At 37.8% G+C, this 72,089-nt stretch overlaps 2 non-coding genes across 2 annotated transcripts; one reads left to right on the forward strand and one right to left on the reverse strand.

The window, feature by feature from the left end:
- Window positions 1-23,977: 23,977 nt before the first annotated feature.
- Window positions 23,978-24,085, reverse strand: LOC130937335 (small nucleolar RNA R71). The gene has a single exon (XR_009068556.1). It is a non-coding gene; the product is annotated as a small nucleolar RNA R71 (small nucleolar RNA).
- Window positions 24,086-41,607: 17,522 nt separating this feature from the next.
- Window positions 41,608-41,715, forward strand: LOC130937704 (small nucleolar RNA R71). Its single transcript, XR_009068909.1, has one exon. It is a non-coding gene; the product is annotated as a small nucleolar RNA R71 (small nucleolar RNA).
- Window positions 41,716-72,089: the final 30,374 nt, after the last annotated feature.

The following is a 72,089-nucleotide window of genomic DNA, read 5'->3' on the forward strand; positions in this document are numbered from 1 at the left end:
AAAAAAACATCTAAAATTATTAAAAAAATATTCTAAAATCCAAAATAACAAAGCATCCAAAATATAAGAAAAAAAACATCCAAAACTTAGGAGAAAAAATTAACTTATGACTGTTTTAAGATTGCATTAAGCACACATCAGGACTATACGAGTGGCTGGTAATGCCATTTGAGCTAACCAATGTTCCGGCATTATTTCAGTGTTTGATGAATTCGATTTTTGTGGAAGTGCTGCATAAGTTTGTTTAAGTCTTCTTCGACGACATCCTGGTCTATAGTACCGATTGACAATCTCATTTACAGCATCAAATGCATGTCTTGACAACCTTACGGGTCCACTCTTTATTTGCTAAGCTTTCTAAATGCTCATTTGGCCAACTTTAGATTGATTACTTGGGGCATGTGGTCTCAACTGAAGGTGTGTATATAGATAGTTCCAAAGTCAAAGCCATTGAGCAATGGTTGATTCCTACTTCAGTTAAGCAGCTGCGAGCCTTTCTTGGATTAGCCAGTTATTACAAGAAGTTTATTAGGCAGTTTGCTGTCCTGGCAACACCTTCATGGACCTACTCCATAAAGATAACTTTATTTGGTCGCCGCGAGCTACATTGGCCTTCATCACTTTGAAAGCACTCGCCAATGCTCTAGTCCTGGCCCTACCCGATTTCTCGAAACCTTTTATTTTAGAGACTGACACCTCAGGAGCATAGGGGCAATTCTTAGCCAAAAGGATCACCCCATTGCACATTTCTCAAAGAAGAAGCAATCGGTTTATAATCGGGAGATGCTGGCCATATTGACTGTTGTGGCAAAATTTTGCCACTACTTGTTAGAACACCACTTTGTGATACAGACAGACCATAAGAGCATTAAAGAGATGCAAGCTTAAACCATTCGGACCCCAGAACAACGAACAGGTTTGGCTGGCAAAGTTTTTGGGGTATGACGATAGCTTGTCGAAAGGTTTTTTATCTCTCACCACAGTGAGTTGTGACTTATTAACTCAACTATTAAATGAAATCCAGCACTATAATCCGAAGGCTGAATTCTCTGAGATGGAACTCCAGTTGAACAACCTGCGGCAGAGGTAGGGACTATGGTATTGGTCTGACCGCGTAGTTGGTGCACGAAATTGCAATCACACTTTTGCAATCCCGCACAACTGACCAGCAAGTGCACTGGGTCGTCCAAGTAATACCTTGCGTGAGCAAGGGTCGATCCCACGGAGATTGTCGGCTTGAAGCAAGCTATGGTTATCTTGTAAATCTTAGTCAGGATATCAGAAATTATCAGGATTGATTGTAAAAAGCAAAAGAACATGAAATTGTTACTTGTTTTGCAGTAATGGAGAATAGGCTGAGGTTTGGAGATGCTCCATCTTCTGAATCTCTGCTTTCCTACTGTCTTCTTCATCAAACACGCAAGGCTCCTTCCATGGCAAGCTGTATGTAGGGTTTCACCGTTGTCAATGGCTACCTCCCATCCTCTCATTGGAAATGTTCAACGCACCCTGTCACGGCACGGCTATCCATCTGTCGGTTCTCAATCAGGCCGGAATAGAATCCAGTGATTCTTTTGCGTCTGTCACTAACGCCCCGCCTTCAGGAGTTTGAAGCACGTCACAGTCATTCAGTCATTGAATCCTACTCAGAATACCACAGACAAGGTTTAGACCTTCCGGATTCTCTTGAATGCCGCCATCAGTTCTAGCTTATACCACGAAGATTCCGATTAAAGAATCCAAGAGATAACTACTCAATCTAAGGTAGAATGGAGGTGGTTGTCAAGCACACGTTCATAGTTGAGAATGATGATGATTGTCACGGATCATCACATTCATCCGGATTAAGAACAAGTATTATCTTGGAATGGAAGCAAGCATGATTGAATAAGAAACAGTAGTAATTGCATTAATCCATCAAGACACAGCAGAGCTCCTCACCCCCAACCATGGGGTTTAGAGACTCATGCCGTGGAATGTACACAAAGAAACGTGTAAAAATGTCATGAGGTCATAAGGTACAGATACAATGTCAAAAGGTCCTATTAATAGTAAACTAGTAACCTAAGGTTTACAGAAATGAGTAAATGACAGAAAAATCCACTTCCGGGCCCACTTGGTGTGTGCTTGGGCTGAGCAATGAAGTAATTTCGTGTAGAGACCTTTTCTGGAGTTAAACGCCAGCTTTCATGCCAGTTTGGGCGTTTAACTCCAAGTTTTATGCCAGTTTCGGCGTTTAACGCTGGGATTTCTGAGGCCGGATTGCTACGCCGGTTTGGGCCATCAAATCTTAGGCAAAGTATGGACTATCATATATTGCTGGAAAGCCCAGGATGTCTACTTTCCAATGCCGTTGAGAGCGCGCCAATTGGGCTTCTGTAGCTCCAGAAAATCCACTTCGAGTGCAGGGAGGTCAGAATCCAACAGCATCAGCAGTCCTTTTTGGTCTCTGGATCAGATTTTTGCTCAGAACCTTCAATTTCAGTCAGAAAATACCTGAAATCACAGAAAAACACACAAACTCATAGTAAAGTCCAGAAAAGTGAATTTTAACTAAAAACTAATAAAAATATACTAAAAACTAACTAAATCATACTAAAAACATACTAAAAACAATGCAAAAAAGCGTACAAATTATCCGCTCATCACAACACCAAACTTAAATTGTTGCTTGTCCCCAAGCAACTGAAAATCAAAATAGGATAAAAAGAAGAGAATATACTATAGACTCCAAAATATCAAAGAAACATAGTTCCAATTAGATGAGCGGGACTAGTAGCTTTTTGCCTCCGAACAGTTTTGGCATCTCACTCTATCCTTTGAAGTTCAGAATGATTGGCATCTATGAGAACTCAGAACTCAGATAGTGTTATTGATTCTCCTAGTTAAGTGTAATGATTCTTGAACATAGCTAGTGTATGAGTCTTGGCTGTGGCCCAAAGCACTCTGTCTTCCAGTATTACCACCGGATACATACATGCCACAGACACATAATTGGGTGAACCTTTTTAGATTGTGACTCAGTTTTGCTAAAGTCCCCAATTAGAGGTGTCCAGGGTTCTTAAGCACACTCTTTTGCCTTGGATCACAACTTTATTTCATTCTTTTTCTTTTTCTTTTTCTTTCTTTTTTTTCGAAATTTTTTTTCATTGCTTTTTCTTGCTTCAAGAATCAATTTTGATGATTTTTCAGAACCTCAATAACAGTTCTCTTTCTCCTCATTCTTTCAAGAGCCAACACTTTTAACATTCTTAAAACAACAAATTCAAAAGACATATGCACTGTTCAAGCATTCATTCAGAAAACAAAAAGTATTGTCACCACATCAAGCTAATTCAACTAGTTTCAAGGATAAATTTCGAAATCCTGTACTTCTTGTTCTTTTGTGATTAAAGCATTTTTCATTTAAGAGAGGTGATGGATTCATAGGACATTCATAACTTTAAGGCATAAATTTTATTAATTATGAACTAAGAACAAGACTCAAATATAGATATAAGATGAGACTAAAAATAAAAATAGAAAACAAAAGAAAAACGCAAAAATAGGCTCCTAATGATAGAGGTTTTCACAGAGTTAAGACTCAACAACCTTGATTTTGAGAAGTGGATGCTCCCTCAGCTTGAGAGGAGAGCTTTTGGCGCTTCATCTCTTGGATTTCACGCCCCTGCTTCTCTTGTTCCTTCAGCAATTTGCAGAGCATGCAGTTCTGATTCTGCTGTTCTTCCTTAAGTTGCTTCATAGTCTCTTGCAACTTAGTGATAGATGCTTCCAGGCTGGCCCAGTAGCCAATTTCAGGAAATTCAGGGAGGAACTCATGCGCCCTCCTTTTGATAGAGTTGTCTTGCACTTGTCCTTCCATTGACTTCTTGGTGATTGGGTGTTCAATGGGTATGAATTCATCTACCCCCATCTTCACCCCAGCCTCTTTACGGAGCAAGGAAATCAAGCTTGGGTAAGCCAGTTTGGCTTCAGTGGAATTTTTATTTGCAATTGTGTAGATCTCACAAGCAATCACATGATGGACCTCCACTTCTTTTCCAAGCATAATGCAATGAATCATCACTGCTCTCTTGATGGTGACCTCAGAACGGTTGCTAGTGGGCAATATGGAGCGCCCAATGAAGTCTAGCCAACCTCTTGCAATTGGCTTGAGGTCTCCCCTCTTGAGTTGGTTTGGGACACCCTTTGAATTGGTTATCCATTTAGTCCCAGGGAGACATATGTCTTCTAGAACTTGATCCAACCCCTTGTCTACGCTCACCATCCTCCTATTAAAGGAGTCAGGATCATCTTGCAGTTGAGGCAATTTAAAAATTTCTCTTATTTTGTCCAGATGGAAGTACATAACTTTCCCTCTGACCATGGTTCTGTAGGTATGATAAGCGGTTCCAGTCATTCTCTGCTTATCTGTCAGCCACAGATTTGAGTAGAATTCCTGAACCATGTTCCTTCCAACCTTTATCTCAGGATTGGTTAGAACTTCCCATCCTCTGTTTCGAATTTGCTCTTGGATCCCCGGATATTCATCTTCTTTCAGATCAAATTTAACTTCCGGGATCACTGACCTCAGACCCATTATTTTGTGATAATGGTCTTCATGTTCCTTGGTTAAGAACTTCTCTTGATTCCAAAGATTCTTTGGATTATTCTCTTTCTTGCCTCTTAAATTGGTTTGTTTTCCCTTAGGAGCCATGATATTGATGAATCTTGGCTTAGTGATCACGGAAAAGCACACCAAACTTAGAGGTTTGCTTGTCCTCAAGCAAAAGAAAAGAGATAAGAGAGGGGGAGGAAGAGGAAATTCGAATGGTGTGGTTGGAAGAGGGGGAACAAACGTGTATTTATAAGGTGGGGAGGGGAGTTTTCGAAAAAAAAAGAATTTGAAAGGAGATTTGAGAAGATATGAAAAGAAATTGAGAAAAGGGTGAAATTTTTGAACAATGTTTGTAATTGATTTGAAATAAATTTGAAAAATGGTTTTGATTTTTGAAGATTTGAAAGTGAATGATGAATGATTGAAGTGTGATTTTGTAGAAAAGTGTGGGTAAGAAAAGGAAAGTTTGAAAAAATTTGATTTGAAAACAAAATTGTGGTCCCCCCCACCTTGCTGGCGTTAAACGCCCAGAATGGCACCCATTCTGGCGTTTAACGCCCATTTGTTGCCTCTTTTGGGCGTTTAACGCCCAGCCAGGTGCCCTGGCTGGCGTTAAACGCCAGAAATCCTTTGTCACTGGGCGTTTTTTCAAAACGCCCAGGATGCTGCACACCTGGCGTTAAACGCCCAGAATGGTGCCCATTCTGGCGTTTAACGCCCAAAATGGCACCATTCCTGGCGTTAAACGCCCAGAATGGTACCCATTCTGGCGTTTAACGCCCAAAATGCCCCTTACTGGCGTTTTTTCGCCAGTAAGCTCATTTTCTCTGCTTTTTGAGCTAAATCCTTCTGTAACTCTGTGAATTCCTTCATTTTTGATGCTTGCCTCTGTAAGAACTAATCATACAACTTCCTAATGACTGGGTTGCCTCCCAGCAAGCGCTTCTTTACTGTCTTTAGCTGGACTTTCACTGAGAATCACTCGAGTCTCAGTTTTGAGCATTCCTGCTCAAAATTTCCTTCAAGATAATGCTTGATTCTCTGTCCATTTACAATGAACTTTTTGTCAGAATCAATATCCTGAAGCTCGACATACCCATATGGTGAGACTCCTGTAATCACATATGGACCTCTCCATCGGGATTTGAGTTTTCCTGGAAACAATTTGAGCCTAGAGTTGAAGAGCAGAACTTTTTGTCCTGGCTCAAAGACTCTGGTTGACAACTTCTTGTCATGCCATTTCTTTGCCTTTTCCTTATAAATTTTTGCATTTTCAAAGGCATTGAGTCTGAACTCCTCTAGCTCATTTAGCTGGAGCAATCTTTTTTCACCAGCTAACTGTGCATCCATGTTTAGGAATCTGGTTGCCCAGTAGGCTTTATGTTCCAGTTCCACAGGCAAATGACAGGCCTTCCCATACACCAGTTGGTATGGAGAGGTTCCTATAGGAGTCTTGAATGCTGTTCTGTATGCCCACAGAGCATCATCCAAGCTCTTTGCCCAATCCTTTCTTCGGGCTATCACAGTCCGTTCTAGGATTCTCTTTAGTTCTCTGTTAGAGACTTCAGCTTGCCCATTTGTCTGTGGATGATACGGAGTTGCCACTTTATGGCTGATTCCATATCTAACCATAGCAGAGTATAGCTGTTTATTGCAGAAATGAGTGCCCCCATCACTGATTAGCACTCTGGGGACGCCAAACCTGCTGAAAATATTTTTCTGGAGGAATTTCAGTACAGTCTTGGTATCATTAGTGGGTGTAGCAATTGCTTCTACCCACTTAGATACATAGTCTACTGCCACCAGAATGTAAGTGTTTGAGTATGATGGTGGGAATGGCCCCATGAAGTCAATTCCCCATACATCAAACAATTCTATCTCCAATATCCCTTGTTGAGGCATGGCATATCCGTGAGGCAGGTTACCAGCTCTTTGGCAACTGTCACAGTTACGCACAAACTCTCGGGAATCTTTATAGACAGTAGGCCAGTAGAAGCCGCACTGGAGAACTTTAGTGGCTGTTCGCTCACTTCCAAAATGTCCTCCATACTGTGATCCATGGCAGTGCCATAGGATCCTTCGTGCTTCTTCTCTGGGTACACATCTGCGGATCACTCCGTCAGCACATCTCTTAAAGAGATATGGTTTATCCCAGAGGTAGTACTTGGCATCTGAAATTAATTTCTTTCTTTGCACTCTGCTGTACTCCTTGGGTATGAACCTCACAGCTTTATAGTTTGCAATATCTGCAAACCATGGAGCCTCCTGAATGGCAAAGAGTTGCTCATCTGGGAAAGTCTCAGAGATCTCAGTAGAAGGGAGGGACGCCCCAGCTACTGGTTCTATTCGGGACAGATGATCAGCTACTTGGTTCTCTGTCCCTTTTCTGTCTCTTATTTCTATATCAAACTCTTGCAGAAGCAACACCCATCTTATAAGCCTGGGTTTTGAATCCTGCTTTGTGAGTAAGTATTTAAGAGCAGCATGGTCAGTGTACACAATCACCTTTGACCCCACTAGGTAGGATCCAAACTTGTCAATGGCGTAGACCACTGCAAGTAATTCTTTTTCTGTGGTTGTGTAATTCTTCTGTGCATCATTTAGAACACGGCTAGCATAATAAATGACATGCAGAAGTTTGTTATGCCTCTGTCCCAACACTGCACCAATGGCATGATCACTGGCATCACACATTAATTCAAATGGTAATGCCCAATCTGGTGCAGAGATGACTGGTGCTGTGACCAGCTTAGCTTTCAGGGTCTCAAATGCCTGCAGACACTGTGTGTCAAACACAAATGGCGTGTCAGCAGCTAACAGGTTACTCAAAGGTTTAGCAATTTTCGAAAAATCCTTGATAAACCTTCTGTAGAATCCTGCATGCCCCAGAAAGCTTCTGATTGCCTTAACATTGGCAGGTGGTGGTAATTTTTCAATTACCTCTACCTTTGCCTTATCCACCTCTATTCCCCTGCTTGAAATTTTGTGCCCAAGGACAATTCCTTCAGTCACCATAAAGTGACATTTCTCCCAGTTTAAAACTAGGTTAGTCTCTTGGCATCATTTCAGGACAAGTGCTAGGTGATTAAGACATGAGCTAAATGAGTCTCCATATACTGAAAAGTCATCCATGAAGACTTTCAGAAATTTCTCTACCATGTCTAAGAAGATAGAGAGCATGCACCTCTGAAAGGTTGCAGGTGTATTGCACAGACCAAAAGGCATCCTCCTATAGGCAAACACGCCAGAAGGGCAGATGAATGCTGTTTTCTCTTGGTCTTGAGGATCTACTGCAATTTGGTTGTAGCTTGAATAGCCATCCAAAAAGCAGTAGTAATCATGACCAGCTAGTCTTTCTAGCATTTGGTCTATGAATGGTAAAGGAAAATGATCCTTTCTGGTGGCTGTATTGAGCCTTCTGTAATCAATACACATGCGCCACCCTGTGACTGTCCTTGTAGGAACCAGTTCATTTTTTTCATTATGGACCACTGTCATGCCTCCCTTTTTGGGAACAACTTGGACAGGGCTCACCCAGGGGCTATCAGAAATAGGATAAATAATCCCAGCCTCTAATAATTTAGTGACCTCTTTCTGCACCACCTCCTTCATGGCTGGATTTAGCCTCCTCTGTGGTTGGACCACCGGTTTGGCATTATCCTCCAGCAGGATCTTATGCATGCATCTAGCTGGGCTAATGCCCTTAAGATCACTTATGGACCACCCAAGAGCTGTCTTGTGTGTCCTCAGCACTTGAATCAGTGCTTCCTCTTCCTGTGAATTTAAAGCAGAGCTTATAATCACTGGAAAAGTGTCACCCTCTCCCAGAAATGCATATTTCAGGGATGGTGGTAGTGGTTTGAGTTCAGGCTTAGGAGGCTTATCCTCTTCCTGAGGAATTTTCGAAAATTCCTTTGCTTCCTCTAGTTCTTCTTGATCAGGTTGAGCATCTTTGAAGATGTCTTCAAGCTCTAATTCTAGGCTTTCAGCCATATTGATCTCTTCTACCAGAGAGTCAATAATGTCAGCGCCCATGCAGTCATTTGGTGTGTCTGGATGCTGCATAGCTTTTACAGCATTCAACTTGAACTCATCCTCATTGACTCTCAAGGTTACTTCCCCCTTTTGTACATCAATGAGAGTTCGTCCAGTTGCTAGGAAAGGTCTTCCTAGAATGAGAGTTGCACTCTTGTGCTCCTCCATTTCCAGCACCACAAAGTCAGTTGGAAAGGCAAATGGCCCAACCTTGACAATCATGTCCTCTATTATGCCTGATGGGTGTTTAATGGAGCCATCAGCAAGTTGGAGGCATATCCTGGTTGGTTTGACTTCTCCAATCAACCCAAGCTTTCTGATAGTGGATGCAGGTATTAGATTGATGCTTGCTCCAAGATCACATAGGGCTGTCTTGGTGCAAGTGCCTTCTAATGTGCACGGTATCAGAAAGCTTCCAGGATCTTGAAGCTTTTCTGGTAAGCTTTTTAGAATGACTGCACTGCATTCTTCAGTGAGAAATACCTTTTCAGTTTCTCTCCAATCCTTCTTATGGCTTAAAATTTCTTTCATGAATTTAGCATAAGAAGGTATTTGCTCAAGTGCCTCTGCAAACGGAATCTTTATCTCAAGAGTCCTTAGATAGTCTGCAAAGCGGGCAAACTGCTTATCCTGTTCCGCTTTGCGGAGTTTCTGAGGATAAGGCATCTTGGCTTGATATTCTTCAACCTTGGATGCTGCAGGTTTATTCCTTACAGAAGTGGTTGAAGAAGCCTTGTTAGAGTGATAATTATCAACACTCTCAGGTGTCTGATCTTCCCTTGGCGTTTGAACGCCAGGAAAGGGTGAAGTTTGGGCGTTAAACGCCAACTTCTCTTCCTTTTCTGGCGTTTGAACGCCAGAATTGGGCAAGGAATGGGCGTTTAACGCCAGCTTTCCTTCCCTTTCTGGCGTTTGAACGCCAATGACATTCCTCTCTGGGCTCTTACTGTCCTCAGAGAGATTTTGAACAGTAGTGTGCTTGTCCTCTGTCAATTGTTCCTTGTTTGGCTTTTTGTTCTTTTGAGCAGTGTTATTCAAGGTCTTCCCACTCCTCAATTGAACTGCTTGACATTCCTCTGTTATCTGTTTAGATATTTGCTGTTTTGCTTGATTTAACTGCAATTCTATGCTCTTATTAGCAACTTTAGTTTCATGGAGCATCTCCTTAAATTCTACTAACTGTTCTGTCATCAGGAGTAGTTGTTGATTAAGCTCATTCATCTGTTCTTGAGGATTAGGATCAGTGACTAATGCCATGACTTCCTTCTTTGGAACGAACTCATTGCTAGAATATAGGTATTGGTTTCTAGCAACAGTGTCTATAAGCTCTTGAGCTTCTTCAATTGTCTTCCTCATGTGTATAGATCCACCAGCTGAGTGGTCTAAAGACATCTGAGCTTTTTCTGTAAGCCCATAGTAGAAAATGTCTAACTGAACCCACTCTGAAAACATTTCAGAGGGACATTTCCTTAGCATACCTCTATACCTCTCCCAGGCATTATAAAGGGATTCATTATCCTCTTGTTTAAAGCCTTGGATGTCCAGCCTTAGCTGTGTCATCCTCTTTGGAGGGTAAAAATGATTCAGGAATTTGTCTGACAACTGTTTCCATGTCTTTATGCTTGCTGTAGGTTGGTTATTTAACCACCTTTTAGCTTGATCTTTTACAGCAAATGGAAACAGTAATAGTCTGTAGACATCCTGATCCACCTCTTTATCATGTACTATGTCAGCAATTTGTAAAAATTGTGCCAGAAACTCAGTAGGTTCTTCCTGTGGAAGACCGGAATACTGGCAATTTTGCTGCACTATGATAATGAGTTGAGGGTTTAGCTCAAAGCTGCTTGCTTTGATGGGAGGTGTACAGATGCTACTCCCATATGCAGCTGTAATGGGGTTAGCATATGACCCTAGAGTCCTCTTGGACTGATTAATTCCACTTAAGTCCATAATGGACAAAAGGGAAATGATAATGATTGCAAAGAGATGAATTTTTTTTATTTTTATTATTATTTTTTTTTTGAAATATCCGAAAAAATTAAAATGAAATAAAATAAAATAAAATAAAAAAAATTCGAAAATCAAAAGGGAAATGAAATCAAAGCAAATTGAGAACTGAATCAATTAGTAAAAGAGAAGATTTTGAAAACAGCAATTAAAAAGATATGATTGAAAAATTTTTATGAAAAAGATTTGATTTTTGATAAGAGGAAAGAGAAAAACACAAAAAGACACCAAACTTAAAATTTTTAGAAATCAAACACTAATTTTTTTTCGAAAATTTTTAAAGGAAAAATACAAAGAAGACACCAAACTTAGAATTTTTATGAATCAAAAAGGGACTAAGAATATGCAAAAACGAAAATTTTAAAAGAAAAATAAAAGCATGCAATTGACACCAAACTTAGAATATGAAACTAGACTCAACTAAAAGACTCTAAACCAACAAAAATAGTCCTAATCTAAGCAACAAGATAAGCCATCAGTTGTCCAAACTCGAACAATCCCCGGCAACGGCGCCAAAAACTTGGTGCACGAAATTGCAATCACACTTTTGCAATCCCGCACAACTGACCAGCAAGTGCACCGGGTCGTCCAAGTAATACCTTGCGTGAGCAAGGGTCGATCCCACGGAGATTGTCGGCTTGAAGCAAGCTATGGTTATCTTGTAAATCTTAGTCAGGATATCAGAAATTATCAGGATTGATTGTAAAAAGCAAAAGAACATGAAATTGTTACTTGTTTTGCAGTAATGGAGAATAGGCTGAGGTTTGGAGATGCTCCATCTTCTGAATCTCTGCTTTCCTACTGTCTTCTTCATCAAACACGCAAGGCTCCTTCCATGGCAAGCTGTATGTAGGGTTTCACCGTTGTCAATGGCTACCTCCCATCCTCTCATTGGAAATGTTCAACGCACCCTGTCACGGCACGGCTATCCATCTGTCGGTTCTCAATCAGGCCGGAATAGAATCCAGTGATTCTTTTGCGTCTGTCACTAACGCCCCGCCTTCAGGAGTTTGAAGCACGTCACAGTCATTCAGTCATTGAATCCTACTCAGAATACCACAGACAAGGTTTAGACCTTCCGGATTCTCTTGAATGCCGCCATCAGTTCTAGCTTATACCACGAAGATTCCGATTAAAGAATCCAAGAGATAACTACTCAATCTAAGGTAGAACGGAGGTGGTTGTCAAGCACACGTTCATAGTTGAGAATGATGATGATTGTCACGGATCATCACATTCATCCGGATTAAGAACAAGTATTATCTTGGAATGGAAGCAAGCATGATTGAATAAGAAACAGTAGTAATTGCATTAATCCATCAAGACACAGCAGAGCTCCTCACCCCCAACCATGGGGTTTAGAGACTCATGCCGTGGAATGTACACAAAGAAACGTGTAAAAATGTCATGAGGTCATAAGGTACAGATACAATGTCAAAAGGTCATATTAATAGTAAACTAGTAACCTAAGGTTTACAGAAATGAGTAAATGACAGAAAAATCCACTTCCGGGCCCACTTGGTGTGTGCTTGGGCTGAGCAATGAAGTAATTTCGTGTAGAGACCTTTTCTGGAGTTAAACGCCAGCTTTCATGCCAGTTTGGGCGTTTAACTCCAAGTTTTATGCCAGTTCCGGCGTTTAACGCTGGGATTTCTGAGGCCGGATTGCTACGCCGATTTGGGCCATCAAATCTTAGGCAAAGTATGGACTATCATATATTGCTGGAAAGCCCAGGATGTCTACTTTCCAATGCCGTTGAGAGCGCGCCAATTGGGCTTCTGTAGCTCCAGAAAATCCACTTCGAGTGCAGGGAGGTCAGAATCCAACAGCATCAGCAGTCCTTTTTGGTCTCTGGATCAGATTTTTGCTCAGAACCTTCAATTTCAGTCAGAAAATACCTGAAATCACAGAAAAACACACAAACTCATAGTAAAGTCCAGAAAAGTGAATTTTAACTAAAAACTAATAAAATATACTAAAAACTAACTAAATCATACTAAAAACATACTAAAAACAATGCCAAAAAGCGTACAAATTATCCGCTAACCCAATGAAAGGGATTTAGTTGTTCATAGCTCTAGAAATGGAAAATGGCAGAAAAGAATACATCCAAGCTAAAAGTGCAGAAAAGTAAATATACAGAGATAGTTCTCCAAAGTGCCCAGCTTCTCTATAGTTCAAAACTACTTCTATATATACCACTCCTCTTGATCTTCTAGTGAGTTTTTCAAGTCTTGGATGTGGGCTCTGGATCTTGAGTTGAAGCAGTTCTAATCTTTAGTGGGCCCAGCTTGCAGAGAAGTACGAATTAGGCATGGGCGTCAGTGAGATTAACGTTAAGTGACATTGTGGGTTCGAGAACGCTAGTGGCAATCACTTTTTCCACTAATGTTTGATAAACCCCATTTTGAGGGTTTATCTTGTGTTGATTTCAGGGGTTTTATCAATGATTCCACACGCTTTCTATATGAAAATACAAGACTTTGTGTTCCTTTCCTAATTTTGCCCCATGGATGAAAACATGCTTATTTTGCACTAAAATAGATACATTTCTAATCTTCTCTTGGTGCCATTCGATGCCGTGACCTGTGTGTTAAGTGGTTTCAGAATATAGGGCAGGGATGGACCGGAAGAGAGAAGGAGGACGGGTGCAAAGGAAGGGAGCATGAGAATTGAGCTTTGGAAATTTCAGCATGGGCGCGTGCGCGCACTTGACGCGTCCGCGTGCATTGAGCAACTAGAAGTCGAAGCCAAGAGCCAAGCCACGAGCCGGCTTGCGTAGCGGCTAGGCCATAATCTTCAGTGGCGCGCACGCATACATCACGCCTCCGCGCACATTACAAGATGCTTCGGTGGCGCGCACGCGTACATTGCGCGTGTGCGCCGATGTTCGAATGTGATTTTTTAAGAGCCACGTGACTTAGGCGTGGAGGCAGTTGGGAATCCCATTTTTGGGGAAATGCCTTGGCGGGAAAAGCTTAAGAAGACCAAAGGAACAAGGGTTAAGGACCTTTTAGCTCATTTTCTAGATTTTAGATATTTTTAGGGGGGGGGGAATAGTTAGTTACACTCTTGGAGAAGGAGAGAGAGATTCCAAGCTCTCACTAGGGTTCATCTTCATCCAATTTCTGAATTTTCAATCACTCTTTGGTGAGATCCATTGCAATTCTCAATTCACTTAGTTCATGTCATAGATCTTCTTCCCCAATCTCAAGTAGTACTTGTAATTGCTCAATTTTCATAGATCTAGGATTCAACTTTGTAGTTTTGGATTTTATCAATTCCTTGAGAATTTGATTTTCATTGTTGTTCTTTGATAATTGTTGTTAGTTCCTTGTGTTGCAATACTTTTAATTCTAATTTTCTTCTCATTTTTACTATGACTTTCATTCTTGCTCATCAAATGTTTGATAAAATGTCAACACTAGTTATGGAGTAGAAATTTCTTACTTGGCATAGGGTTTGGGCCATTAGAAGAAGTTGAATAGTTGTGTCAATTGTTGATTTGGAATTAGGGATTGCTAATCGACTTGGAGTGCACTAAAGCTAGATTTCCATGAGGTGAAGCTAGGACTTGTGACTCAAGTTGATTATTCTCATTTGACTTTCCTCTATGCCTAGGGGTTAACTAAATGAAGCAAGGCCTAATTGTTGTCATCATTGAAAGAGCTATAAGGATAGAATTTCTAATGCCAACCCTAAGCCAAGTCTTTTAATGATTGATTGTTTGTTTCCTATTACTCTGCTAAAACCTTCAAAGAATCCTAACAAGGCTTTCTAATCAATAAGATGCACACTTTAGCAATTCCAAGGGAGGACGACTCGGGAGACTAGTACTCTCGGTTATAGATTGTAGGATTGTTTGGTGCGAAGTTTAAGTGTCGATTAGACTATACTCACGATCGTATTCATCATTTAATTCTAAATCGGCATGCTAAATTTCGTTTATCAAAATGGCGCCGTTGCCGGGGAATTTGCTTAGTGTGCCATGTTATTGTTTGAAATAAATGTGTGTATATATGTACATAGTTGCATTTCATTGTAAATTGTTCAAGTGACTAACCCCTCATCGTTACCATGAATCTCATTTTCCCTTCATTGCATGACGCGTTCACAACCGAATCCGAGCTTAGTCCCCTTTGATCCAGAAATAAAACGAACTTTGTTTCATATTAGACAAGCTCGGAGGCGGCTAAAGTTTGGAAAGGTGAAGAGGTTTTCACCACCTCAACCACCTTACTAAAAGTGAAGATTGAACCGTCACTCAAGGAAGGCATTAGTCATACTTCCATCAATATCACTAACAACTCTTCTTTTGTTTTAGGTACTAACACCATGGATGCTCCGAGGAGAGTTACCATCAAGGAAGTGGGTGCACCGGATTATGTCCTTCAACCCCTTCATGTAACTCACCCCAACTTGAATGCAAACTTTGAATTGAAGACCGCTTTGATCAACCTCCTACCTAAGTTTCACGGGCTTTCCGCACAAGACCCTATTCGACATCTCAAGGACTTTCATCGTATATGCTCAACTACTAGACGGGAAGGATCCGATGAAGTTGCTATATGGTTGTTTGCTTTCCCTTTCTCTCTTGAGGACAAGGCTAAAGAATGGTTCTACACTCTATCTAGTGAAGTCACCTCCGATTGGGACTTACTTAGAAGAGGATTCTTGGATAAATTCTTGCCCCCGGAGAAGATGGATAGGCTAAGGAAGGAAATGTCTTGTATTGTGCAAGGTGAAACGGAACCCCTATACGAGTATTGGGAACGGTTTCGTAAGCTACTAGACGCATGCCCTAATCACATGCTTGACACTCAAGTATTGCTTGGATACATATGTCAAGGGATGCGAGAGCAAGATAGAACTCTCTTGGACACCTCGAGCAATGGTTCTTTGTCCAAATATAAAACAGCAGAGGAGGCATGGCAACTTATCATTGACTTAGCCGAATCCAATCAACATATGAGACGAAGAGTCAACCGCCCAAGAACCGTGAATGAGGTATCAACTAGTAGTGAAACCACCGCTCTAACTCAATCCTTGAGCGAAATGACATCCATCTTGAGGCAACTCCAATTGAACCAACAACAACCACAACAACCTCAATCATACCAACAACACTCCCCACCACCTCAACAACACAACCAACAATTGATTCCTCAAAAAGTGTGTGGCATTTGTTCTTGCTACTCCCACTACACGGATGAGTTCCCGAGCCTTCAAGAAGATAACACCTTGGCGGCTACCCATAATTTCTATGACCGCCCAAATCAAGGGTACTACCAAGGCGGTAATCCTAACCAAGGGCACCCTTATCAAGGAGGAAGCTACAATCAAGGGAGTGGATACCATAATCAAAATTGGAGAGACAATCATCAACAAGGGAATAGGGACAACAACAACAATGTAGGAGGTCAAAGATGGAGCAACAACTCACAAAATTTCTCACAAAATTGACCATACAACTCACAAAATCAACCATACAACCAACAAAACCCACAAAGAAACTACCAAACATACCAACCACCACATCAAAGACCACCACCCAACCAATCACAAACTCCTCAACTCACATATGCAACCACCCCCTCCAACCAAGACGAAACACTCCAGACCATCATCCAAGGCCAAAAGGAACTGCAAAACACACTTGCTTCCGGTCTCACCGGCCTCACCTCTACACTACAAGCTCTTCTTGCACGCATGGATAAACCATCAAATCCCACTCCTCAACCCCCAATCCAAAGCGTCATTCCCTCTCAACCTCAACCAAATCCTAAGGGGGGCATCAATGCCATCACCCTTAGATCCGGAACACAATTAAAAGAGAAGGGAGCAAAGGACTCAAATCCTATCACAACCGCCCAAGAGGAGGAGAGAATAGATATAGACGAGGTAGTGGAAGAGGAGACACCACAAGTCATAGTTGAGAATGAAGCCCAACCAACAAAGGAGACCCCCAAGGCCAAGAGAACCTTGGAAGAAGAAATTGCTCAGCCACTCCCATTTCCAACACTTGCAAAGAAAGCTAGAAAGCGCATAGAACTCGACCCCAAAATGGTAGAAATGTTCAAGAAAGTTGAGGTAACCATCCCCCTCTTTGATTCTATCCATCAAGTTCCTAGATATGCAAAATTCCTTAAGGATCTATGCATGAACAAGGATAGAATTCTTGAATTGGAAACCATCCCATTGGGGAGTTCTATTTCCGCTTTAATGGGAGCATTGCCCGAGAAGTGTGATGATCCGGGCCCTTGTATGGTCAATTGCACCGTTAATGGAGTTCAATTTATAGATTGTATGTGTGACCTCGGAGCATGTGTTAGCATCATGCCGCTCTCCATCTACCGGGTATTGAAGTTGCCACCACTAAGAAGGTCGACGGCAAGATTTGTCCTAGCGGATAAAAGCATAATAACCGTGACGGGTGTTGCGGAAGACGTATTGGTGAATAACAAAGGGTTGGTGTTTTCGATTGACTTCTATGTCCTTGAAATGCCATCAAGCGAGACCGAGAGAGCATCATCTATCCTACTTGGAAGACCATTTTTGAGAACTTCTAGATTTAAGCTAGATGCCTACTCGGGGACCTACTCATTTGAAATAGATGGGAGAATCGTAAGTTTTAGCCTAGAAGAAGCAATAAAGCATCCACCGGAGAATCACTCTCTATTTCGGTGTGACCCAATTGACAACATGGTTGCCGAAGTGCACCTTGCAAAGTTAGATGAGAAGTACATGATTGAAGAAGAAAATGAAGGTCCAAGCAAACTAAACACCACACACCATACAAACCATCCGGAAACTCAAACTTCAAAAAATGACAAAAAGATGGAATTGAAGCCACTACCACCCCACTTAAGGTACTCATATCTTGATGAAGCCCAAAAGCTCCCCGTGATAATTGCAAAAGAGCTAACTCCTCAACAAGAAGAAAAATTGCTAAATGTATTGAGGAAAAACAAAAGGGCAATTGGGTGGAGTTTGGCAGATCTAGTGGGAATAAGCCCCCAAGTATGCGAGCACCGCATATTTCTTGAAGAAGGAGCAAGACCAGTCCAACAACCTCAAAGGAGACTTAATCCAACCATTCTTGAGGTTGTGAAAAAAGAAGTCACTAAGCTACTTGAAGCGGACATCATCTATCCTATCTCGGATAGCGAGTGGGTAAGCCCGGTCCAAGTAGTGCCAAAGAAGTCCGGGGTGACAACAATCAAAAACAAAAGTGGTGAACTTATAGCAACAAGAGTGCAAAATTCTTGGAGAGTATGCATAGACTACCGAAGGTTGAATGCGGCCACAAGAAAAGATCACTTCCCACTACCATTCATTGATCAAATGCTTGATCGATTAGCCGGTAAATCATATTATTGCTTTCTTGATGGTTACTCCGGATACTTCCAAATTCACATTGCTCTAGAGGACCAAGAAAAAACCACATTTACTTGCCCCTTTGGAATGTATGCTTACAAGCATATGCCATTTGGCCTATGCAATGCACCGGCAACGTTTCAAAGATGCATGATGAGCTTATTTGCGGACTTTCTAGAGCAATGTATGGAAGTTTTCATGGACGACTTTAGTGTGTACGGTGATTCATTTGAGCATTGCTTAGGTAACCTTGAAAAAGTCTTAGAGAGATGCACCAAAACAAACCTTGTCTTAAATTTTGAAAAATGTCATTTCATGGTCAAACAAGGCATTGTTTTGGGACACATAGTCTCAAAAGAAGGCATCTCCGTAGATCCGGCAAAAATAAATGTCATATCTAGTTTACCTTACCCCTCCTCCGAGAGGGAAGTCCGCTCTTTTCTTGGACATGCAGGATTCTACGGGAGATTCATCAAAGACTTTAGCAAGGTGGCCTTACCTCTCTCTCGACTACTACAAAAGGACACTGAATTTGAGCTGAGCAAGGAATGTATGGAAGCATATGACAAACTTAAAGTAGCATTGACACAAGCTCCTATTGTGCGAGGACCGAATTGGACTCAACCATTTGAAATCATGTGTGATGCTTCGAATTATGCGATAGGAGCCGTGTTAGCACAACGCGAGGGTAAGATTCCCTATGTCATAGCTTATGCCTCCAAAACACTAGACGGAGCCCAATCCAACTACACTACTACCGAAAAGGAACTCCTAGCTATTATTTTTGCTTTGGACAAGTTCCGAGCCTATCTTCTTGGTTCCAAGGTTGTAGTGTACTCGGATCACGCGGCACTAAAGTATTTGTTGGCCAAAAAGGAATCAAAACCGAGATTAATTCGTTGGGTGCTTTTGTTACAAGAATTTGACTTGGAGATCAAGGATAGGAGTGGTTCCCAAAACCTAGTGGCGGACCATCTAAGTCACCTCGAACACACAAAAGGCGACACCACTCCTATCAATGACTCTTTTCCTTTAGATGCTTTGCACGCAATCTCGGAAGTAGTTCCTTGGTATGCCCCAATAGCAAACTACTTGGTTTCACGCACTTTCCCTCCCAATCTCAACAAACACCAAAAGGATAAGCTGAAAAGCGAATCCAAATACTATGTTTGGGACGATCCCTATTTGTGGAGGTTTGGAGCGGACCAAATAGTGCGATGGTGCATACCTCAAACCGAATTCCAAGCAATCTTGGACGCTTGCCATGCTTCCGAAGGAGGTGGCCACTACGGCCCCCAAAGAACGGCAAGAAAGGTCCTTGCTTGCGGATTTTGGTGGCCAACCCTTCTCAAAGATTCTTCTCTCTATTGCAAATCTTGTCCCCAATGCATTCGGTTTGGAAATATTTCTAAGAAGGACGAAATCCCCTAACAAAATATGCTTTTTTGTGAAATCTTTGATGTATGGGGAATCGAATTCATGGGACCATTTCCAAATTCCAATGGCTTTCTCTACATCTTGTTAGCCGTCGATTATGTGTCAAAATAGGTGGAGGCAATCCCCACCCAAACGGATGACGCTCATGTTGTTTATTCTTTTGTGAGGAACAATATCATTTGTCGCTTTGGCTCCCCAAGAGCAATCATAAGTGACCAAGGATCCCACTTTTGCAACAAAAAAATGGACGGCCTCATGAGAAAGTATGGCATCATACACAAAGTCGCCATGGCTTACCACCCTCAGACAAATGGCCAAGCCAAAGTTTTTAACCGGGAAATTAAACATGTGTTGGAAAGGATTGTGAAGCCGAATCGGAAGGATTGGAGCACTAAACTCTCCGATGCACTTTGGGCTTATCGAACGGCTTACAAAACACCCATTGGCATGAGCCTCTTTAGGCTTGTATATGGTAAAGCATGCCACTTACCGGTAGAAATCGAACACAAAGCTTATTGGGCCATAAAGGAATGTAATATGAGCTTGGGTGGAGCCGGAGTAGAGAGAAAGCTTCAATTAGCGGAATTGGAATGCTTAAGATTAGAAGCTTATGACAACTCTAGACTTTACAAGGAAAAGATGAAAGCCATCCATGACAAGAACATTAGGAGAAGGGAATTCCGACCCGGTGAACTAGTCCTTCTTTACAACTCAAGGTTGAGATTACTACACGGAAAGCTTAGATCAAGGTGGGATGGACCCAACCAAGTGGAGAAAGTAGAACCTTATGGGGTCTATGATGAGCGGATAATTTGTACCCTTTTTGGCATTGTTTTTAGTGTGTTTTTAGTATGATCTAGTTAGTTTTTAGTATATTTTTATTAGTTTTTAGTTAAAATTCACTTTTCTGGACTTTATTATGAGTTTGTGTGTTTTTCTGTGATTTCAAGTATTTTCTGGCTGAAATTGAGGGACCTGAGCAAAAATCTGATCCAGAGACTGAAAAGGACTGCAGATGCTGTTGGATTCTGACCTCCCTGCACTCGAAGTGGATTTTCTGGAGCTACAGAAGCCCAATTGGCGCGCTCTAAACGGCGTTGGAAAGTAGACATCCTGGGCTTTCCAGCAATATATGATAGTTCATACTTTGCCAAGATTTGATGGCCCAAACTGGCGTTCAAAGTCACCCTCAGAAATTCCAGCGTTAAACGCCGGAACTGGCACCTAAATGGGAGTTAAACGCCCAAACTGGCATAAAAGCTGGCGTTTAACTCCAAGAAGAGTCTCTACACGAAATTGCTTCATTGCTCAGCCCAAGCACACACCAAGTGGGCCCGGAAGTGGATTTTTATGTCATTTACTCATCTCTGTACACCCTAGGCTACTAGTTTTCTATAAGTAGGACCTTTTGCTATTGTATTTTCATCTAGAGCTTTTGATCATGTTTTTATGATTGAACTCACTTTGGGAGGCTGGCCATTCGGCCATGCCTAGACCTTGTTCTTATGTATTTTCAACGGTGGAGTTTCTACACACCATAGATTAAGGTGTGGAGCTCTGCTGTACCTCGAGTATTAATGCAATTACTATTGTTCTTCTATTCAATTCCGCTTGTTCTTTGTCCAAGATATCACTTGTTCTTCAACTTGATGAATGTGATGATCCGTGACACTCATCATCATTCTCATCTATGAACAAGGTGACTGACAACCACTTTTGTTCTACAAGCAACCAAGGCTCTAGTGAATATCTCTTGGATTCTTTAACCGGAATCTTCGTGGTATAGGCAAGAACTGATGGCGGCATTCAAGAGAATCCGGAAGGTCTAAACCTTGTCTGTGATATTCTGAGTAGGATTCAATGATTGAATGACTGTGACGTGCTTCAAACTCCTAGCAGGCGGGGCGTTAGTGACAGACGCAAAAGAATCACTGGATTCTATTCCGGCCTGACCGAGAACCGACAGCTGATTAGCCATATGCTGTGACAGAGCATAGGAACATTTTCACTGAGAGGATGGGAGGTAGCCACTGACAACGGTGAAACCCTACACAAGCTTGCCATGGAAAGGAGTAAGAAGGATTGGATGAAGACAGTAGGAAAGCAGAGAGACGGAAGGGAAGGCATCTTCATACGCTTATCTGAAGTTCCTACCAATGAATTACATAAGTACCTCTATCTTTATCTTTATGCTTTATTCGTATATCACTATACCCATTTGAGTCTGCCTGACTAAGATTTACAAGGTGACCATAGCTTGCTTCATACCAACAATCTCCGTGGGATCGACCCTTACTCGCGTAAGGTTTATTACTTGGACGACCCAGTGCACTTGCTGGTTAGTTGTGCAAAGTTGTGTAGTGATCACAATTTCGCGCACCAAGTTTTTGGCGCCGTTGCCGGGGATTGTTCGAGTTTTGAGCAAGCTTTTTATCCGGTAACATCAGTGCCAAAATCCGGCAACAGCACCAAGTTTTTGGCGCCGTTGCCGGGGATTGTTTTGTGTATGGACAACTGACGGTTCATCTTGTTGCTTAGATTAGGTATTTTTTTTTCAGAGTTCTTAAGAATGAATTCTAGTGTTTCAAGGTGATGTTCTTATCATCACCAAAGCTGATTGATCCTCATCAATTTAGCTCTTGAATGCAATGTCCTGCTGAAGCTTGGCTAGCCATGTCTAATTCCTTTAGACTAAAGCTTTAGATTAACATTGCATGATTCCTGGAATTCTCATTAAGAATTTTGATACCTTTATTTTCTTTTCCATATAATTTTCGAAAAAGCACAAAAAAAACTTCAAAATCATAAAAACCAAAAAAAGATTTTATGTTTCTTGTTTGAGTCTAGTGTCTCATCTTAAGTTTGGTGTCAATTGCATGCATGTGTCTTAAGGATCTTCAAGTAATTCTTGATTATTTCTTACTCTAATCTTTAAATTCTCTTGACTTGAGTGTTTTGTGTGTCTCATATGCATTCTCATTAGTGTCAGTAGTATACAAACTGCTAAGTTTGGTGTCTTGCATGCATTATTTGACTTTAGTTGCATTTTGATTATTAAAAATCCAAAAATATTTTTAATTTGTGTCTTCTCAAGTCAATAATACAGGGAATTGAAGATTCAGAACATACAGCAGAGGAATTGCACAGAAAAAGCTGGGCGTTCAAAACGCCCAGTGAAGAAGGACAGACTGGCGTTTAAACGCCAGCCAGGGTACCTGGTTGGGCGTTTAACGCCCAAAAGGGTATAGGTTTGGGCGTTAAACGCCAGAATGTGCACCATTCTGGGCGTTTAACGCCAGGATGGCACAAGGGGGAGGATTTTGTTTTCAAATCAATTTTTTTTCAAGTTTTCAAAGTTTTTCAAAATCAAATCTTTTTCAAATCATATCTTTTCAATCAAATGTTTTCAAAATCAATTTCTTTCCTTTTTCAAAGATACTTACTAACAATTAATGATTTGATTGAACATCCCAAATTTGTTGCCTTTTCTGTTGAGAAAGGTTTAATGTTTGAATCATATCTTTTCTTGTTAGGCAAGTCATTAATTTTTAAAATCAAATCTTTTTAAAATTGTTTTCAAATCATATCTTTTCAATCACACCTTTTTAAAACCAATCATATCTTTTTAATCACATTTTTTTCAAAATAGTTTTCAATTAAATCTTTTTGACTTCTAATTTCAAAATCTTTTTCAAAACTCACTTGATTTTTTTTCCACTTTCATTTTTGAAAATCAATTAGTGTTTTTCAAAAATGTTTTCAAAATCTTTTACTTAATTTTCGAAAATTACTTCCCTCCTTTTCACATCCTTCTATTTATGGACTAACACTATTCCTTAATGCAAAATTCGAACTCCATCTTCTTTGACAAGTTCGAATTTTCCACTTCTGTCTTCTACTTTTCTTTTCCTCTGACACCTAAAGGAATCTCTATACTGTGACATAGAGTATTCCACATTTTCTTGTTTCCTTCTCTTTCTTATGAGCAGGAGCAAAGACAAAGGCATTCTTGTTGAGGCTGATCCTGAACCTGAAAGGACCTTGAAGAGAAAGCTAAGAGAAGCCAAAGCACAACTCTCTGTGGAGGACCTAACCGAATCCTTCAAAGAAGAAGGACACATGGCAGCCGAAAACAACAACAATGCCAACAATGCAAGGAAGGTGCTGGGTGACTTTACTGCACCTACTCCCGACTTCTATGGGAGAAGCATCTCTATCCCTGCCATTGGAGCAAACAACTTTGAGCTTAAGCCTCAATTAGTTTCTCTAATGCAATAGAATTGCAAGTTTCATGGACTTCCATTGGAAGATCCTCATCAGTTCTTAGCTGAATTCTTGCAAATCTGTGACACTGTCAAGACTAATGGGGTTGACCCTGAGGTCTACAGACTTATGCTATTCCCTTTTGCTGTAAGAGACAAAGCTAGGACATGGTTGGACTCACAACCTAAAGAAAGCCTGGACTCATGGGAAAAGCTAGTCAATGCCTTCTTGGCAAAGTTCTTTCCACCTCAAAAATTGAGTAAGCTTAGAGTGGAAGTCCAAACCTTCAGACAGAAGGATGGAGAATCCCTCTATGAAGCTTGGGAAAGATACAAACAATTGATCAGAAAATGTCCTTCTGACATGCTTTCTGAATGGAGCATCATAGGTATTTTCTATGATGGTCTCTCTAAACTATCCAAGATGTCTTTGGATAGCTCTGCTGGAGGATCTCTTCATTTGAAGAAGACGCCTACAGAAGCTCAAGAGCTAATTGAAATGGTTACAAATAACCAATTCATGTACACTTCTGAAAGGAATCCTGTGAACAATGGGACTAATCAGAAGAAAGGAGTTCTTGAGATTGATACTCTGAATGCCATTCTGGCTCAGAACAAGATATTGACTCAACAAGTCAATTTGATTTCTCAAAGTCTGTCTGGAATGCAAAATGCACCAAGCAGTACTAAGGATGCTTCATCTGAAGAAGAAGCTTATGATCCTGAGAACCCTTCAATGGAAGAGGTGAATTACCTAGGAGAACCCTATGGAAACACCTATAATTCTTCATGGAGAAATCACCCAAATTTCTCATGGAAGAATCAAGAAAGACCTCAACAAGGTTTCAAGAACAGTAATGGTGGAAGAAACAGGTTTAGCAATGGCAAGCCTTTTCCATCATCTTCTCAGCAACAGACAGAGAATTCTAAGCAGAACCCCTCTGACTTAGCAACCATGGTCTCTGATCTAATCAAAACCACTCAAAGTTTCATGACTGAAACAAGGTCCTCCATTAGGAATTTGGAGGCACAAGTGGGACAGCTGAGCAAGAAAGTTACTGAACTCCCTCCTAATACTCTCCCAAGCAATACAGAAGAAAATCCAAAAGAAGAGTGCAAGGCCATTAACATGGCCGAATTTGGAGAGGAAGGAGAGGAAGTGAACGCCACTGAGGAAGACCTCAGTGGGCGTGCACTGACCTCTATTGAGTTCCCCAATGAGGAACCATGGGAATCTGAGGCTCAAAATGAGACCATAGAGATTCCATTGGATTTACTTCTGCCTTTCATGAGCTCTGATGAGTATTCTTCCTCTGAAGAGGATGAGTATGTCACTGAAGAGCAAGTTGCTAAATACCTTGGAGCAATCATGAAGCTAAATGACAAGTTATTTGGAAATGAGACTTGGGAGAATGAACCTCCTTTGCTCACCAAAGAACTGGATGACTTGTCTAGGCAGAAATTACCTCAAAAGAGACAAGATCCTGGGAAGTTTTCAATACCTTGTACCATAGGCACCATGACCTTCAAGAAGGCTCTATGTGACTTAGGGTCAAGTGTAAACCTCATGCCTCTCTCTGTAATGGAGAAGCTAGGGATCTTTGAGGTGCAAGCTGCAAGAATCTCATTAGAGATGGCAGACAACTCAAGAAAACAAGCTCATGGACTTGTAGAGGATGTTCTGGTAAAGATTGAAGACCATTACATCCCTGCTGATTTCATAGTCCTAGAGACTGGGAAGTGCATGGATGAATCCATCATCCTTGGCAGACACTTCCTAGCCACAGCAAAGGCTGTGATTGATGTTGATAGAGGTGAACTGATCATTCAAGTGAATGAAGAATCCTTTGTGTTTAAGGCTCAAGGATATACCTCTGTCACCATGGAGAGGAAGCATGAAGAGCTTCTCTCAAATCAGAGTCAAACAGAGCCCCCACAGTCAAACTCTAAGTTTGGTGTTGGGAGGCCACAACCAAACTCTAAGTTTGGTGTTGAACCCCCACATTCAAACTCTAAGTTTGGTGTTGGGAGGTTCCAACATTGCTCTGAGAAAATGTGAGGCTCCATGAGAGCCCTCTGTCAAGCTACTGACATTAAAGAAGCGCTTGTTGGGAGGCAACCCAATGTTATAGTTTATCTATTTCTCTTTGTTATTTTATGTTTTTTTTGTAGGTTGATGATCATAAGAAGACACAAAATCAATTGAAAAAGCAAAAACAGAATGAAAAACAGGAAGAAAAACAGCACACCTTGGAGGAAGAACCCACTGGCGTTTAAACGCCAGTGAGACTAGCAGTTGGGCGTTTAACGCCCAGTCTGGCACCATTCTGGGCGTTTAACGCCAGAAAGGGGCACCAGACTGGCGTTAAACGCCAGAAAAGGGCAAGAACCTGGCGTTAAACGCCAGGAATGGGCACCAGTCCGGCGTTTAACGCCAGAAATGGCTCAAAACGTGATTTTGAATGCCATTTGGTGCAGGGATGACTTTTCCTTGACACCACAGGATCTGTGGACCCCACAGGATCCCCACCAACCCCACCACTCACATCCATCCTTCATAAAACCCCATCTACCTCACCATTCAAAATTCAAACCACTCTCCCACCCAAACCCACCCATAAAGGCCGAACCACAAAGCCATCTCCCTCTCCTCCATTTCTTCTTCTTTTACTCTCTTCTTTCTTCTTTTGCTCGAGGACGAGCAAACCTTTTAAGTTTGGTGTGGTAAAAGTGTTGCTTTTCGTTTTTCCATAACCATTTATGGCATCCAAGGCCGGAGAAACCTCTAGAAAGAGGAAAGGGAAGGCAAAAGCTTTCACCTCCGAGTCATGGGAGATGGAGAGATTCATCTCAAGGGTGCATCAAGACCACTTCTATGAAGTTGTGGCCATGAAGAAGGGTCAACTTTGATCAAAGGTTGGACCAAGTCCTCACATACATTTGTGAAGAGGGCGCTCAATAGAAGAGAAATTCAAGAGGGAAGCTGGTTCAATTGAAAAGGCATGACCTCAAACCCATGGCTAGAGGATGGTTGGAGTTCATCCAACGCTCAATCATTCCCACTAGCAACCGGTCCGAAGTTACTCTAGACCGGGCCATCATGATTCATAGCATCATGATTGGAGAAGAAGTGGAAGTTCATGAGGTTATAGCCCAAGAACTCTATAAGGTGGCGGACAAGTCCTCTACCTTAGCAAGGTTAGCCTTTCCTCATCTCATTTGTCACCTCTGTTATTCAGTTGGAGTTGACATAGAGGGAGACATCCCCATTGATGAGGATAAGCCCATCACCAAGAAAAGGATGGAGCACACAAGAGACCCCACTCATCATGAGATCCCTGAGATACCTCAAGGGATGCACTTTCCTCTACAAAACTATTGGGAGCAACTGAACACCTCCCTAGGAGAATTGAGTTCCAACATGGGACAACTAAAGGTGGAGCACCAAGAACACTCCATCATCCTCCATGAAATTAGAGAAGATCAAAGGATCATGAGAGAGGAGCAACAAAGACAAGGAAGAGACATTGAGGAGCTCAAGCACTCCATAGGATCTTCAAGAGGAAGAAAGAGCCGCCATCACTAAGGTGGACCCGTTCTTTAATCTCCTTGTTCTTTATTTTCTTGTTTTTCGAATTTTTATGCTTATGTTTGTCCATGTTTGTGTCTTATGATCATTAGTGTCTTAGTGTCTATGCCTTAAAGTCATGAATGTCCTATGAATCCATCACCTTTCTTAAATAAAAAACAAAATGTTCTTAATTGAAAAAGAAAAAGAATTGCATGAATTTTGAATTTTATAGCAGTTTAATTATTTTGATGTGGTGGCATTACTTTTGTCTTCTGAATGTATGCTTAAACAGTGCATATGTCTTTTGAATTTGTGGTTCATGAATGTTGGCTCTTGAAAGAATGATGAAAAAGGAGACATGTTACTGAGGATCTAAAAAATCATAAAAATGATTCTTGAAGCAAGAAAAAGCAGTGAATACAAAAAAAAAAAAGAGGCGAAAAAAAAGAAAAGGAAAGAGAAAAAGAAAGAAAAAGAAAGAATAAAGTTGTGATCCAAGGCAAAAAGAGTGTGCTTAAGAACCCTGGACACCTCTAATTGGGGACTCTAGCAAAGCTGAGTCACAATCTGAAAAGGTTCACCCAATTATGTGTCTGTGGCATGTATGTATCCGGTGGTAATACTGGAAGACAGAGTGCTTTGGGCCACGGCCAAGACTCATAAACTAGCTGTGTTCAAGAATCATCATACTTAACTAGGAGAATCAATAACACTATCTGGATTCTGAGTTCCTAAAGAAGCCAATCATTCTTAGTTGCAAAGGATAGAGTGAGATGCCAAAACTGTTCAGAGGCAAAAAGCTAAAAGCCCCGCTCATCTAATTAATACTGATCTTCATAGATGTTTTTGGAATTCATTGCATATTCTCTTCTTTTTATCTTATTTGATCTTCAGTTGCTTGAGGACAAGCAACTATTTAAGTTTGGTGTTGTGATGAGCGGATAATTTGTACCGTTTTTGGCATTGTTTTTAGTGTGTTTTTAGTATGATCTAGTTAGTTTTTAGTATATTTTTATTAGTTTTTAGTTAAAATTCACTTTTCTGGACTTTACTATGAGTTTGTGTGTTTTTCTGTGATTTCAGGTATTTTCTGGCTGAAATTGAGGGACCTGAGCAAAAATCTGATCCAGAGACTGAAAAGGACTGCAGATGCTGTTGGATTCTGACCTCCCTGCACTCGAAGTGGATTTTCTGGAGCTACAGAAGCCCAATTGGCGCGCTCTCAACGGCGTTGGAAAGTAGACATCCTGGGCTTTCCAGCAATATATGATAGTCCATACTTTGCCCAAGATTTGATGGCCCAAACCGGCGTTCAAAGTCACCCTCAGAAATTCCAGCGTTAAACGCCGGAACTGGCACCTAAATGGGAGTTAAACGCCCAAACTGGCATAAAAGCTGGCGTTTAACTCCAAGAAGAGTCACTACACGAAATTGCTTCATTGCTCAGCCCAAGCACACACCAAGTGGGCCCGGAAGTGGATTTTTATGTCATTTACTCATCTCTGTACACCCTAGGCTACTAGTTTTCTATAAGTAGGACCTTTTGCTATTGTATTTTCATCTAGAGCTTTTGATCATGTTTTTATGATTGAACTCACTTTGGGAGGCTGGCCATTCAGCCATGCCTAGACCTTGTTCTTATGTATTTTCAACGGTGGAGTTTCTACACACCATAGATTAAGGTGTGGAGCTCTGCTGTACCTCGAGTATTAATGCAATTACTATTGTTCTTCTATTCAATTCCGCTTGTTCTTTGTCCAAGATATCACTTGTTCTTCAACTTGATGAATGTGATGATCCGTGACACTCATCATCATTCTCATCTATGAACAAGGTGACTGACAACCACTTTTGTTCTACAAGCAACCAAGGCTCTAGTGAATATCTCTTGGATTCTTTAACCGGAATCTTCGTGGTATAGGCAAGAACTGATGGCGGCATTCAAGAGAATCCGGAAGGTCTAAACCTTGTCTGTGGTATTCTGAGTAGGATTCAATGATTGAATGACTGTGACGTGCTTCAAACTCCTAGCAGGCGGGGCGTTAGTGACAGACGCAAAAGAATCACTGGATTCTATTCCGGCCTGACCGAGAACCGACAGCTGATTAGCCATATGCTGTGACAGAGCATAGGAACATTTTCACTGAGAGGATGGGAGGTAGCCACTGACAACAGTGAAACCCTACACAAGCTTGCCATTTAAAGGAGTAAGAAGGATTGGATGAAGACAGTAGGAAAGTAGAGAGACGGAAGGGAAGGCATCTTCATACGCTTATCTGAAGTTTCTACCAATGAATTACATAAGTACCTCTATCTTTATCTTTATGCTTTATTCGTATATCACTATACCCATTTGAGTCTGCCTGACTAAGATTTACAAGGTGACCATAGCTTGCTTCATACTAACAATCTCCGTGGGATCGACCCTTACTCGCATAAGGTTTATTACTTGGACGACCCAGTGCACTTGCTGGTTAGTTGTGCAAAGTTGTGTAGTGATCACAATTTCGCGCACCAGTCTACCACTTGCGCCACCCATCAAGTCCGGACATTTTTAAGGTAAATGGGCACCGTCTCAAATTGTATCACGATGAGCAAAGAAAGAACTCCAAGGAATTTGAAGTATTCCTTTTGAGAGATGCACCTCTTGAACAAGAACTTTGAGCTAGTGAAAGTCCAACTTAAGGACAGTAAACAAAAGTGCTGGGTGGGAGACACCCCACCATGGTAAGATCTTCCTTTGTACATAGCCATTGCATCATTCTTTGATTGACACTTGCTTAACACTTGACTTCATGTTTGTTAGCTAGATTTCAATTTTAATTCTGCTTCATTTGTTGAGTTCATTGGTAGTTTATCAAGTTAAAATGCCCTTCTATAGTGCCATCATTCTTCACATGTTATCTTAGTTACATGTTGCAGTTGTCATGTAATAATGATACCCATACTCTATGGCATAATTTTTCATTGCATAATCGCATTCAATTACGCTTCTTTGGGTTTGATGTTATTCCCTTTCATTACTATCACAGGATGGTCATCAAAAAGAACAAAGGGAAAGCTCCGAAGAAGCCAGCTTCCAATAGAGCGCGCCAAGAACTAACGGCCAAGCCACTCCTGAAGAAGGCTAAGGGCCCCGTTGATGTTCTAGAGAAGGACAACCCTCCAAAGGATTCAAATAAGTTCCCTAACCGCTACTGCGAACTTGTTTACTCAAGAATGATTGAAAGGAATTATCACCCGGAGCCCCTTCTAGTCCTACCGGCTCAACTCACTCCGATTGTGATGCCACACATTGACCGGAGGCAATGGAGGTTCCTCTTGAGGCAACCAAAGAAGGCCAATCTCTCATGGGTGGTGGAATTCTACTTCAACTACCACTCACCCCTTCTCACATCAATATTTGTGCGTCGGAAGCAAGTGTCAGTCACAGTGGAAACCATCCAAGAAGTCCTTGGGATTGGGCCGTTGACGGATGGATATGATGCCTACCAAGAAGTCTTGACTACATGCGATGACCGTGCGTTCGATTGGAGCGCAATCCTCCGTGTAATTGCTTTACCCGACGCATATTGGATTCGGGGGACCATAAAGCAAAGACCAAAGGGTTTAGATGTCCGCCACCTCACTCAAGAAGCCACGGCATGGGCCCAAATTCTAGCTCACTACGTGCTCCCAAGCACCCATGGGTCATCCATTACCGCCGAGCTTGCATTATTGATATGGTGCATCTTAACCGAGAAACCGGTCGACATTTCGCATGCCATTCGCCAATCCATTGGGCGCATTCATGCCAAGGGAAATTTGCCATTCCCCACTATGGTGACCGAATTAGTTGCAATGGCCGGCGTCAACCGAGAGGCTAAGGATAGGAGAACCTCAATTCCGGTCGAAGGCGATGTTATTCCGACCAAGAGGTGCCTCAAGCCTCCGGAATTCTCCAAGGACATTGGACTACCCACACCAACTCGCAACACTACCACATCATCTACACCACAAAAATCAGCCACCCAACGCCTTGAAGACCTTCACAAGAAGTTGGACCGTTATGAGAGGCGTAACCAACGCCGATATGCTCATGTGAAGAAACTTCTAAGCGTAGTCACCCCACCTATGGAGGAACCAGATATCTCCACATCCACCGCAACTTCAAGCGGAGATAGCGATGACATTGGAGATGAGGGACACTCGGGACTCGACCACCCATTGCGCCTAACCTATAGCACGGAGGACCGTGCTAAGTTTTAAGTGTGGGGAGGTCGGCCGACCGATCTCCGTAGGTAACATCCGAATAAATTCTTGTTCCTTGAACTCCTTTGTAATTAGGATAGGTTGCATGATTAGGTCTTAGTTGACACCATTCGCATGATAAGTTTACTTAGTTGGAACAATGAAACTCTTTCTTAGGAAACCAATACTTTGGGGCAACCGTGGCATTGCCAATTTTAAATACTTTGATGCCAAATTTGCATGAAGAATTATATTTTGGAACATGGATTTTGAGTTAAGAACACAAGCTAGTGAGCTTTGAGCCTTGTTTGTGGCTACATCTTATAGTCACCTACTGTCCTTCTTGTGTGCAATTGTTTTCTCTCTATGAGTGTGACCCTTGATTTGTTTGATTCTTTATATCCATTATTTTGTGTATTCATGCATTTATATGATTGAGGCCATCTTTTCATCAGCTCACTTACCCAAATGGCCTTACCTTTTATCTTCCTTTGTTAGCCAAATTTGAGCCTACGATTAACCCACTTTGTTCTTAATTTAGCACATTACAAGTCTTAAAGCGAAAAATAATAAATGTCCTTAATTTGGATCTTTGATTAGCTTAGGCTAGTGTGTGTGAGTATCATTCAAGTGTGGGAACCTTGGGACATTGGAAAAAAAAAGGGGTAGTTCTGTATCTTTATTGAAATTATTGGAAATTGGATACATGCTCATGTATTGATCAATTGTAAAACCTTATGCATTGATGCTCTTGTATATATAAAAAAAAGAAGAAAAAGAAAGAAAAAAAAAGGGACAAAATGCCCCAAAGTAATGCTCAAATAAAAGTCAATGCATATGTGTTGTGAAATGAAAAGGGAATGCATGAGTATGTAGAAAGGTGAAGAATGGGTAGTTAGGTTAGAACTTAATTGTATAGGATGTCATAGGTTAGGTGGGAAGTCTAAGCCTATCAAAGATTCAAACTTCAAGCTCACTTGACCAAATATGCATCCTACCTTAACCCTAGCCCCATTACAACCTAAAGAAAATACCTCATGATAATTGTATGCGTGCATTGAATAATTGTTGATTGTTAGAAGAAAAACAAATCTTGGAAAGCATGATTAGGGGAGAATTGAGTGAATCAACCCCAAACACCGAGCGACTAGAGTGCAAACACTTCCGGTGAGGGTTCGATGCTCAATTCCTTGATTCCCGGCTCTCACGAGCATTTCTCATGCAAGGTTGCATATATTGCATTTGATGCTTAAAATTGGTAAGTCCTATACATTGACCACCATCGTATCCCATATGCTTGCGTATATCATTGGAAGGTTGATTTGTTTCTAACCAAGTAGATAATAGCACTAGTCATAGTTACATTCACATAAGTAGGTTGCACTTCATGAGTCTTATACTTTTATGATCCCTCGGTCTTCTGTGTTTCTCTTGCATTTCTCTAAGCATGAGGACATGCTAGGATTTAAGTGTGGGGAGGTTGATAAACCCCATTTTGAGGGTTTATCTTGTGTTAATTTCAGGGGTTTTATCAATGATTCCACACGCTTTCTATATGAAAATACAAGACTTTGTGTTCCTTTCCTAATTTTGCCCCATGGATGAAAACATGCTTATTTTGCACTAAAATAGATACATTTCTAATCTTCTCTTGGTGCCATTCGATGCCGTGACCTGTGTGTTAAGTGGTTTCAGAATATAGGGCAGGGATGGACCGGAAGAGAGAAGGAGGACGGGTGCAAAGGAAGGGAGCATGAGAATTGAGCTTTGGAAATTTCAGCATGGGCGCGTGCGCGCACTTGACGCGTCCGCGTGGATTGAGCAACTAGAAGTCGAAGCCAAGAGCCAAGCCACGAGCTGGCTTGCGTAGCGGCTAGGCCATAATCTTCAGTGGCGCGCACGCGTACATCACGCCTCCGCGCACATTACAAGATGCTTCGGTGGCGCGCACGCGTACATTGCGCGTGCACGCCGATGTTCGAATGTGATTTTTTAAGAGCCACGTGACTTAGGCGTGGAGGCAGTTGGGAATCCCATTTTTGGGGAAATGCCTTGGCGGGAAAAGCTTAGGAAGACCAAAGGAACAAGGGTTAAGGACCTTTTAGCTCATTTTCTAGATTTTAGATATTTTTAGGGGGGGAATAGTTAGTTACACTCTTGGAGAAGGAGAGAGAGATTCCAAGCTCTCACTAGGGTTCATCTTCATCTAATTTCTGAATTTTCAATCACTCTTTGGTGAGATCCATTGCAATTCTCAATTCACTTTGTTCATGTCATAGATCTTCTTCCCCAATCTCAAGTAGTACTTGTAATTGCTCAATTTTCATAGATCTAGGATTCAACTTTGTAGTTTTGGATTTTATCAATTCCTTGAGAATTTGATTTTCATTGTTGTTCTTTGATAATTATTGTTAGTTCCTTGTGTTGCAATACTTTTAATTCTAATTTTCTTCTCATTTTTACTATGACTTTCATTCTTGCTCATCAAATGTTTGATAAAATGTAAACACTAGTTATGGAGTAGAAATTTCTTACTTGGCATAGGGTTTGGGCCATTAGAAGAAGTTGAATAGTTGTGTCAATTGTTGATTTGGAATTAGGGATTGCTAATCGACTTGGAGTGCACTAAAGCCTGATTTCCATGAGGTGAAGCTAGGACTTGTGACTCAAGTTGATTATTCTCATTTGACTTTCCTCTATGCCTAGGGGTTAACTAAATGAAGCAAGGCCTAATTGTTGTCATCATTGAAGGAACTATAAGGATAGAATTTCTAATGCTAACCCTAAGCCAAGTCTTTTAATGATTGATTGTTTGTTTCCTATTACTCTGCTAAAACCTTCAAAGAATCCTAACAAGGCTTTCTAATCAATAAGATGCACACTTTAGCAATTGCAAGGGAGGACGACTCGTGAGACTAGTACTCTCGATTATAGATTGTAGGATTGTTTGGTGTGAAGTTTAAGTGTCGATTAGACTATACTCACGATCGTATTCATCATTGAATTCTAAATCGGCATGCTAAATTTCGTTTATCAACGTTCCACCCTCAAATACCACACGTTAACTCCAACGTTAGTGGCACTAACGTTGCCTTCTAAATCTTTGCTAACGTTATTGGGACTCACTTTTCCCAATAACGTTGGCTCATACCCCTTTCGCAAGCGTTATTGGGACTCACCTTTCCCAATAACGTTGCTATGTGCCTTTTGTCCCTACGTTAGAGTTCACGTTAGTGTAACTAACGTGGCTCTTAACGTGGGTATGCTTCACCTTCGAGAGCGTTAGTGACACTTACCTTTGTCACTAACGCTCCAAATGCCCCTACACTCCACGTTAGAGCTCACGTTAACTAAGTTAATGTGACTCTTAACGTAGTAGAGAATGCCATCTTCCAACGTTAGTGACAAAAGTGAGTGTCACTAACGTTGGCTCATCAATCCTCAACTCCACGTTAACTCTCACGTTAGTGGTCTTAACGTGACCACTAACGTAGGCAATGCTAGTTGATCCAACGTTTGTGACAAAGGTGAGTGTCACTAACGTTGGCATTGTTCTTCTCTTCCACGTTAGAGTTCACGTTAACTAAGTTAACGTGACTCTTAACGTGGCTCATTGCTAAGTTTTGGAACGTTAGTGGTGTTCACTTTTACCACTAATACTGGAGCAGAACGTTATTGGTGTTCACGTTTTCCCTTAACGTTGGAGTTCTCTTTTGTCTCCACGTTAACTACCACGTTAACTTAGTTAATGTGGCAAGTAACGTGAGCTATTGATGGCTTCGCAGGCGTTATTGGTGATCACTTTTCTCATTAACGTTGCAAGCTATTTACCATTCCACGTTAGAGTTTACGTTAACTGGTGCACGAAATTGTGATCATCAATGGCGCCATCAACATGGTACGCTCAATTGCAATCTCAACTCTTTATCACAACTTCGCACAACTAACCAGCAAGTGCACTGGGTCGTCCAAGTAATAAACCTTACGCGAGTAAGGGTCGATCCCACGGAGATTGTTGGTATGAAGCAAGCTATGGTCACCTTGTAAATCTCAGTCAGGCGGATTCAAATGGTTATGGATGATTTATGAATAAAACATAAAATAAAGATAGAGATACTTATGTAATTCATTGGTGAGAATTTCAGATAAGCGAATGGAGATGCTTTGTCCCTTCTGTCTCTCTACTTTCCTACTGTCTTCATCCAATCCTTCTTACTCATTTCCATAGCAAGCTGTATGTTGGGCATCACCGTTGTCAGTGGCTACAGTCCCGTCCTCTCAGTGAAAATGTTCAACGCGCTCTGTCACAGCACGGCTAATCATCTGTCGGTTCTCAATCAGGTTGGAATAGAATCCAGTGATTCTTTTGCGTCTGTCACTAACGCCCAGCCTTCAGGAGTTTGAAGCTCGTAACAGTCATTCAATCATTGAATCCTACTCAGAATACCACAGACAAGGTTTAGACCTTCTGGATTCTCTTGAATGCCGCCATCAATTCTAGCTTATACCACGAAGATTCCAATTAAGGGATCCAAGAGATATCCACTCAATCTAAGGTAGAACGGAGGTGGTTGTCAGGCACACGTTCATAGGTGAGAATGATGATGAGTGTCACGGATCATCACATTCATCAGGTTGAGGAACAAGTGATATCTTAGAACAAGAACAAGCTGAATTGAATAAAAGAACAATAGTAATTGCATTAATACTCGAGGTACAGCAGAGCTCCACACCTTAATCTATGGTGTGTAGAAACTCCACCGTTGAAAATACATAAGAACAAGGTCTAGGCATGGCCGAATGGCCAGCCCCAAAACGTGATCAAAAGGATTCAAAGATCTAAAGATGATCAAAGATCCAAAGATGTAAAATACAATAGCAAAAGATCCTATTTGTAGAGAACTAGTAGCCTAGGGTTTACAGAAATGAGTAAATGACATAAAAATCCATTTCCGGGCCCACTTGTTGTGTGCTTGGGCTGAGAATTGAAGCTTCTATGTGTAGAGACTTTTCTTGGAGTTAAACGCCAGCTTTTGTGCCAGTTTGGGCGTTTAACTCCCATTCTTGTGCCAGTTTTGGTGTTTAACGCCGGGCAGTTTTGAGCTGATTTGGAACGCCGGTTTGGGCCATCAAATCTCGGACAAAGTATGGACTATTATACATTGCTGAAAAGCCCAGAATGTCTACTTTCCAACGAAATTGAGGATGCGCCAATTGGGCTTCTGTAGCTCCAGAAAATCCACTTCGAGTGCAGGGAGGTCAGAATCCAACAGCATCTGCAGTCCTTTTCAGCCTCTGAATCAGATTTTTGCTCAGGTCCCTCAATATCAGCCAGAAAATACCTGAAATCACAGAAAAACACACAAACTCATAGTAAAGTCCAGAAAAGTGAATTTTAACTAAAAACTAATAAAAATATAATAAAAACTAACTAAAACATACTAAAAACAATGCCAAAAAGCGTATAAATTATCCGCTCATCACAACACCAAACTTAAATTGTTGCTTGTCCCCAAGCAACTGAAAATCAAATAAGATAAAAAGAAGAGAATATGCAATGAATTCCAAAAACATCTATGAAGATCAGTATTAATTAGATGAGCGGGGCTTTTAGCTTTTTGCCTCTGAACAGTTTTGGCATCTCACTATATCCTTTGAAATTCAGAATGATTGGCTTCTATAGGAACTCAGAATCCAGATAGTGTTATTGATTCTCTTAGTTAAGTATGATGATTCTTGAACACAGCTACTTTATGAGTCTTGGCCGTGGCCCAAAGCACTCTGTCTTCCAGTATTACCACCGGATACATACATGCCACAGACACATAACTGGGTGAACCTTTTCAGATTGTGACTCAGCTTTGCTAGAGTCCCCAATTAGAGGTGTCCAAGGTTCTTAAGCACACTCTTTTTGCCTTGGATCACGACTTTAACCGCTCAGTCTCAAGTTTTCACTTGACACCTTCACGCCACAAGCACATGGTTAGGGACAGCTTGGTTTAGCCGCTTTGGCCAGGATTTTATTCCTGTGGGCCCTCCTATCCACTGATGCTCAAAGCCTTGGATCCTTTTTATTTTTACCCTTGCCTTTTAGTTTAAAGGGCTTTTGGCTTTTTCTGCTTGCTTTCTTTCCTTTTTTTTTCGCATATACTTTTTTTGAATTCACTGCTTTTTCTTGCTTCAAGAATCATTTTTATGATTTTTCAGATCCTCAGTAACATGTCTCCTTTTTCATTATTCTTTCAAGAGCCAACATTCATGAACCACAAATTCAAAAGACATATGCATTGTTCAAGCATACATTCAGAAAACAAAAGTATTGCCACCACATCAAAATAATTAATCTGTTATAAAATTCAAAATTCATGCAATTCTTCTCTTTTTCATTTAAGAGCATTTTTCATTTAAGAAAGGTGATGGATTCATAGGACATTCATAACTTTAAGGCATAGACACTAAGACACTAATGATCATGTAATAAGACACAAACATGGATAAACATAAGCATAAAATTTGAAAAACAAGAAAATAAAGAACAAGGAAATTAAAGAACGGGTCCACCTTAGTTGTCCCATGTTGGAACTCAATTCTCCTAGGGAGGTGTTGATTTGCTCCCAATAGTTTTGTGGAGGAAAGTGCATTCCTTGAGGCATCTCAGGGATTTCATGATGAGTGGGATCTCTTGTTTGCTCCATCCTTTTCTTAGTGATGGGCTTGTCCTCATCAATGGGGATGTCTCCCTCTATGTCAATTCCAACTGAATAACAGAGGTGACAAATGAGATGAGGAAAGGCTAACCTTGCCAAGGTAGAGGACTTGTCTGCCACCTTATAAAGTTCTTGGGCTATAACCTCATGAACTTCTACTTCCTCTCCAATCATGATGCTATGGATCATGATGGCCCGGTCTATAGTAACTTCGAAATGGTTGCTAGTGGGAATGATTGAGCGTTAGATAAACTCCAACCATCCCTTACCCACGGGCTTGAGGTCATGCCTTCTCAGTTGAACCGGCTTCCCTCTTGAATCTCTCTTCCATTGAGCGCCCTCTTCATAAATGTCTATGAGGACTTGGTCCAACCTTTGATCAAAGTTGACCATTCTAGTATAGGGGTGTTCATCTCCTTGCATCATGGGCAAGTTGAATGCCAACCTTACATTTTTCGGACTAAAATCTAAGTATTTCTCCCGAACCATTGTAAGCCAATTCTTTGGGTTCGGGTTCACACTTTGATCATGGTTCTTGGTGATCCATGCATTAGCATAGAACTCTTGAACCATTAAGATTTCGACTTGTTGAATGGGGTTGGTAAGAACTTCCCAACCTCTTCTTCGGATCTCATGTTGGATCTCAGGATATTCACTCTTTTTGAGTTTGAAAGGGACCTCGGGGATCACCTTCTTCATGGCCACAACTTCATAGAAGTGGTCTTGATGCACCCTTGAGATAAATCTCTCCATCTCCCATGACTCGGAGGTGGAAGCTTTTTCCTTCCCTTTCCTCTTTCTAGAGGTTTCTCCGGCCTTGGATGCCATAAATGGTTATGGAAAAACAAAAAGCAATGCTTTTACCACACCAAACTTAAAAGTTTGCTCGTCCTCGAGCAAAACAAGAAAGAAGAGAGTAGAAGTAGAAGAAATAGAGGAGATGGAGATGGCTTTGTGGTTCGGCCAAGGGGGGAAGGAGTGTTTAGGTTGTGGGAAAATGAGGTGGTGAAGATGGGTTTATATAGGAGTGGGGAGAGGGGTAAGGTTTGGTCATGTATGGGTGGGTTTGGAAGGGAAATTGGTTTGAATTTGAATGGTGAGGTAGGTGGGGTTTTATGAAGGATGGATGTGAGTGGTGAAGAGAATAGTGGGATTTGATAGGTGAGGGGTTTTTGGGGAAGAGGTGTTGAGGTGATTGGTGAATGGGTGAAGAAGAGAGAGAGTGGTGGGGTAGGTGGGGATCCTGTGGGATCCACAGATCCTGAGGTGTCAAGGAAAATTCATCCCTGCACCAAGTGGCAAGCAAAAATGCTCTTTATGCCAATTCTGGCATTAAACGCCGGGCTGGTGCCCATTTCTGGGGTTTAACGCCAGCTTCTTGCCCTTTCCTGGCGTTTAACGCCAGTCTGGTGCCTCTTTCTGGCGTTAAACGCCCAAAATGGTGCCAGACTGGGCGTTGAACGCCCATTTGCTGCCCTTACTGGCGTTTAAACGCCAGCAAGGTTTTCCTCCAGAGTGTGCTATTTTTCTTTCTGTTTTTCATTCTGTTTTTGCTTTTTCAATTGATTTTGTGACTTTCCATGATCATCAACCTACAGAAAACATAAAATAACAAAGGAAAATAGATAAATATAACATTGGGTTACCTCCCAACAAGTGCTTTTTTAATGTCAGTAGCTTGACAGTGTGCTCTCATAGAGCCTTACAGATACTCAGAGCAATGTTGGAATCTCCCAACACCAAACTTAGAGTTTGAATGTGGGGGTTCAACACCAAACTTAGAAGTTGGTTGTGGCCTCCCAACACCAAACTTAGAGTTTGACTGTGGGGGCTCTATTTGACTCTGTTTTGAGAGAAGCTCTTCATGCTTCCTCTCCATTGTTACAGAGGGATATCCTTGAGCCTTAAACACAAAAGATTCTTCATTCACTTGAATAATCAATTCACCTCTATCAACATCAATCACAGCCTTTGCTGTGGCTAGGAAGGGTCTGCCAAGGATGATTGATTCATCCATGCACTTCCCAATTTCTAGGACTATGAAATCAGCAAGGATGTAATGGTCTTCAACCTTTACCAGAACATCCTCTACAAGTCTATAAGCTTGTTTTTTTGAATTGTCTGCCATCTCTAGTGAGATTCTTGCAGCTTGTACCTCAAAGATCCCTAGCTTCTCCATTACAGAGAGAGGCATAAGATTTATGCTTGACCCTAGGTCAAACAGAGCCTTCTTAAAGGTCATGGAGCCTATGGTACAAGGTATTGAGAATGGTCCTGTCTCTTTTGAGGTAATCTCTGAGTAGACAAGTCATCCAGTTCTTTGGTGAGCAAAGGGGGTTCATCCTCCCAAGTCTCATTACCAAATAACTTGTCATTTAGCTTCATGATTGCTCCAAGGTATTTAGCAACTTGCTCTTCAGTGACATATTCATCCTCTTCAGAGGAGGAATACTCATCAGAGCTCATGAATGGCAGAAGTAATTCCAATGGAATCTCTATGGTCTCAGTGTGAGCCTCAGATTCCCATGGTTCCTCATTAGGGAATTCATTGGAGGCCAGTGGACGTCCATTGAGGTCTTCCTCAGTGGTGTTCACTGCCTCTTCTTCCTCTCCAATTTCGGCCATGTTGATGGCCTTGCACTCTCCTTTTGGATTCTCTTCTGTATTGCTTGGAAGAGTACTAAGAGGGAGTTCAGTAATTTTCTTGCTCAGCTGTCCCACTTGTGCCTCCAAATTTCTAATGGAGGACCTTATTTCAGTCATCAAACTTTGAGTGGTTTTGATTAGATCAGAGACCATGGTTGCTAAGTCAGAGTGGCTCTGCTTAGAATTCTCTGTCTGTTGCTGAGAAGATGATGGAAAAGGCTTGCCATTGCTAAACCTGTTTCTTCCACCATTATTGTTGTTGAAACCTTGTTGAGGTCTCTGTTGGTCCTCCCATGAGAGATTTGGATGATTTCTCCATGAAGGATTACAGGTGTTTCCATAGGGTTCTCCCATATAATTCACCTCTTTCATTGAAGGGTTCTCAAGATTATAAGCTTCTTCCTCAGATGAAGTGTCCTTAGTACTGCCTGGTGCAGCTTGCATTCTAGATAGACTTTGTGAAATCATATTGACTTGCTGAGTCAATATTTTGTTCTGAGCCAATATGGCATTCAGAGTATCAATCTCAAGAACTCCTTTCTTTTGATTCATCCCATTGTTCACAGGATTCCTTTCAGAAGTGTACATGAATTGGTTATTTGCAACCATTTCTATGAGTTCTTGAGCTTCTGCAGGCGTCTTCTTCAGATGAAGAGATCCTCCAGCAGAGCTGTCCAATGACATCTTGGACAGTTCAGACAGACCATCATAGAAGATACCTATGATGCTCCATTCAGAAAGCATGTCAGAAGGACACTTTCTGATCAATTGTTTGTATCTTTCCCATGCTTCATAGAGGGATTCACCTTCCTTCTGCCTGAAGGTTTGGACTTCCACTCTAAGCTTACTCAATTTTTGAGGTGAAAAGAACTTTGCCAAGAAGGCATTGACTAGCTTTTCCCAAGAGTTCATGCTTTCTTTAGGTTGTGAGTCCAACCATATCCTAGCTCTGTCTCTTATAGCAAAAGGGAATAGCATAAGTCTGTAGACCTCAGGGTCAACCCCATTAGCCTTGACAGTGTCACAGATTTGCAAGAACTCAGCCAAAAACTGATGAGGATCTTCCAATAGAAGTCCATGGAACTTGCAATTCTGTTGCATTAGAGAAACTAATTGAGGCTTAAGCTCAAAGTTGTTTGCTCCAATGGCAGGGATAGAGATGCTTCTCCCATAGAAGTCGGGAGTAGGTGCAGTAAAGTCACCCAGCACCTTCCTTGCATTGTTGGCATTATTGTTGTTTTCGGCTGCCATGGGTTCTTCTTCTTTGAAGATTTCTGTTAGATCCTCTACAGAGAGTTGTGCCTTAGCTTTCACTTCAAGGTCCTTTCAGGTTCAGGGTCAGCCTCAACAAGAATGCTTTTGTCTTTGCTCCTGCTCATATGAAAGAGAAGAGAACAAGAAAATATGTAATCCTCTATGTCACAGTATAGAGATTCCTTGAGGTGTCAGAGGAAAAGAAAATTAGAAGGAAGAGGTAGAAGAATTCAAACTTATCAAGAAAGATGGAGTTCGAATTGTGCATTGAGGAGGAGTGTTAGTCCATAAATAGAAGGATGTGAGAAGAGGGGAAGAAATTTTCGAAAATAAATTAAAAAGAGTTTAAAAACATTTTGAAAAATACTAATTGATTTTTGAAAACTAAGAGTGGAAAAGAAATCAAGTGATTTTTGAAAAAGATTTTGAAATTAGAAATCAAAAAGATATGATTGAAAACTTATTTTGAAAAAGATGTGATTAAAAGATATGATTGAAAAGATATAGTTTTAAAAAGATATGATTGAGAAGATATGATTTGAAAAACAATTTAAAAAGATTTGATTTTGAAAACTAATGACTTGGCTAACAAGAAAGATATGATTCAGACATTAAACCTTTCTCAACAGAAAAGGTAACATAATTGAAATGTTGAATCATATCCTTAATTGTTAGCAAGTATTTTTGAAAATGGAAAGAAATTAATTTTGAAAATATATGATTGAAAAGATATGATTTGAAAAAGATTTGATTTTGAAAAATTTTGAAAACTTGAAAAAAAATTGAGTTAAAAACAAAATCTTCCCTCTTGTGCCATCCTGGCGTTAAACGCCCAGAATGGTATACATTCTGGCGTTTAACGCCCAAATTGCTACCCTTTTGGGCGTTAAACGCCCAGCCAGGCACCCTGGCTAGCGTTTAAACGCCAGTTTTCCTTCCTCACTGGGCGTTTTAAAGGCCCGGCTTTTTCTGTGTAATTCCTCTGCTGTATGTTCTGAATCTTCAATTCTCTGTATTATTGACTTGAAAAGACACAAAGAAAAAATTTTTTTTTGGATTTTTAATAATGAGGAATAATCAAAATGCAACTAAAATCAAATAAACAATGCATGCAAGACACCAAACTTAAAAGTTTGTATACTAATGACACTAACAAATTGAGAATGCATATGAGAAACACAAAATACACAAGACAAGAGAATTTAAAGATCAAAGCAAGAAAATCATCAAGAACATCTTGAAGATCACTTAAGACACATGAATGAATGCAAGAAGAACAGAAACATGCAATTGACACCAAACTTAAAATGAGACATTAGACTCAACAAGAAACATAAAATATTTTTGGTTTTTATGATTTTGTAATTTTTTTTTTTTGGATTTTTTTTTCAAAAATTGAAAGAAAATAAGGATATCAAAATTCTTAATGAGAATTCCAGGAATCATGCAATGTTAGTTTAAAGCTTTAGTCTAAAGAAATTAGACATGGCTAGCCAAGCTTCAACAGGACATTGCATTCAAGAGCTAAATTGATGAGAATCAATCAGCTTTGGTGATGATAAGAACATCACCTTGAAACACTAGAATTCATTCTTAAGAACTCTGAAGAAAAATACCTAAGCTAAGCAACAAGATGAACCGTCAGTTGTCCAAACTCAAACAATCCCCGGCAACGGCGCCAAAAACTTGGTGCACGAAATTGTGATCATCAATGGCGCCATCAACATGGTACGCTCAATTGCAATCTCAACTCTTTATCACAATTTCGCACAACTAACCAGCAAGTGCACTGGGTCGTCCAAGTAATAAACCTTACGCGAGTAAGGGTCGATCCCACGGAGATTGTTGGTATGAAGCAAGCTATGGTCACCTTGTAAATCTCAGTCAGGCGGATTCAAATGGTTATGGATGATTTATGAATAAAACATAAAATAAAGATAGAGATACTTATGTAATTCATTGGTGAGAATTTCAGATAAGCGAATGGAGATGCTTTGTCCCTTCCGTCTCTCTGCTTTCCTACTGTCTTCATCCAATCCTTCTTACTCCTTTCTATGGCAAGCTGTATGTTGGGCATCACCGTTGTCAGTGGGTACAGTCCCGTCCTCTCAGTGAAAATGTTCAACGCGCTCTGTCACAGCACGGCTAATCATCTGTCGGTTCTCAATCAAGTTGGAATAGAATCCAGTGATTCTTTTACGTCTGTCACTAACGCCCATCCTTCAGGAGTTTGAAGCTCGTCACAGTCATTCAATCATTGAATCCTACTCAGAATACCACAGACAAGGTTTAGACCTTCTGGATTCTCTTGAATGTCGCCATCAATTCTAGCTTATACCACGAAGATTCCGATTAAGGGATCCAAGAGATATCCACTCAATCTAAGGTAGAACGGAGGTGGTTGTCAGGCACACGTTCATAGGTGAGAATGATGATGAGTGTCACGGATCATCACATTCATCAAGTTGAGGAACAAGTGATATCTTAGAACAAGAACAAGCTGAATTGAATAAAAGAACAATAGTAATTGCATTAATACTCGAGGTACAGCAGAGCTCCACACCTTAATCTATGGTGTGTAGAAACTCCACCGTTGAAAATACATAAGAACAAGGTCTAGGCAAGGCCGAATGGCCAGTCCCCAAAACGTGATCAAAAGGATTCAAAGATCTAAAGATGATCAAAGATCCAAAGATGTAAAATACAATAGCAAAAGGTCCTATTTGTAGAGAACTAGTAGCCTAGGGTTTACAGAAATGAGTAAATGACATAAAAATCTACTTCCAGGCCCACTTGGTGTGTGCTTGGGCTGAGCATTGAAGCTTCTATGTGTAGAGACTTTTCTTGGAGTTAAACGCCAGCTTTTGTGCTAGTTTGGGCGTTTAACTCCCATTCTTGTGCCAGTTCCGGCGTTTAACGCCGGGCAATTTTGAGCTGATTTGGAACGCCAGTTTGGGACATCAAATCTCGGGCAAAGTTTGGACTATTATACATTTCTGGAAAGCCCAGGATGTCTACTTTCCAACGCAATTGAGAGCGTGCCAATTGGACTTCTGTAGCTCCAGAAAATCCACTTTGAGTGCAGGGAGGTCAGAATCCAACAGCATCTGCAGTCCTTTTCAGCCTCTGAATCAGATTTTTGCTCAGGTCCCTCAATTTCAGCCAGAAAATACCTGAAATCACAGAAAAACACACAAACTCATAGTAAAGTCCAGAAAAGTGAATTTTAACTAAAAACTAATAAAAATATAATAAAAACTAACTAAAACATACTAAAAACATACTAGAAACAATGCCAAAAAGCGTATAAATTATCCGCTCATCATTAACTAGATTAACGTGAGTACTAACGTGGTTCTTCCTTGCTTCCTTTGCCCTGAAATCAAGCAAATAAAGTGCATCAAAGCTCTAGCCAAAGTCATGAGATTATGCATTATCAATTTATCATGCAATTCTAGCAAAATCTTCATGAAATCATATGAAATTCACAATAGTTGCTTGAATCAAGGTGTAAGTGTATTTTTATCCAAAACTTGCCTTATTCACTAAGAAAATGCATGAAACTATCCTAAAACAGTAAAGAAAAGGTCAGTGAAACTGGCCTAGATGCCCTGGCATCAGGAGGCTACCAAAAGACTCAGTACGTGAAAGCATGTTCTGTGTGCCAACAAGCTAAATACTGCACCCGCCACCAGTGGGATTGTTGGGAGATGCTAGCCATATTGACTTTTGTGGCAAAAATGTTGATGATATGTTTATAATCCTTTTCTTTTCTTACTCTCAAGCTCTTTCTTGGTTCAATCAACTTTTTGTCGCTTAGACGTTTATTGTTTTGATTATTTATTTCTTGTGAAATATCAGTATTATTTTGGGGATACTCTGAATTAGAAGTTGAATCATTGATAAATTTATTTTCAATAAATTTTACTTCTCTTGATTTAATAACTACATTAGACACTAAGTCTAATATTCTATATGCTTTAGAATTTTGAGCATATCCTATAAAAGTGCCTTTTATGGCTCTTGGCCCCAATTTGGTTCTCTATTGATCAAGAACTCGATAAAAGGCTAAACACCCCCACACTTTAAGATAATTTAAATTAGGTTTTCTTCCTTTCCAAATTTCATAAGGAGAAACTTTTCTATGTCTTGATGGTATCCTATTATGGATATGACATGATGTCAATAATGCTTCACTCAACAAATTGTAAGGCAATTTTGCATTTAGTAACATTGAATTTACCATATCCACTAAGGTACGGTTTTTTCTTTCCGCCAAACCATTTTGTTGCGAAGTATATGGAGCGGAAGATTCATGCACAATACCATGTAATTCACAAAAGTGATCAAATTCATTAGAAAAATATTCTCCACCTCGATCACTACAAAGAACTTTTATTTTCTTATCATGCATATTTTCTACTTCCATTTTATATTTCTTAAATATTTCAAAAGCTTCATCTTTATTTCTAAGCAAATACACATAAGTAAATCTAGAACAATCATCAATAAAGGTTATGAAATATCTTTTTTCTCCTCTAGTAATATTGCCATTTAGTTCACAAATATCACTATGAATCAATTCTAATAAATGTGTATTTCTTTCAACCTTAGGAAAAGGTTTCTTAGTAATTTTGGATTGTATGCAAATATCACATTTCTTATTAAAATTCTTATTACTAAGATCAATATAGTTATTCTTTTGCATATACTCAATTGATTTGTAATTTAAGTGTGTTAATCTACTATGCCATAAATCACAAGAATCAACAACATACAAGGAAACATTCACTTTATTAATACTAAGTTTAAACATGCTTTCAGTACAATATCCTTTTCCTATGAATACATCATTCTTAAGCAAGATCACTTTATCGGATTCCATTATAACTTTGAATCCTTTCTTACAGAAGAGACTAACAGAAACTAAATTTTTTCTCAAATCTGGAACATGAAGTACATTTATTAAACTTAATTTTTTTCCAGATGTAAAATTTAATTCCACAGTTCCTTGACCACAAACTTTGGCTGAGTTGTCATTGCCCATCAAGACTTCTCTATTGTTCACTTCTTCATATATTTTGAATTGGTTGCGATCATTGCAAACGTGAACAGTAGCCCCAGAATCTAACCACCACTCAAGTGATTTTTCTTGTGTTGCTATGTTGACTTCTGTAACCATGCCAATATGCATGTTTTGTACTTTTTCTGCAACCATAGCAATTAGATCCTTCTCTTCCACTAAGTTAGTCTTTGGTGCTTCCTTTTTCAGAAGTCTACATACTTTGATATAGTGTCCTTTCTTATGACAATGATAACACTCTCTTTGTCTCTTCTTAACTTGCTTTGAATCTTTAGAGAACTTTCTTTTCTTCTTATTGGTGTTGTTTTCACCAATATGATTCACTTTAGAACTTTGAGAAAGATACACAGTATCACGTTTTCGAGTTTCCTCCTCTATACGTATATGCCTTTGTAATTTCTCAATTGTGAAGTCCTCGCCAAGATGTAAAAGTTTCTTCCTATAACCATTCCAAGATGAAGGCAATTTTGAAATAATTGCTCCAACTTGTAATGATTTAGGGATCACCACTTGTAGATCACGAAGTCTACTTACAAGGATTTGTAATTCATGAATTTGATCCATGACAGGCATAGTATCATTCATAATAAATTCAAAATATTTCATCATAATAAACTTATTTGTTCCTTGTCGTTCGGTATTGTAGAGATCATAGAGTCGGACGGATAAAGTGTTGAGAATATGACCTCGACATGCAAAAGTATCTTCATCACGTTTCTTCTTCAATTGAACGATCTTTTCTTTCTCTTCCAGTGTGACATTTTCAGTGGCATCGGCAATTGGTGTAGTCTTTGGGTCAATCACATATACAAGATTGAGAACCGAAAGAAGGAACATCATCTTGTCCTTCCAACGGTTGAAGTTTGTTCCATCAAAGCGATCTAACTGACAAACTCTTGATTCATGACCTTGAACGTGGTGTTTTGATCTTGTGTCATCTTCAACAAATATCTCTCTAAAATTGTTGGGAATATTAGTATGAGAAGATGACAAAATCTTATATTTGTATAGTGGTTTCAAGGCACGATTAGATCGCTTTCTTTAGAGAGTTATTTGTCCCCACACTTAGTTGCTATAGGGTGGATGACAATACTCTCCCAAGATACAATGAAACCTAAGAATTTCTTAATTAGAAATAGTAACAAATTCTCAACTCTCTTGAACAAAGAAAATCTCTTAATAGTTAATTAACATATACACTTAGTACTTCATACCTGAAATAGTGAACAAGGACTTATTTATACATATTGCATATAGCAATTATGATTAGTTACATATACAAATGGTTGTGTCTTTTCTATTGCCAATAGATACAATGTTTTGAACATACACAATTCTTAAAGAGTTGTGCCCCTTTAGCCAATAAACACAATGTTTTGAACATACACAATCCTTAAAAGGTTGTGTCCTTTCAACCAAATAGTACTAAACGGTTAGTGATCATTTATTAATATTAATAATAATATTAACAATAATATCAATAATATTAATAATATGAATTAATCAAATTTTGTAAATACCCTTCAGGGATTGTTATAACCACTACCTATTGCGACACACATTTGGCAAGATATTTCCATGAATTTCGTCACTAGATTACCAGTAGTACATGGCTATTCGGTGATCTTAGTTGTGGTGGATTGTATTCCCAAATTTTCTCACTTCATTCTATTATCCCTGGATTTTTCAGCACCTAAAGTGGCTGAGGCATTCCTCAAGCATGTGGTTAGTATTCATGATATGCCACAATCGATTGTGTTAGATCGAGACAAGGTATTCACTAGCCAGTTTTGGGAACAATGTTGTGCACGAAAGGGAATTGAACTTGCCTGAAGTTTGACATACCACCCCAAATCGGATGGACAAATACATGATGCTTGGAGATGTATATCCATTGTTATATGCAGGAGAATCCTTGGGACTGGTATAAACTCCTGCCATGGGCCGCTTACAGTTATAATACTTCATTCCACTCGGCCATCGGCCTGTCCCCATTCCATGCGGTATTTGGACACCCCAGCAATTCAGGAATAGCTCTAACAACGGAAGATGTTATTGAACACTCTAGAGAAAAATCTTCTTAGAGCCTAGGCGCATATGAAGGTGCCAGTGGACAGTAAGCGTCATAATTTAGAGTTCCAGAAAGGTGACTTTGTGTATGTGAAGCTCCAGCTTTATGGTCAAAATTCAGTCGCTTTGAAGAAGAAGCAAAAGCTATCCACATGCTATTTTGGACCATTTAAGGTTTCCTATATGCTGGAGCTGCTGTAGACCGCAAAAATTCACCCAGTCTTCTATATTTTGCTGCTCAAGAAGTGTGAGGGTTGTCCTAGTGCAGCCAATATTCCAAAACCCTTGATGATTGATGAAAAAGGATGCAAACTTCTACCAAATCTTGTACTTGGTCACAGGATGATCAAAAGGAATGACAAATAGCATGAGGAGGTCTTGACTCAGTAGCAACATCTATCCGTAGAGGAGACTACCTGAGAATTTTATGAAGAAATGAGATACCATTTTCAAAAGAGGGGGTAATGATACAAGGCGTGAAGGGAAAGTCGTTACAAGGGTCACAAATGGGAAAGAAGAGCAAACTAACAAACCATAACTAATTGAAAGAGAAGTCAGAAACGTGACTGGGAGTTCAAATAGGGACAGGTGTAGCTAGGAAAGGCAGGAAAAGTTGTGCGTGTCTATTCCTTTTCTGGATTACTTTTCTTCTTACTTCCCTCTCTAATCTCTCCCTTCTTACAGGTAAGTTTGAACTACGTTGAAGAATACCCCTTTAAAAAACACCCCTTCTATCTCCTCACTATATTTTCGTGATCAATTCTTCTTATCATTTTTATCGGATTGTATTTGACATTTTTTTTTACAATTACTTAATTCATATTCATATTCTTTTCAATTTTGTTTGCAATCGTTATCAGAAAGTCAACCCAAAATAAATGTATATAATTCTTTAAGAAAAATAATCCAAGTATGATATATATATATATATATAATTTATTTTACTATTATTATTAATTCTATTCCATCAACTTTCATGTGTTTTAGTTAATTAAAGCCTTAAAAGGAGAGGTCTTATTTAAATGATTATTAAAAATACATTGAAAAAATTTAAGTATCGACAAAAACAATTTTAAAATATGAAAGTAATAATAAAAATATTATTAAAATTATCTCTACAGATCTGATTTTCACACAATTTTTTTTTGTAAATATACATAAAAAAATATGAAATTTTTATTTTTATAGGCCAAGTGATTTTTCGTTTGGCAGTTTAATTTCTACAAATAGCTGAAAATGTTACCCAAAAATTTTCGATCAATTTGTATAGTTTGTTAAATCAAAGCATTATATTTAAAAACAATCCTAGAAGGTTTGTACCTACAAAGACAATACCTGCAAGTACTCTATATATATATATATTCAGCTTATTATTCGGCTTATAATTATTCAACCAAACTTATAGTAAGGTTTAGACAAATCCATTTGCATCCTTATTTATTAAAAGATAAAATTTAAATTTTTAACAAAATAGAATAATATGGTAAATAAAATATGCACGATTATTAAACTTGTCTAACAAAAATCCGTTCGAAATTCTCTTGAGATATTACTCTATTTTACATGTAATGTAATATTAATTTGTTCATGTTAAATACTTAAATATCATGACTCAAAAAGAAATTATATTCCATTCGTGTTTATTTTTACCGTGAGTGGCTGAGACATATCAATATGGTGACCCTTCATCCACTAGTTATATGCATATTGTGCTGCATATAATATTAGGCACTTTTTTTTTTTTTTCCCTTTCGCAATAGATTAATTCTTAGCATGTCGGATTAAAAAGATGGTGGACAAAAAAAAATAGTAATCATGTGTACGGTTAAATAACTCTTGATTGATATACTGTGTTAATAACTTAATATGAATACCTGGTGGGTAGAAACACGGGCCATGTACTCTCAAATATTGGGCCTATGTCTACTTTTGTTTATGCACAACAAAATTAATATTTGGCTCCTTGACGGAAAAAAAATACTATTTGACCAGCATTTTCAATTGTTTATTCAACTCTTTTGTTCTAATAACCTTCTACTCAGGGTTCTCGAAATCGAATCTGACATGGGGTTTATCTAATGATTTATTAATTTAGAGGTTTAACTAATTCAATTGTGGTTCAAATAAAATAACTTAAATGATAACACAATAATATATAAAATTATAAATAAATATACCAAAAATAAATATTTTATAATTCAAATCTTAAAAATATAGAAGCTAAAAATATAATATCACTCAAAGTCTTATATATGTAAATACAACACAATAATAAAATTAAAAAAAGAAATAATCAAATATCAAAAATAAATATTTTTTTATATGCATAAAATCTATGATATTATATATTATATGTTATAGAATGACAAAGAATAAATACACAAAAAAATATTTATCACTTTAATTGTATTTTAATTTTTAATTTTTTTAAAAAAATATATTTTATATTATTTAATTTTTAATATATGCATAAGTTAAATTAAATGTATTATATTAACATCTTAAAGATAAATAAACTTATGATAAAAAATAAAATAACAAATATTACTTTAATTGTATTTTAAATTTTAAATTTTTTTATTTTTTATTTAAAAACAGTGTGTTTTATATCTTTTAATTTTTAATATATACTTAGTTTAAATTAAATGTATTATATTACATCTCAAAGATAAGTATATTTTATGATAAAAAATAAATAACATAAATATTAAAAAATAATCCTATGATGTGAAAATAGAAAAAGCTTGTTTGTTGGGGTTTTTTATTTTTTGGATTTAGTTTGTTGGGTTTATATTCAGTCCAACTATCCCAACACTTAGCAAAAATGTCCAAACCACTCATTAAACCTAATTCTGGATGATGACGCCTGTGGTGGCATAGAGAAAGGTGGCTAAGGATGGATAAAGTTTGACTAACTAATATTTGTTGGACACGTAACATTTGATAAGAGGTATAAATTAAATTTGGACATCAAAAAATTAGACTTGTGATATGAGCCCTAGATTTGGGCAAAAAATTAAATAAGGCAACATTAATAGACCGAAAAAATTCGTAGAGTCCATAAATTTTGAGGATAAATTATTTTTTGTTACCTCAAATACTAAATAAATAATATTAGTTAATGGAAAAAAAAACAAGCTTACAATTCATGAGTGGAAAGAAGAAAAGAAAATTGAATAATAAATTTATTCGAATAAATAATAAAAAAAGAAATTATAAATAGATATTTGATATAAAATTTTTATAAAATGAAGTGGTTTATATTTGAGATACAAACTTTGAATAAATTTTTGTCAATTATATATCAATATTGGAGTTTAGGTTTCAGGTTTTATTTATATAATTTTTTTTGTTTATTCTAAAAATTGAAAAAACAAAAAGAGCAAACAAAATTATACTTTACAATTTTTAGAATAAACAAAATTATGTATTATCCTATTTTTGTTTTTCTTTTTATTTTAAAATAAACAAAAAATAAGACAACAAATCATTATACTTTACAATTTGCATAATAAACAAAATTATTTATTATCCTATTTTTGGTTTTTTTTTTAATTTTAAAATAATCAAAAAAATAAGATAATAAATCATTATACTTTACCATTTTAATTCTTGTATTGAAAAATTTGGATATCATTTTGATTACCTACAGTTTGAATGATTTTATTTATTCAACTTATCAAGGAACTACAAAGTACAAACTAACACGAATTATTTAAATTATCTGATAATAAAAAATGTTAGGCAAAAAGATTATTTAAAAAAAATTGTTTTAAACAAATAAATCTAAGATAATTTTATTGTCAATTCATGTTATATTATTTAATTTTCAACAACTCAATATTAATACATTAGGAAAAACTTTTAATTGATACTACTATAAAGAAATAATTTTAATCAAAATTAAAACTAAACCCGAATAATTAGAGTATGCTATGTCAAGGATGAATCTATCAATCGTAATAAAAAAAAATATCTCATCGAACTGAGTTTGTTTTCTAATTCAGACAATATTTAAATTTTACAAATCATCTTAAATCAATCAAATTCTACTCAATTATATCACTTTAGTTAAATTTGCTCATATCAAACGGTTTTTTCATAAACCAATTATTTACACAATTTTAAAACATGCATCGAGATATTGCCTTTTTTCTATACTAAATTGTTAGACTCCATTGACTATATATCGTCAGCAAATATATAACATGAAATTTCGTATGGAGTGAAAATTTTTTTGGATATCTGTGTATTTTTTTTTATGCAAATATTCTGTATATGTAAATGCTTTAAAAAAAATCTCTTCCATAAATTCTATAAAAAGAAAAAAAATTTAAATCCTAAATTTTAAATTCTAAATTCTAATATAAAAAAATTATATAAGTAAAACCTAAAATCTAAACTCCAATATTAATATATAATTGATAAAAAGTTATTCAAAGTTTGTGTCTCAATATAAACCACTACTTCAATTCATTTTAAAAAATTTCATCTCAAACATCTATTTAATAATTTTTTTTTAATTTTTACTATTTATTTGAATAAATTTGTTCTTCTAGTTTTTTTTCTTTTTTCCACTCAAGAATTGTAAATTTGTTATTTTTTTATTGATGTTATTTATTTAGTATTGGGATAAAAAAATAAATAAATCACCATTAAATGTCATAGACTCTATAATTTTTTGAGGCCTATTGATGTTGTTTTATTCCTTTTTTGACCTAAATCCAGGTCCTATAATACAAGCTTTATTTTTTGGTGTCCAAATTTCATTTATATCCTCACAGTAACATTCTAATAAATTCTCATAACTTACTCGGTTTTCATGCTGATTAACTATCTTTTTTTCATAATTCTCTTGTCAAATGCCAAGTGTCAACAAGTTATCCACCCTTTTCCATGTCATCACAGATCTCACCGATCCCGAATACTCTTTTATGACACACAATATTAATATTACAACAACATTAACAAATGAGCAATTTTTAATTATTAATAGGTAGCAGCTCTTATTATTATTATTATTATTATTATTATTATTATTATTATTATTATTATTATTCTATGGCACTGTATCAATCTTCTCTCTTTGCCCCTCCTTCTCACACCACCTCACGCCTTTTTTCTTCACTTCTATTGGAGCCACCTCTTCTTATTTTGTGCTCACCGTCGAAACTAGAGAAAAGAATGGGAGCAATATGACCACGAGGAGCATGGTTGGAGGCGCATACATGAGGCGAGCACTGCTGGAGCGTGCAATAAAGAGAGAACGTGGCGCTAGAGAAAATTTTTTCATATTTGGATTCTGATAGAGTTTGCAACGAGTAATAATTGATCCTAATAATTTTCATTTTGATTTGGGACCACCCATGCCTTCCAATGTTGAGTTTCTTTACGCAGATTATATATTGTAGTTAATTCTAGCATGTCTTTTCTCCCATATTTGTCTTGCATCGTAGAATTATGGTATGACTTGGTAATGCAGAGCAATTTTCTTTGCCATAAATCCATGCGTCACCCCATCATAATGCCAACAACGTTGTTTCTTGGGATTTAAAAAATTAATTCTAACTAAAAATAAAAGTACTCGTAATGTCAACAATAAATCCAATAATAAATCAACCACAAGTACATATAAAATTAACAACATAAGCACTTTAAGCATTGCTCGCCAATCTAGATGCATCACCACATTGGGGCAAGTCCTCTGGTGTGACCAACCTGCCTCGCTTAAGATGGTTTGGATCAGTCTGGTCCATGTTTATCCGAATCCTGGTTGTTCTTAGGCGACTTTTAGTAACACATCTCTTGGCAAGATTAGAAATTAATAACCCGACAAGCATAATGGGAAGAAGGAAAACTCTTTAGGAATTGGGGGATCTATTCATTTTATAGACATTGAAGACCATACTCATGTGGTAGACATCATCAATATTAGTTGCTAAGTTAAATTGAGAATATGAACAACAAGCAAGCACATGACGACATGAATAATAAAGGGTCTGGAAGTACCTTTAGCCACAAGGACATTGTGACAACAAGATTTTGTATTTGATAAGTGAAAATCCACCTATGGGTATCGTCTCATCCATCATAAATTTTAAGCTAACCTGGTCATATATGTGACACTGAAGTTTTGATAAGCCTTCAAGTTGGCCTCAATTTCTTTAACAAGTGTCTAACAAAACTGTTGGCCAAGATTAAGTTTTGCTTTGGCATCACATCTTTTGCGAACAAATAGCTCAAAAAAATTTGCAATATGTAGAGTCATTAAAGAAGTGACTAGAAAGTTCCTTGTGCCTTATAAAATGGCATTTACACTGTTAGAGATGTTGGTTTTCATGTGGCTAAACCTACGACCTCTATCTCGATGTTGCATCCACTTAGCCAAGTTCATCCTATTAGTCCAACCACACATTTTTAGATCTTCACTTTGTAGGATGTCAAACCAATAATCAAACTCAATCTCTGTGAATAAATCTTTCACGACTCGACGTTCTTACCCTCAAGTAGTGCAAAATTGATGGAGAGTATATTGAAATTTCTATTCTGTGCAATTGTCATATGCGATGTGCCTCTATACTTGGTACAAACGAGTTTTGTCGATACTAATTAGTGATTTGCAGTACTTGAAAGTCTTAATACATGGTGCGAAATGTCTATAAAAGTGTAAAATTTCTACAATACCCTTATTCCTTTTTTTTTCCAAACCAAACCCTAACCCTTTTCTAACACGCTCAAACACGCGGCTGAGAATGAAAGAAGGCAAAAGAGAGAGGAAAAATGGAGAGGGCGCGGGTTAGGGACAGGTTGCTGTTGTTGCCGTCGTGGTGGCTGCACATGACCGTCACCGTCACCGTCACTGAGGGGAGCCCGAGGAGAGAGAAGAGAATGTGTGGCAGAAAGAGGCGTGATGAACGTCGGAGGGAGGTTTTGTCGCCGTCACTGTCGAAGCCCTAGTCACCGGTGTTGAAACCAGCCTCGCCGTCGTCGAACTACTGTGCCGCCAAAGAGGTCAAAGAAAAAGAGAGAGACTTCGCGAAAGGGAAAGGAGAATGTGACAAAACTCGTCACCGAGAGGAGGGGTACCGGTGGTGTGCTGTTGCTGCTGCTGCCATTGCTGGGGAAGGAGGTCAGTGTCGAGCTGTGCACCGCCGTCAGAGCCGTTCTTTGCTAGCGCAGCTACTGGTAGTTGCCTCTGCTTCCAGTTTAAGCATCCTACCGGAGTTTTTGTCACTGTCACTGTTGTGGTTTTTGGAAAAATGCTGCCGAAGTGCCTCTATTCTGGTCTAGGTCACATTTTCTTTAACTTGTCTCGTTTCTACTTTTGCTCTGTTGCTATTCAATTTATGCTATATTGTTTCCGTTCTGTTCTGTTTCAGCCACCATAACTGTGATGATCACAATGTTGTTGTTGCGGGATTAGTCAAAGTTGTTGCCACTGCTTGATTATGCGTCTGCATTCTTTCGATTCGTTCTATTTCAGCCATCTTCACTCTTTAAGTTGGCACTTCGGGTTTGGTCTTTTCGGTCTTTCAAGACCAATTTGTGAGTAGGATTTACATTTATAATTGTTTGGTTTTGCATTTATTATTATTTTGATATGCAATTCTCTAAACTTATAATTATACTTACAAAGATTACTATCAAAGAATTTTAAATTAGATTGAATAATTGATTTATTAGAACTAAATAGTTATCCTCTTTAAGCAAATTTTAATATGCACATGAGACTATATGTTTTATGAGATTACAAGCATGTTTGATAAAGCTTTATATTATTTTAAAACATTCGATTTTATTCGAATATGTATTTTGTGAAGCATTGAAGTATTTGTTAGTATTTATTTTAAAATTTTGCAATGTTTGAAATGCCTTAAGATTAAGAAAGTATGATTGAAAAGGATTTGAATGAAAAAGTATTATTTGATTTGATTTGATTTGATACCTTATATTTTTGAAAGACCGAAGAATTTGTTATATTTAAAAATTACATGTTTTGAATTGGTTTGGGAAGTTCATATTAGAATACCGTAGTTAACGGCGGTTATGACGTTAACCTAAATTCATCTGGCTCAGACCTCAGCTAGCAGGAGTATTGCTAGCCTAACGTGTAGGCCACACGTTGGATCTGTTATTCTGTACAGACACACTAGAGGAAAGGGCTACCCATAGAGGTGGAGCCGCCAAATTGTGGACTTTTGATTTGATTTCTGTATGAGAACTCCCTTATTGATTCACTTATTCATATGAATTATTACTTTTTAACTAAAATTATTTTATAATAATGTTTATATGGTCTCTTGTGAATTATAGATGTATTGTCTAGTCCTTGGGTTGCAAAACTCACTCTGTTTTTCTAAAAATATTTTTTAAGAATACATATTTGATTATGAGAGCCTTTCTGTTCAAGAGTAATGATATGCAAATGATACCTATTCTTTGTTTAGTTCTTAAGCCTCATCTGCTCCATATGTCACAGGCAGGATCCAACCATTCTTAATTATTTTAATTTTTTTAAAAATGTATAACTATTTATTTTAAAACTTGTAAAATATTTGTAACCTTCTTATTCAACTTATATTTGAGTACGTTAGGCTTGCTATGGGATTATTTTTCTGTGCGCCGGTTATGGCTCATTTTGGGCTGTGACAAAGTGGTATCAGAGCTTAGGTTTAATCGGTGTAATATGGAGCAAGTGTCCTATGGTAGGATCACAATTGTATAAATAGAAGCGCGCCTATTTGTACAAATTGTCGCACTATCAAAGGCTTATAGAAATGTTCTCTTTGTTCTCTATGTCATTGTTGTCTTTTGATTATTGAAATCATGCGTCCTCTGCCACTTCTTACTACTCCTTTCCTTTTGTACTCAATCTTGACATATCCTTTGGTTATTTTCTCGAGTGTGTTTTTGTAATGGTTTCAGTTTTGGTTCCGGTTCGCGATTTCTCTCCTAGCTAGTTCTAATTTCTCCGATTTAGTGAATATGTGCTTTAATTTTCTTTATCTTTGAGTTGTTCTCTATGATTCCTAATGTCAATAGTTCATGAGTTACTTATAAGATTCGATCTATGTTTGCTGTGAATTACCATCTGATTCCCTTATTGAACTGTATTTGGATTTGTGGATTGCATGGATTTGCTGAGTTTCTGATCGAAATGCTTTGTTTTGGATTCAATAAGTGATATTGGGATTTTTCTTCTTATGTTGATAATATTTGAAGTTATAACATAATTTTGATTTGCTTTTGATTCTTTCTTTCAAATCAATAATTTTGAAAACTGTTATTTAGTTGCACAAGAAGAAGGACTATGTGATGAAACATATAAATAGAGTGTTATTGTTGTTTGATCGGTTGGTGATTTTCTTTGGTTAAGTATAGTGAATTATTTGGGTAATCAGTTAGCTGGATCAAAGGTCTTTTCCGATCTAGAAGTTTAGTTATGATTTTCTAATTTGATGATCCGGTTCAGTTATGGTTCTTTGTTGTTGAACATAGCTTTTCTATCACAGAACTATTTCTGGCTTGATAAGTTGAGAGAAAGATTGTGAATGTATGCTTTTTGGTTGGTGATTATAAGATGAATTTTATTTTTGGCTAAGATATAAAACTTGAGAATTTTCTTAACCCTTTGCTTTTTTGAATTTTCTCTTGTTCTCAACCATTGTTCTTATTTTTAGAGATTAGAAGATTTGTTTTCTTGGTTTGTAGTGTCCTTGTGAGATTGGGATTGTAGATCTTAGATATTGAAAAGAATTGCTGACAATTTTTAAAAAAGGGATTAGATATTCAATTTCTTAAAGGTGAATAAATTCTTTATACGAGTTTTTCTTCTTATGACATTCAACTAATTATTATAAACCATGTTTTTTATTAACTCCTTAATAACTCTAGATTTAAATTATTTGATTTCTCAACAAGACCTAATATTTCATGATTTACATTTGGTTAGGTTCGTGGAATAAAATAGTGTAAGTGAAATTATGTACTAAGGTACTAATTTGATCTATACAATGGTGCTTTGAAGTAAGATTTTACTAGGATTGGAAAGATATTAGCTATCTTAATACAATAATGTAGAATTCTTGTGAACTTTGTTGGTTCTAAATTAAAAGGGGGAATCAATATTAAAATAACTTGAGATTTTCTTAGGATAATCATAACATAATATATAAAGACTGTTTTGGTAAATTTTTCAGCATGTTAGGATTTTTTTTATTAGAAGATTGATAATTTAAAATGTTTGTGCTCTGATAACATTTTTTATTTTTTATTATTCATATTATTGAGTATTTTTATGTTACAACTTTTTATAGATATAATTTTTCGTTTTCTATTATGACATACTATATTATTGGTGAAATTTTTATCTCTAGCCACTAGAATAGGTTATTGCCGATGAATTGTTATTGTTGTTATTGCTATTCAAGTCATCATTACGTGTTGATCAATATTATAGTTTGTAAACAGTAAATTCTTGCATATTGATATAGTTAGGATTCAATTTTCTATTCAATAGTGACTCAGTAATGTTTTGTTAGATTTTCTATTATCTTTCTCTTTTTGTCTCATTGTTAATATCATTGATCTCTTACATAACATGTTTTTTTTTCAATTTAGTACGCCGTGCATGATAATTTAGGTGCCTTTAATATTAAAAATCACCTCTTTATTATTTTTACATGACGACTTTGTAGGTAGTATTTTAAATTTGTTTAATTGATTTGATTTTGTTATTAGTAGTAGTTAGTAGTGAGTAGTGGTACTATTTTGTGATTTGACTTCTGGGTTTCTTGATTTGTATGTAGCTGTTGTTTTTGTGCTTGTTAGGTTTGCTTTCAGGTTGGAAATGAGTAAAGGATTTGAAAAAAAAAACAACTTTCTCATGATATTATATTTTTCAAAATAAGGCAAGGATTTAATAGATATATTTTTATAGTTAGATTAACAAAATGAATAAATAAATAAATAAATTATGACTATTATGATTATTATATCATGTTAATAAAAGATATTTTCTTAAAAATATATCTTTTAAATTACTAAGGTTTCTCATGGTATTCAATTTTATTGGTGGATCTTTTTACCAAAAAAAAAAAAGAGAATACCACAAGACGATAGCATTGTGGATGTGATTAAAAATATCAGTTATGCAGCGTGAATAGAGATGCACATTAAAATAAGAGAAAATGACAAATAGGTCCCTGACCTTTTGTTCCGCAGACATTTTCGTCCCTGAGCATTTGAAAATACTTTTAAGTCCCTCACCTCTTTAAAAGTTGGACAGATTAGTCCCTCCATGCAAATACCTCCATCAGAATCAACGGAAAAATCTAACGTGGCTCCGTTCTGCTTACCTGGCATTACAATAGGCTGCCCATGAGGCACATTAGTGAAAGGTCGGTTTTGGAAAATGGACAAAAAAGTCCCTCTGTCTCAAAATAGCATATATTAATTAAGCGAGCTCTTGAGAATACTCCTCCTTCCACCATTTCCTCACATGCCTTTTTCTCTGCTTCTCCATATATTTCCACCATTCCAATTTCCTCCTCCTACTACTGCTATTACTCTTGTGCTTCTTCTTGTTGTTGTTCTCATCCTTTGCATTGGTAGAAGCAGCAGAAGCAGTCAACTCAACTTTGGGTCTCTGTATTCCAAAGTCATTCCCAATCCAATCCATCACATAATCCTTCAACACAGCACCCGATGAACCTCCGTTCTCTTCATTTGCCAAATTGCCTCCCACACCCTTCCCATTTTTCTTCACAACTGCATCAGGCGATGGAATTAGTCCTTCCAGAGATTGCTCCTCAAAAGCAGAGGCACCGTCACTCTCGTAGCTTAAAGCCTCAGCTTCCAACCTGTTCTCCGTCTTGAACCTCGCAAGTCCAAAGTCTCGTATCTTGGCCGCAAAGGACCGCTCCAAGAGAACATTATTGGGCTTGATATCGCTGTGAATCACCGGAGGGTCACAGGAGTGAAGAAATTGTAACCCTCTCGCGACGTCCAGTGCGACGTAGAATCTCGTCTGCCATCGCATGAGCTCATGGGATTTTCGGTGGAGGAGTGCATTGTGGAGGTTGCCGTTGTGCATTCTTGTAACCTAATTTCCTAATCAATGGCCCATAGAGCTTTTCAAGGTCCACCCCTTTGCTGAAGAATCTGTCAATCCACAAGTACCCTCCACCTCTCAAAACCCTATCCACATCAAACAGCAAGAACTCCATCATCGTCGCCGGAATCCACCGGTTCACGGCACGCCCGCACCGCACAAGGTCCACCACTCCGTCGAACACCGGTAGGTTATGAACTTGGATGAATTGGAGGAAGGGTTGAAGCCTAGGTTAAGGTTTTGGCGGTGGAAGAAATCGAAGGATTTGCAAGGATAATGGTCCCAATTTATAGAGAAATTGGGGAGTGAAGAAGGGAAAGAACTTGAGGGAGAGGGGATGAGGGTTTGTGCGGTGCGTTTCAGGAGAAGCAACGGCGGCGGGAGAGGGGGTAATTTTGGCAATTGGAGAGTTGAAGAGAGGTGATAGAGTGAGAGGATGTTGGTGGCCACCATTGCCATCAGAAGAACAAGGTTCAGTGTCATTGAAGAAGGTCTCAAATGAATTTCAGGATTAGGGTAGCACACAAAACGACGCCATTTTGAGCGACAGGGACTTATGTGTCCATTTTTCAAAAGCTCTATCCTACTAATGTGCCACGTGGGAAGCTGTGATGCCAGGTAAGCAGAGGGGAGAGCCACGTCAGCCTTTTACATTGGGTTTGACGGTGGCTTATAGACGGAGGGATTCATCCGTCCAAGATTTGTGAAGGTCGGGGATTTAAATGTATTTTCAAATACTCAGGGACGAAAATATCTGTGGGACAAAAGGTTAGGGATCTATTTGTCCTTTTCTCTTAAAATAAACATGGAGATTCATGACTACGAGTTTGACGTCCAAGTTTATTAACTTTTACATGTATTAGTCTTTGCTGCCAAGAGCATATATATATTTGGGCTGTCTTTAGTTCATGAGCTTTAAATTCAGTTAACTATTTATGAAGATGAATTTTCTTTTTAGTGTTTCATCTTTATAAAAAAACATAATCCCAATATTAATTCCTTAAAATTCTTTTGCTATGTGCTTGAATTATGCTGAAAGCTAAATTATGTTTGAAGATTTTAGACAAAATAAAAAGTAGCAGTTGTTATAACTAATATTAGTTTATGTTAATTGAAATTACGTCAAATTTTAGTTTTATTTTCATTATCTTACATGTGCGTTATTCGTAAATTAAGTTATAATTGTATGATCATATGAAAACATTTGAGTATATTATACAATAATAATAAGTTAAATTTACAGGTGAATTTTGGTTTTGAGGACAATGAGATTATTGCTTACATTTTCTCGTTATGTTTTACGTTATTTATCTATTAATTATAGTCAAAAGCTATTAAATTTTATTCTAGTATACTTAATATTCAAGGTTATAGCAATAATTATTTCAGATGGTCTTTGTCAAAGAATTCTAGATAAGAGAAAATGAGCAAGTTAATTTTTGTGACAATTACTGTTTTTAATTTTCATAACTGTTCTATTGTCTTTTAAAAGGTGCGGTCAAATCTTCAATTTGTTGTTTTTCTTTGCTCCCCGGTTATTGTCTTTGTCTTGTTGCTTGGAATTTTGATTTACAACTATTGTGTGTATTTTATTTACGTTGTATGTTTGTTGCTGTTTAGTTTTCTTTGCCTATAGTGTTATTGCTTCCTATTGTTTTCTTTAACTTTGTATGTCATAGTGTGATTATTTTCGTCTATAAATATTATAAACTTTAGGCCTTGTATGTTCTTTCTCTTTTTTAATTCTGAAAGATTGTGTCTTATTTGATTGTGTTCCTAGTCATTTTCTTAAATCTTTGTGAACATTGTCATGGACTATAGTGGCCATCTCTTGTGAACTTTGCACTTATTTGATTCAACTGGAACTTGTTTCGACGTAATACTTCATCTTCTCTTTTATTGTATCAAAGTTCTTTGATTCATATTTCCTTGTTAGGATGTAATTGACTTTTTTTATGGCACACTTCATTGTTTATGTACATCATTGCTTAATTGTGATCCTACGCATCCTTCCAAATTCTTGCGAACCTCATCTGTGATGTTTCTCTTCTCTTCCTAAGATTTGAATCATTTTAAGTAAACTCGTGCTTGTTTTGATGTCGCGTGGGATTTCTAGATATAGCAAGCGATATGTTAGTTCTTTAAGACACTACTTATCGATGCTGAACATTGAAAGTTGTAATTCAAATACTTGACATAAGACTGGTTGCTACCATGGATATGTACTACAGAACGAACATTGTATTTTGAAAAGATTGACGAACAAAGTGAAGAGTGTTATGTATATCCGAGTTGTCAAGGGAACGATAGTAGGGGAACGCCAACGGCATTGTTATAACAAGAACCTATCTTGTAATTTTTGCACCCCGTTATACATATTTATCATGTCAGGTAGTATGCTAAAACCATGTAAAGTTTTGAAGATTATTTCAATTTTCGATGACGAAAAATTTTATAAGAAGGGTAGAATGTAAAATTTCTACAATACCCTTATTCTTTTTTTTCCAAACCAAACCCTAACTCTTTTCTAACACACTCACACACGCGGCTGAGAATGAAAGAAGGAAAAAGAGAGAGGGAAAATGGAGAGGGAGAAGAAAGGACGAGGGAAGAAGGCAAACGACACCGGTTAAAGACAGGCTGCCGTCGTTGCCGTCGTGGTGGGTGCACATGGAGAATCATCACCGTTGCTGAGGGGAGCCCGAGGAGAGAGAAGAGAATGTGTGGTAGAAAGAGGAGTGATGAACATTGGAGGGAGGTTTTGTCGCCGTCACTATCAGAGCCCTAGCTGCCAGCGTTAAAGCCAGCCTCGCCATCGTCGAACTACTGTGCCGCCAAGGAGGTCAAAGAGAAAGAGAGAGACTTCGCGAAAGGGAAAGGAGAACGCGACAGATCTCATCACCGAGAAGAGGGGTACCGGTGGTGTGCTGTTGTTGCTGCTGCCATTGTTGGGGAAGGAGGTCAGTGTCGAGCTGTGCGCCACCGTCAAAGCCGTTCTTTGCTAGCGCCACTACTGGTAGTTGCCTCTACTTCCAGTATAAGCATCCTACCGGAGCTTTTATCACCGTTATTGTTGCAGTTTTTGGAAAAATGACGCCGAAGTGCCTATATTCTGGTCTAGGTCACATTTTCTTTAACTTGTCTCATTTCTACTTTTGCTCTGCTGCTATTCCATTTATGCTATATTGTTTCCCTTCTATTCTGTTTTAGCCACCATAACTGTGATGATCACAATGTTGTTGCTGTGGGATCAGTCAAAGTTGTTGCCACTGCCTAATTATGCGTCCGCGTTCTTTCGATCCATTCTATTCCAGCCATTCTCACTCTTTAATTTGGCACTCCGGGTTTGGTCTTTTCGGTCTTTTAGGACCAATTTTTGAGTAGGCTTTACATTTATTATTGTTTGGCTTTGCATTTATAATTGTTTTGATATGCGGATCTCTAAACTTATAATTATACTTACAAAGATTATTATTAAAGAATTTAAATTTGATTGAATAATCAATTTATTAGAACTAAATATTTATCCTCGTTATGCTAATTATAATATGCACATGAGACTATATGTTTTATGAGATTACAAGCATGTTTGATGAAGCTTTATATTATTTTAAAACATTCGATTTTACTCGAATATGTATTTTGTAAAGCATTGAAGTATTTGTTAGTATTTATTTTAAAATTGTGCAATGCTTGAAATGCCTTAAGATTAAGAAAGTATGGTTGAAAAGGATTTGAATGAAAAAGTATTATTTGATTTGATTTGATTTGATACATTATATGTTTGAAAGACCGAAGAATTCGTTCTATTTAAAAATTATATGTTTTGAATTGGTTTGGGAGGTTCGTATTAGAAAACTGTAGTTAACGGTGATTATGACGTTAACCTGGATGCATATGGCTCAGACCTCAGCTAGCAGGGGCGTTGCTAGCCTAACGTGTAGGCCACACGTTGGATCTATTATTCCGTACAGACGCACTAGAGGAAAGGGCTACCCGTAGAGGTGGAGCCACCCAATTGTGGACTTTTGATTTGATTTCTGTATGAGAACTCTCTTATTGATTCACTTATTGATATGAATTATTATTTTTTAAATAAAATTATTTTTATAATAATGTTTATATGGTCTCATGTGAATTATAGATGTACTGTCTAGTCACTGGGTTGTAAAACTTACTCCATTTATCTTAAAATATTTTTTCGGAATACATATTTGATTATGAGAGCCTTTCTATTCAAGAGTAATGATATGCAAATGATACCTATTCTTTGATGAGTTCTTAGGCATCATCTGCTCCATATGTCACAGGCAGGATCCAACCATTCTTAGTTATTTTAATTTTTTTAAAAAATGTATAACTATTTATTTTAGAACTTGTAAAATATTTGTAACCTTCTTATTCAACTTATATTTGAGTACGTTAGGCTTGCTATAGGATTATTTTCCTGAGCACCAGTTATGACTCATGTTGGGCTGTGACAAAAAACTCATTAAAAAATACAGAATGTCTTATCCAATTCATTTTCAACTTTAACAAGAGTAGTCTTCAACAATGCAATAGTATCAGCTATAGTCATTTATATGCCTATAACCTATCTAGGCAAATCATTGCACAAATTTTATCAATATGTATAGATTTTTACAATTTCTTTATTAAAAGACTTTTCTATAACTCAGCTTAAAACCATAAGTTTTTTGTAATCATCACTTGAAATCTCAGTTGCGAATTTGTGTAAGGTCCATTATACTTCTTAACGTCCCAGTAACCTTTTTGTCAGAGTGTGACCTGAATAAACCATTTTTAACTATTTCAAAGTCTTTTGTACTTTCCATGATATTTTAGGTGATCTAACTCAAATATCTTATACTCAACATCACAGTAAATGCTATAATTCTCCACACTAAGAACTACTTCCTCCTTATGTTGAATCTCGGATGGATCATTGTTCCCAATCCTAGAACCTAAATCCAAAAATCCTATCCATCCATATCAACAAGATTGAGAGTTGAGAATTAGAGAGGGGTATTTTTCTCTAAACTCATTGGATGACTTGCCTTTATAGCCAAAATATTCCCTCTATTCTTGTCACTGTTCCTCATTGTCATCATCGTCGCCAAGTGCTTTTCTCTATTGTATTCGAGTCCTTGACGTCCATAGTGGCTCTAAACACATGATGTAGTAACTCCATTGCAACCACAAGTTGATTGGATGCGTGATTATCTCCTATGTCATATGCAACATCAACATCACAATTCAAATCCACTGCAAAAGAAAAAGATACCATCGATGCAATGCCAACAGAACGAGGATTAGGAGCAGATCCTCCAAAGCTAACAGCCATATCTTCAAGCTTGGCTTACAATTCAGTCATTCGAATCTCAGAAAAATTCTCACAACAATGACATAGTATTCATATTTCATCATCATTATGTATCATTAAAGAAGCAAACTTCACAAATCCTTATCCAAGTGTATTTGGGATCCTACACAATGTTTGATATCCACTTGTCTTTTCCATATACTAATTTTTTGTAAAATGAAATTTAGTAATTCTACAAATGTGGTAAATGGTTGTATAAAGAGACCAGTTAGATTTGTCTCTAAAAGATACTCTCTCCTCTCTTCTCTTCATTTCTCTCTTGTGATGTATAGAGCTAAAAAGTTATTAGACATTTTTTGTTTTTCGATAGTTAGTAAAGCACTATGATATGAAACTGCAAAGCATTTTCTTCCTGAATCAGTATATCAATAGGTTTTAGTGCCACTAATAAATCATGCTCGATATTCAGGTTTTACTTGTAGTCCTACATAATCATAATAAATACTGGTAGCTAGGTTTTTTGGACTCCATTTCATTACTAATTGTTGTATTTTTTTGGGCTTTGGAGTTGTTTGTAAAACCGTCATGTCCCATGAGTTAATAGGGTATTTTCTTATGTATTTATATTACTAAATCGTAGGCTTTGAATAATGTCACTACAAGAAATTACCAGAATAGCGATCGATTTAGCGACCAATTTTGGTAGTCGCTAAAACCTTGATCGCTAATATTTAGTGACCGATTTTCAACCAAGGCCACCTAACCATACAAAATAATTTTGGTTGCTAACAAGATCGGTCACTAAATAGCAATCAATATTTTGGTCACTAAATGGGTTGTTGAGGTGTTCGGTCGCTAAATGGTGACCAATATTTCAGTTACTAAATCGGTCGCTAACTTTTCAGTCGCTAAATCGGTCACTAACAGCAAACTTCAAAATTTCAAAATCGGTTGCTAAATTAGTCGCTACTACCTCTTTCTAATTATAAATTTTAACTAAATTTCACATATATCACTATTAAAATTTAATTTTTAAATATACTTCCGAATAAACAAAATATATAAATAATCAAAGATAGGTAACTATTTATTAAGATCGAATGCCAATAATTATTGAAAATCATATAAAGATAAAATAGAAAATAGATTCTAATACAAATAAATTTATATTTATGTATAGTACATATATGTGATGCTGTCGTCTTTGATCACTGATAATGACCTCTTCAACTTTGACATAATTTATAAAAATTCTGCAAGATCAGTCACAAACATCTAGTGTAAGTTTCAAAGTCAATCACATTGATTTACAACATTTAATCAATCAACATATAGAAAAAACAGTAGCAGATTTGATTATAATTCTTGACTGGATAGTTAAATGACTAAATGCCACCGATTCATGTTATATAACTATTACTCGTGTATTCCATTATAGAACATACATCCTGCTCTTTTTATTTACATTTTCAATTTGCATAGCCCAAATTGGACCTAAGCCGAGGCAACACTATTAATTTTTCACATCCCTTCTTGCATATAAATTTTGAGCTTCCTGCCAATTTTCACTAACTCAGGTTTGCTACAAACAATGGTGTATGTACTTTTTTGGAAGAGTAGGGATACTGCCACTCAAATTTGTGTTTATGAAAAATAAAAACATAGAGATAGCATAGCATATTGACACTGACTTCTGACTTGAATTAGTTCCCTTCCGTTGTCAAGCCAACATCTTTCTCACATGAACATTCATCTTGATTGAAAATAGACAATATGGATCAACATATGGAGAACTACTTATTCCCTGTAACTGAGATTTATTATTATGAAAATGCTCACCTCTAAAACATTGTAGACCACATATAATTTGATTGTTCCTTGACCACGGATCATATGGTATATTGAGCTGATATCTGAGGCAGCATGTTTTTAAGGATGAATAAAACAAATTCAGTATATAGCATTATAGCTGATCAACACAAAAATTAGTGATATAATATATGATCATAGGAGAAGAGAATCAGAAGACCTATCTGTTGCAGAAGAATGACTCCACAACTCATAATAAGAAAGTAGCCAAAATCTGTTAATTCCATAGCAGACAACCTCTTGAACTGCCTACCACAAGCATGATAAGGTCAAATTATAATACTAAAATTGATGGACTATAACATTTTTTTAAAACTGAACACAAGAATTGGGATGAAAAAGAGGATACTAATCAAAGTACAAGAACAAGTTGATTTTGTAGTAACAAAAATTGGTCTTTTATTCAGCTGAAAGAGTCAACAACTAATACAGTCTAGATAAAGTTCAAAAATTCAGGGCCAATACCATATCCATTGTCTAAATGGATTTGGACCAACTGCTTAATCTAGGATGACACGGTTCACACATTCATTTCGCATTCATCATTCAACGATCTACAGATATTTAAAGGCATTAGTAAGATTGTAATAGATGGATTCTATCCAAAAAAGATGATTGTAACAAATGGATATTGCCTAAATCACTAACTCAAATTAAAGAAATAAATGCTGCAGAATTTTGAATTTTCTATAACCTAGAATCCCACATGCATGCCCAACTAACATTTTATTTTGAGGGAAGAAAATTTAGTAAAGGTGACAAACCTTGTCTTTAGAATCTTCCAAACGGTCATCATGATTCTTGTTGGCATGATGGTTAATAATGAAAGAAATAAATCAAAGTAGACAAAACAGCCAACATGATAAGCTGCAATTACATTATGTGTTTGAGTTGACACAACAGAAAATGCACTAGTAGAATATGCTACTATATGTTAGCAAGGGTAAGGGAAGGTTTAATGTTTTTCATTTTTCCCTGAAACTTATTAGTTTATTCCAACTATTGTGAAGGTAATATAGGCAGCTAAACCAGGAACACATATCCATAAACGACAACAAAAAACTATAACTAGAGTTATTTCAAATTATCTTCCCATTTTCAATCGAGAAAAAGGAAGTGTACCAATTCGCATCTCCATGGCAAGCGAAAGGTAGTGTCATAGACTTTCTCTCATTCTTTTTCATTTCCAAGTGTTGTTGTACTCCGTAAAGAATTTCCGTTGTGCATTTCTTTTTCATTCAAGAGTAGAAGCAAGTTGTCAAACAGGTCATGTGCAATATTTCTCATTCAAAACTAGAAGCAATTATCAAACAAATACGTGCACCAAAATATTTCTCATTCAACGAGGAGGGAAATTCTCAAAATTTAGAGCTAATTCCTGAAAATGGAAAATTCTCAATCCAACAGAACAAAGGAAGGAAAAAAATGCAAAGTAAAAATGGAAAGAGGAGGGAGAAGAGGAAGTAAGAAGCACTTAGAACGTAGCCTTAGCTGCTCTTGAGACGATCTTCGAGTTCAAGTAGATCGGAGTGGTTTTTCTTATAAAGTTCATTGAAGTGACCTAACATCTCTTCGAAGGAGATGGTGCCGAACGACATCGAGTCCAAGAGCTCGAGGTTGGCGGCGAAGGTGGATACGCAGCGATTAAGGGATTGAACAAAGGTATAAGATGCAGAATCTGTGATGAACAGTGCAATTGAAATTCCAAACTTAAAGTGCTTAGATGGTTGAAGATTGATTTGAATTTTGTGAGAAAGATTTACTGAGATGGTTGAAGAATGAACCTGGCCGGAGCGGGTGGAGGAGGCGGTTTCCGAGGGAGGAAGAAGATGGTGATGATAAGTGCAAATGGAAGAAGGATGAATGTGTTTGATTGGAGGAGATGAGAATGGTGTGGGTAACTTAGGGTTAGCGATGGTAACTTAGACGTTATATTTTTTTAATTTAGTGACTGCTTTTTGACTGCTTAATTTATAAAATTGGTCACTAATTTAAAAATTAGCAACCGATTTAGTGACCATAATTTTAGCGACTGAATTAGTAACCAACTAAGGTTATTCTATTTACCTATAAATTGGATGCAAAATCCGTCACTAAATTAAAAAATAGCGACCGATTTTGTGACCAAGAGCTCCAAGGACATTCTTTTTTTTCGTTTTGGTTGCTGATTCGGTCGCTAAATTAAAAAATAGTGACCGATTTTAGCGACCATTTATATTTTAGTTGTATAAAACTAGTCGGTCACTAATTCGGTGGCTATTAGTGACCGATTATGTTAGTCACTAAATTAACAATTATCAACTGATTTAGCAACCAAATAGTTTTTCACCCTATTTCACTATCAGTTGCAAAATCGGTCGCTAAAATAAAAAATAACGACCGCTTTTGTGACCAACAATTCCAAAGACATTATTTCTGTTTTGGTTGCTAAATTGGTCGCTAAAGAAAAAAATAGTGACTGATTTTAGTGACCGATTTTATTTTGGTTGTATTTAAAACTTATTGGTCACTAATTCAGTTGCTATTAGCGACCAATATTGACTTGGTTCTGAAAATTCTAAAATCGATCGCTATTTCGGTACTTTCTTGTGGTGTGTGTTTTATGTAGACCTAATATCCCACAAACTACCATTGAGTAAAAAGACAAATAAGTAGCAAAACTTAATTTAGAACAATTGAATAATTTGATTTCTCATTTCATTTTATGTATTTAAATTATCCTTATTATCATTTAAAGTTTTAAACTCTTATTTTTTTCTAAAAAAATCCAATTTTATATTTTTAATAAATGCTCTACTTATTAGACTCTTGTTAGGAGAAAAAAAAAGGAGTAAAAGAAACGGCCAATTTAGTATTAACAGAAATGATTATTGGAATCAGTATATATCTGAATGCTCTTTAGAGATATATCGATTAACCACCATTTGTAAACTTATTTAGATATTCGAAATTCTCGTAGGATATAAAGCATGGCAGTTATGCTTATTGCTATATAATCTTTAGCCATTCAAAAATTATATATACACAACTAGAAAATGGTTTAATACAGACAGATTTGATCTATATTATAGACAGATTTTTGGTTATCGAAGGATTTTGTCCCTCTGTAACAACCTCGTCGAAAATTATTTACCGACGAATTTTTTTCCGTTAGAAAATTACCGACGGATTTTTCCTCTGTAAATTCTCCATCCATTTCCCGAAGACGACGAACTTTCTGACGGATTTTTCGTCGGTAATTACAGACGGATTTTTCGACGAATTTTTCGTCTGTAATTACAGACCGATTTTCCGACAGATTTTCGTCTGTAATTTGAACCTTGGAAAATCATCTCACTCTGATTACAGACAAAAAATCCATGTGTAAATCCGTGAATAAGGTAAAATAGAATTTTTTTTATTTTTCCAATTACAAAATAAAATTGTTTTCATACAAAATAAATATAAATTTAATACAAATTTTTATCTAATTTGTATTCAAATATTTATAATATTATAAAAAAAAAACA

The sequence above is a fragment of the Arachis stenosperma genome, chromosome 6 (genome assembly GCF_014773155.1).
Source record: "Arachis stenosperma cultivar V10309 chromosome 6, arast.V10309.gnm1.PFL2, whole genome shotgun sequence".
Lineage (NCBI taxonomy): Eukaryota > Viridiplantae > Streptophyta > Magnoliopsida > Fabales > Fabaceae > Arachis > Arachis stenosperma.